The sequence below is a fragment of the Pelodiscus sinensis genome, chromosome 7 (assembly GCF_049634645.1).
Source record: "Pelodiscus sinensis isolate JC-2024 chromosome 7, ASM4963464v1, whole genome shotgun sequence".
NCBI classification, from domain to species: Eukaryota; Metazoa; Chordata; order Testudines; family Trionychidae; genus Pelodiscus; species Pelodiscus sinensis.
The window spans coordinates 491041-551988 of NC_134717.1; the positions used below are offsets into that span (position 1 = coordinate 491041).

Sequence of the window (60948 nt, forward strand, 5' to 3'; positions counted from 1 at the left end):
GGTGTCTGTAGCCGAGATGCAGTGCGATGCCAGGGAAGCGGTTTGTTGCCTAGATGCAGTGCGATGCCAGGGGAGCGGCGTCTGTAGCCGAGATGCAGTGCGATGCCGGGGGAGCGGCGTCTGTAGCCGAGATGCAGTGCGATGCCAGGGGAGCGGCGTCTGTAGCCGAGATGCAGTGCGATGCCGAGGGAGCGGCGTCTGTAGCCGAGATGCAGTGCGATGCCGGTGGAGTGGGGTGTGACAGGTCTGGGCACAGCTGAGGGTGTCTGCTCAGAGCAAATTGCTCAAAACCAGGACTGCTTACAGCCCCTGACTGGAGACCTTCCCAAACAGGCCATAAAGCACTCGCACCGAACACTTAAACTGCCAATCCGGCCGGCAGGAAGCCTCATGAGCAAAAACCCGTCAGACAACCCAGCTCTCCCCGTTCCTCAATCAGCCCTGGGCCTAACTCAGGTGAGGGGTTATAGAACCCGATCTCACCTCCCCGTCCCAAAGAACCAGCCCCAGATCCCCGGTCAGTTTACACTTTAGATCTTACACAAGAGCGCGCTGGGCCAGTCCTTTAACATCTAAAGTCTGAAGTTTTATTAGAAAAGAAGGAAACGGCGGCGAGTGAGGCCGTTAAGGAGAATCCGTCACACGCACCAGTCACCAGTTCTGGACACGGCGCTCAGCAGAGATTTCCAACCTGCCAGCTTAGCAGTCCCTGGTGCCCAGCCTCTGCCAGGGCGGGTCGGCCTCCTTCCCGCTCGCTGCCCCTCGCACGGCTGCTCCTGGGATCAGTAGCAGAATTGAAGACAAGATGGCGTCTGCCTCATGGCATTTTATATCCATCCCTGGTGTCTCCCAGGCTGGAGCGGGTCACATGGCCAAGTGACCTGTCTGTGTTTCACATGCCGGCAGCTGTTACGCCCTGGCTGGGTTGCAGGTTTCCAGACACATTCCTCAGGTGTGTATTGGCCACTCTGAGAGCCATGTCCCTGGGGTCATGCTAATTAGCACAGTCATTCATTGGCCATTCCTTCCTTACAACAGGCAGTGCAGGCCTTTGCTCTGTCTCAGACAGAAAACATTCCCAGTACCAGCACAGAGCCCATATCCATAACCCCCCCCAGACATCACACACGTCCATGAGTAGCACACGCAGCTTTCATGTGACACCTCACACGGCCCCTTTGTACAGACTTTGGGGCAAACACCCCCCCGTGGGCACAGCAGTGATCTGAGCACTCCCCTTAAAATCCAATAACGTGACATGGTGTCTATAACCTAGAGGCAGTGCGATGCCAGGGGAGCGGTGTCAGTGGCCCAGATGCAGTGCGATGCCGGGGGAGCGGTGTCAGTGGCCCGGATGCAGTGCGATGCTGGGGGAGCGGCATGTGTGACCCGGATGCAGTGCGATGCCAGGGGAGCGGCATGTGTGACCCAGATGCAGTGCGATGCCGGGGGAGAGGTGTCAGTGGCCCGGATGCAGTGCGATGCCGGGGAGTGGTGTCAGTGGCCCGGATGCAGTGCGATGCCGGGGGAGCGGCGTGTGTGGCCCGGATGCAGTGCGATGCCGGGGGAGTGGCGTGTGTGGCCCGGATGCAGTGCGATGCCGGGGGAGTGGCGTGTGTGGTCCAGATGCAGTGCGATGCCGGGGGAGTGGCGTGTGTGGTCCAGATGCAGTGCGATGCCGGGGGAGTGGCGTGTGTGGTCCAGATGCAGTGCGATGCCGGGGGAGTGGCGTGTGTGGTCCAGATGCAGTGCGATGCCGGGGGAGCGGCGTCAGTGGCCCGGATGCAGTGCGATGCCGGGGGAGCGGCGTGTGTGGTCCGGATGCAGTGCGATGCCGGGGGAGCGGCGTCAGTGGCCCGGATGCAGTGCGATGCCGGGGGAGCAGCGTGTGTGGTCCGGATGCAGTGCGATGCCGGGGGAGTGGCGTCTGTGGTCCAGATGCAGTGCGATGCCGGGGGAGCGGCGTGTGTGGTCCGGATGCAGTGCGATGCCGGGGGTTTGGTGTTCCTGTTGGTAACGGCGCACATCCTGCTCTGAGTGCGGGGGGCCTGGCGGTGCAGCCTCCCCCACAAAGGAACAGGAGAGTGATGTTTGTCTTTGCTCACACGTTGCTCTGTGGCTGATTCGCTCTGGGCGACTGGGCCTGACACCGGAGCTGGCTCGGGAGCAGCCATGCGGGTGGAGAGCCGAGGCTCCCAAGCTGGAACCGCAGCCTCAGGAACGTGCCTCCTGCCCTCAGGATCCAGCCTGGCACCTTCTTGGGAAGAGTTACGGGGCCTCTGGCTGCGGTGCCGCATCTCCTCTCCCCCACCTGCAGGCCCAGGTTGCCATGGTGCCCACATCCAGGCCTGGGAGTGACGGAAGGGGCACGTTCCAGACCTCTCCCGGGTCCGAGAGGCCTTAGGAGCCCCACGGGCAGCTGCCCAACCCGTCTTCCTGTGGATTGGTTTCGACAGGCCCACAACTTCCACTCCATCGGCACGCCAGGCCCCGGGAGGCTGAATCCCCCAAGGCCTGGGAGCTCTACCCATCTCATGGGGCTGGAAGGGACCCGAGAGACATTGAGTCCAGCTCCCTGGCCGGGCCAAGTACCATCCCTGACAGATTTGCCCCGGATCCCTAAAGGGCCACAGCCGGACCCCCCAAGGATTGAACTCACACCCCTGGGTTTAGCAGGCCAATGCTCATACCACTGAGCTATCCCTCCCCCAGCACCTGCAGGGGCCTGACAGGGAGGGTGCAGCAGCAGAGCCAGGATGCCAGGGGCCATCGTTCTGCGCTCTAGCGCTAGGAGACGCGCCAGGGACGGAGAGACAAGCTGCTGAAGTGCCGGGATCCGGCTCTGCAGCCTCCCGCCGGCCTTGGGCCAGGCCTGCGCTGAGCGCCCCGGGAGGTGCTGCAGACCCAGGCCCGGCTGTGGCGGGGGCAGGCTTGGCGGGAAGAAGGAGCGCTGCTCCCGGAGGGCGGGGGCGCGGTAGCGTTTAGGCCTGGTGCCTGCTCTGCGCCGCGGCAGGGCGCCCTCCCCAGGGGCCACTCCAATGAGATGCTGGCCTGGCGGGGCCAGATCTCCAGGGGCCAGTCGCCATGCGGCCAGGCTGGTGGGCGCGCCCTGCCGGGGCCTCTCTGGCGGCTGCTCCACTGCCCGGCCGTCTGGGGAGAGCCCGAGGGGGAGAGCAGAAGGGACCCGGGCGCGTTAAAACATTTAACGCCAGGCCCATCGCTCCATTGTCTGGAGATAAAGCGAGAACAAAGCAGCACCTGGGATCCCCGGCTGCACCTTGGGCCATAGCAGATCCCGACCCGCTGCCTCTGCGGCAGAAAGATGGGGAGACGCCAGCCCTGGAGACAGACCCCGCTTCCTTGGCAGGGGGAGAGCAGCAAATGACTCCGGGGGGCCCCGGGACACCTTTGCCCCCCGCTCCAGAGTGCACGAGGTACGATTGCCAGTGTGGTGGCGCCGAGAGACCCGGCATAGAGCAGGGCCCAGAGCACCGGGCGCCGCACAGACCCCGATGCGGAGCAAGGCCCAGGGCGCCGGGCGCCGCACAGACCCCGACGCGGAGCAGGGCCCAGGGCGCCGGGCGCCGCACAGACCCCGACGCGGAGCAGGGCCCAGAGCACCGGGCGCCGCACAGACCCCGACGCGGAGCAGGGCCCAGGGCGCCGGGCGCCGCACAGACCCCGACGCGGAGCAGGGCCCAGGGCACCGGGCGCCGCACAGACCCCGACGCGGAGCAAGGCCCAGGGCGCCGGGCGCCGCACAGACCCCGACGCGGAGCAGGGCCCAGGGCGCCGGGCGCCGCACAGACCCCGACGCGGAGCAGGGCCCAGGGCGCCGGGCGCCGCACAGACCCCGACGCGGAGCAGGGCCCAGAGCACCGGGCGCCGCACAGACCCCGACACGGAGCAGGGCCCAGAGCACCGGGCGCCGCACAGACCCCGACGCGGAGCTGGGCCCATGGCGCCGGGCGCCGCACAGACCCCGACACGGAGCAGGGCCCAGAGCACCGGGTGCCGCACAGACCCCGACGCGGAGCAGGGCCCATGGTGCCGGGCGCCGCACAGACCCCGACGCGGAGCAGGGCCCAGGGCACCGGGCGCCGCACAGACCCTGAAGCGGAGCTGGGCCCATGGCGCCGGGCGCCGCACAGACCCCGACACGGAGCAGGGCCCAGGGCGCCGGGCGCCGCACAGACCCTGAAGCGGAGCTGGGCCCATGGCGCCGGGCGCCGCACAGACCCCGACATGGAGCTGGGCCCAGGGCACCGGGCACCGCACAGACCCCGACGCGGAGCAAGGCCCAAGGCGCCGGGCACCGCACAGACCCCGACGCGGAGCAAGGCCCAGGGCGCCGGGCGCCGCACAGACCCCGACGCGGAGCAGGGCCCAGAGCACCGGGCGCCGCACAGACCCCGACACGGAGCAAGGCCCAAGGCGCCGGGCACCGCACAGACCCCGACGCGGAGCAAGGCCCAAGGCGCCGGGCACCGCACAGACCCCGACGCGGAGCAAGGCCCAAGGCGCCGGGCACCGCACAGACCCCGACGCGGAGCAAGGCCCAAGGCGCTGGGCACCGCACAGACCCCGACGCGGAGCAAGGCCCAAGGCGCTGGGCACCGCACAGACCCCGACGCGGAGCAAGGCCCAAGGCGCTGGGCACCGCACAGACCCCGACGCGGAGCAAGGCCCAAGGCGCTGGGTGCCGCACAGACCCCGACGCGGAGCAGGGCCCATGGTGCCGGGCGCCGCACAGACCCCGACGCGGAGCAGGGCCCATGGCGCCGGGCGCCGCACAGACCCCGACGCGGAGCAAGGCCCAGGGCGCCGGGCGCCGCACAGACCCCGACGCGGAGCAAGGCCCAGGGCGCCGGGCGCCGCACAGACCCCGACGCGGAGCAGGGCCCATGGTGCCGGGCGCCGCACAGACCCCGACACGGAGCAGGGCCCAGGGCACCGGCCACTGCACAGACCCCGACGCGGAGCAGGGCCCAGGGCACCGGGCGCCGCACAGACCCTGAAGCGGAGCAGGGCCCATGGCGCCGGGCGCCGCACAGACCCCGACGCGGAGCAGGGCCCAGGGTGCCAGGTGGTGCCCAAACTCCATGGGAGACAGTCCCTGGCCCAGGAGCCTGCAGGATGGATACACAAGAGGAGCAGGAGAGGAGGGAGGACGAGGTGACTCCCCAGGGTCCCGCAGCCCCGAGGGAGAGGCGGGCGAAACGCCGACTCAGTCAGTCCCTGGACACAGGTCACCGGGTCACCCTAAGGGCCGGGCCTGGGGACTCTCCCCGGTCCAAGGGATGGGAGGCCCTTGTCTGCCCTGGGCTGGGGCTCAGTCCCCTGTGCTGCCCTGTGGCGCGGCGGTGGCCTCGTCAGTCTGGGCGGCAGATAACCCCCCACAGCACCGACCCCCCTGCCGGCTCCTGGAGGGGCAGCAAAGCTCGTCCGTCACACGGCTGTCGGGCGCCGTGCTGGCCAGGGGCTCCCCTCCCTCCCGCCGCCTTCCCCCCGGGCCCGCTCCAGGGGCTGCCAGGGGACCTCTCCTGCTTTGCCGCAGCCGTGTGCCCAGTGGGAGCCGGGCAGGGAGGGCCGGGGCGTTCCGAGGGGAGACTGTCGCCGTCTCTTGGACACGCTCGGGTGGCGCCCTGGCCCCGCAGGCACGGCGGCGAGAGCCCGGAGCCCTAGGAAGGAGCACGGCCGACACGGGCGCGCCGCCAGCTGCCCGCAATGACCGGGAGGAGCGCGGCGAGCCCGGCATCCAGGCTGGCTGGCTTGGCAAACGGGGAGCCCGTGGCTGTGGGAGCGTAGCTACGGGCAAGGGACCCGGCTGGGAACGGGACCTCCCCTAGGGCAGGGAATCTGCCCCCCCGGCGTTCCCACTCCCAGCCAGCCCCCCAGCCCTTGGCCCCCGGGTCACGCCAGGGCCTGCCTGGGGGGCAGCGTTTGCCCCCGTCTCTGCGCCTTGGCCCGCTCCTTTCGTTTCCTGTGGGAAGGGGCAGGCTCCTGTCCCCCTCCCCCCCCCCGCCGGCCCCGCCCCGGCTGCAAAGTGAGCCAGGCAGGTGGGTGGGAAGTGACAGCTGGTGTTGTTCCAGAGCAGGTTAATGAGCCCCCCCTCCCCCCCCCCCCCCCCCCCCCCGCCAGCGCCCAGGCTCCTGGCTCCTGTCAGCCCGTCAGGCTCCCATGAACAAGCGCCCGCCCGGGGGAGTGCGGGGAGCCCTGCTCAGCTCGGCTCCAGGGGGCTGATGCCGCCCCTGCCCAGCCTGCCTCCTCTGGGTCAATATTTGCGCTGAGCAAACACAGAGCCTGTGACAGGTGTGCGGGGAGACGCTCTCCATTGACAGCCCAGCCCTGTCCCCTGGCTGTGCTCAGCCCGGCCCCGGCCCCCCTCGCTCCCTGCCAAGCCAGGCTATTTATATCAGGGCTATAAAAGCCCCACCGCGCCGCCGGCGCCCGCATTTTCTGCTGGGAGCCGGCCCGAGAAGGGGAGCGACTCACCTGGCAGCTGCCAACGTGTCACCGGAACCAGGTGAGATCCTGCCCGGGCCGGCCCCTGCCTTGGGGCTTGGGGCTTGGGGCTTGGGGCTGTCCTCAGCCCGCACTGCGGGGTCCTGCTCGGGACCCGACTGGGGGGCTCTGAAACGCCAGCGACTTTCCCACGGATGCCCCAGGGACTCTGCCCCGGAGAGCGGAGGGCAAGGGGCTCGGCTCTCCTGGGGGACTCCCCCACCTGCCTTGGCCCCTTGGCTCCTCTCTCCCCTCCTGCCTCCCCGCTCTGAGCTTTGCTCTGCCCTCTCCTGCCCCTGCCCTCTCCTGCCCCTGCCCCTGCCTTTCCCCTGCCCCCTCCTGCCCCTTCCCTCTCCTGCCCCTGCCCCTTCCCTCTCTTGCCCCTGCCCCTGCCTTTCCCCTGCCCTCTCCTGCCCCTGCCCCTGCCCTCTCCTGCTCCTGCCTTTCCCCTGCCCCCTCCTGCCTTTCCCCTGCCCTCTCCTGCCCCTGCCTTTCCCCTGCCCCCTCCTGCCCTCTCCTACCCCTGCCCCTTCCCTCTCCTGCCCCTGCCCTCTCCTACCCCTGCCCCTTCCCTCTCCTGCCCCTGCCCTCTCCTGCCCCTGCCCCTGCCCTCTCCTACTCCTGCTCCTTCCCTCTCCTGCCCCTGCCCCCTCCTGCCCCTGCCCCTTCCCTCTCCTGTTCCTGCCTTTCCCCTGCCCTCTCCTGCCCCTTCCCTCTCCTGCCCCTGCCCTCTCCTGCCCCTTCCCTCTCCTGTTCCTGCCTTTCCCCTGCCCTCTCCTGCCCCTGCCCCTGCCCCTGCCTTTCCCTGCCCCTGCCCTCTCCTGCTCCTGCCTTTCCCTGCCCTCTCCTGGCTCTCACCCTCTCTCCTCTGCCCCCCACCCCGCCAGGTGACTCCCTTCTCCGTGCTCTGTTTGTTCCTCCAGGCTGCAGGTGCTGAGCGCCGCCTTCCGGACTTTCCCCGGGAGATGCTGGTGCCAGGTAGCGGCAGAGACACCTGCCCCGGGCACGTCAGACCCAAGAGGCAGAGGGACCCAGCCAGGAGTCTCCCCCTGCCCAGCCGGTCGGGCCAGGGACGGGCACAAGCAGCAGAGCCCGGAGCAACCTCTGCACTTGCCTGGCGTCGAGCCCCACGTGCAAGACCTGACGTGAACGTTTTGTTCGTTCGGCTCGCGTTAGGCAGGTCCAGCCTGGCGGCACGCGTGCGACACACAGCGCCCGTGCAACGTGCACACCCGAACGGGCTGCTGCCGTGACTTGTGAAGCGTGTGACACGCAATGTACACGGGTGTCCCATGAGCAGAGGACCTGCACACGTCAGAGGCGATACACAACGCACACAGGGAGATGGGCCAGCCACACGGTGGGCGCACACCCGGCGCGCATGGTGCACACACACTGGGTACCTCTGGGAGGACCCCGGGGCCTCCCAGCAGCAGCTCTGGGGAGTGGGGGAGGGAAAGGAGAAGGCCAGGTACCCCCCCCCTTCGCCCCAGCCATTCAAAGGCGGCCAGAGCTCACCTGCCCAGGTGCAGGGCCAGGCTCAGCGTGGGCAGCGCTGTAGTTCTCCCCAGGTAGGTCTCTGTGTCCCCCTGCCTTCAGAGGGCTTTCAGCAGCTGCCAGCAGCCCAGCCGGGTGGGGGTGGGGGTGGGGAGAGATCTGTCCTCAGCCCCTCAGGCTTTGTTGAGGGGGGCAACTCTAGCCATACTCCCCGGGGCTCCTTAGGCACCTGGAGACTGGGGGGGGGGGGTCCAGATACTAATTCAATTAGACAGGAGCACTGTATCGAATCCCTTTGTTAAAAAAGAGAATGAAATAAAAGTTGGACCCACTCAGCTCCAATGTGAACATGTTCCCACGTTGTGGGCAGCCGCAGGAGGCCGGCTGGTCAGAGTTCACACTTCCAGACTGGTACGTGCATTCAGCAATTGAAATGCTTGTAGCAAAATCCAGGTGACTTTCAGTCCAAGCGCCGGCTAGAACATTGACTAAGCCCTTGGGAACGTACCTGGCCCCTGCCTGGGGCAAATAACAGACCAGAAACTGACGCTTTCGAGTCACTTTCACAGTGGTGACCACCCCAGTTCCCGAATCATGAACCAGGCTCACTAAAAGCTCAGGAGATTATGCACCCGTGGGAACGCTGGGGGGTTTTATTTGCCTTCTGCTCTTTGAGCCTGTTGGCTGCACAGGGGGCTCATTTTGAAGCTTTCCTCATAGCCATGAGGGCTGGAACCACCTTTGTCTTTAAGAACAAAGCAGAAATCAGCCCAGATCCACCTGACTCCAGGAGCTGAGGCTTGAGGGAAAACAATTGTTAACACGAGACTCAGGACACAATTGTAAGAGTTGGCCTCAGGCTTTCACTTCCGTTTAAAGCCGGTTCCTTTCCAGACGGTGCTTAGGCACAACCCAGCAGGGGCAGCTCTCACTGGAGAATATTTAAAACCAAACACCAAGAACATTCCACCTTGTAAAGTGGAGAAAAAACCGGAGCCTTCTGAGGTATCTCAGAGCCTGGCAGGCAGGCGTGGGAAATAAACTGGCCCAGGAGCTGTGGGCAGCTCTGGCTCTTGAAAGAAAGTTGGAGGGTCAAATCCTCTAGGCCTTAATCCAGTAAAACGTGTGTTGTCATCAGTGCCTAACACGTGCCAGTAACTATACGCTCCCTGCTTCCGCACCTGAGCCATCGGGTCCAGGGCTTCCCGTTCTCCCCGTGGGCGCAGGGACTTGTTCTGGGGCGTGTGCCGAGCCGAGGGTGCCCAGGGACTGTCACAGTCGTGACAATAAGTCTTGATGTTCCAGACTCTGTGGCTGCAATTTCTGGGCTTTGTTCCGCACGTGGCCTGGATACACTAAGAATCTGAGGCATCGACACGTCGGCTACGTACTCGGCACCTTCTGAGTCTGCCCTTTTCGCCACCGCAGAACCAGACCGGGGCGCCCCATGACAAGTCTCCGGGGGGAGCCTGGTTAGTTGGCTCTAGCAAACCCCCGGGGAGTCCTGAGGTGCCTGACAGAAGAACAGATTGATTTGGGCACCGGCTTCCGGGGGCTGGAGTAAAAGCACCCGGCCACACGCTCCGGCTCTCGGGATCCGGTGCCCAAACACATTTGCTGGTTCTGAAGGTGCCCCTGGACTCCTGGTTGTTTCGACAACAACACGGTTTCCAGTTTAAATGTACAATTTCCCGGCCGCATTTCCCACCCGCCCTGCCTGGGGAAGGCCCGGCCTCTCCCTTCTCCTCCCCTCCCCTCCCCTGGATCAGTAACCATCTCTCATCTGTCCTACTCGCCATCCTGCCTTAACCTCGCGCTGCTTCCCATGCTGCCAGGCCCCCCACGGCCCCAGCCCCCTCCTGGGGCTCTTTGCTAGAGTCACAACTGCCCGCCTGGGTTTTGCGCTCTCTCTCTCTCTCTCTCTCTCTCTCTCTCTCCCCCCTTTTTCCCTGCAGCATTCAGCAGAAAGCGGGACTGCTGCCCTGTATAGGGAGCTAGGCTGGAGAGACCCAGGCTCTCCCCTACCCCCCGACTTCCTGTCTGCCCTCAGGCCAGCGCCTTAGGGACAGTTTCAAAGGTTTTGAAGCACTCATAAGAGCATCAGAGCGGCCAGGCGGGGTCAGACCCAAGGCCCACACAGCTCAGGGTCCTGTCTGCCCACAGCGGCCAGCGCCAGGTGCCCCAGGGGAGGGAACAGAGCAGGGAATCGTCCAGTGATCCCTCCCGTCGCCCATTCCCAGCTGTGATGGTGCGTTGGGGAGCGCCTGACCTCACCCCCATCCGCAGCCAGATGTGACTCTGCGCTGGCCAGTCGACTGGAAGGTTTTATTGCTTCTCCGAGACACGGCGCAGGCTCAGCGTGGACACAGGAGCCAGGGCAGCGCCTAGTCCTCTTGGGGGGGATGGGGCTTCACCCCCTTCCTTGGTCCCAAACATCTTCCCTTCCTTTAGCCCAGCTGAGACTGACTCAGCTCCCAGGTCCTACCCTCCCCTCCCCCAGCCAGGTGGCCGGCCCTGCCTCTCTTCCTTTGTGTCTCTGCCTTATCTGCTCAGGCAGGGACTAGGTGTGTGGGCCAATCCACATATGGAGTGAATGAAACAACCCAGCCAGGAGAGAGCACTGGGTTACAAGAGGGACAGCACCCCCACGTCACACCAGCCTATGACACACACACAGGCTACGGACACATTCCGACCCGTCCTGGCTAATCGCCATCGATGGACCTAACCTCCATGGATTTATCTAGCTCTTTTCTGACCCCTGTTAAAGTCCTGGTCTTCACTGCATCCTCTGGCAGGGAGTTCCACAGGTTGACTGTGCCCTGCGTGGAGAAAAACTTCCTTTGGTTTGTTTTAAACCTGCTCCCTATTCATTTCATTTGGTGACCCCTATGCTAGGGGAACAAGGAAATAACATTTCCTTATTCACTTTCTCCACACCCGTCATGGTTTTATAGACCTCCCTCATATTCCCCCTCCCCCAATCTCTTTTCCGAGCTCTAAAATCTGGTTTTATTAATCCCTCCTCAGAAGACGAAACGGGAGGCATCTCGTGGGGGCTACTAACCACCCGACCGTCTAGCCGCGTTTGAAAACCCCGCGAGGTGCCTAAATACCTTTGGCAATCTGGCCTTAGCTCCGGGTGTGCCTCAGCCCCCTCTGCACACTGAGACCAGCCTGGCTCTGCCCCCGAGGGGCTGGGAGGAGCAATGGGCCTCAGGAGCCGCTTAGCTGCAGCCTCCGGTGATGGGGCCACCCAAGTGCCGCAGGCAGGGCGGGAACCTTCCCCGCGGCTTAGGCCCCCGCTTGGCGCCCCCCAGCGCCCCCTTTCTGAGTGGAACTTTGGCTCCAGGGCTTGGCCGTGTTTTCTCCGTCCCCCGTATTGTCTCTAGAACAACCCCCCCCCCCCCCCGCCCCAGCCGCACAGGGATTCCTGTTTCACAGGCTGGACTTCCAGACCCTTAATTGAATCACCAGGCCCTTCCTCCCCATCACCGGCCGTTTGCAAAGCCCAGCTCCCTGCCCCAGGCACCGCCCGGCTGCAGAGCCCCCCGCTCGCCTCCTGCTGGGCTGCGGTGCAGAGCTCCCCCACTTCTATCAATGGGGGGGCTCCCCACCCTCCACCAGCTGGGGCCGGCTTGGCTCCTTGGGCCCAGACCCACCGTTTGGCTTCCCCGCCCGGCTCCCTCTGCGCACCCCAGCGAGGTGGAGCTGGAAGGCGCCGTAGCCTGGGACTCCCCCACCCCCAGAACCAGCCGGAGTGACTGGGGCTCTCTGGGGAGGGGTTTGCCCGCAGCCTGGTTCCCAGCACAGGGGCTGTGGGTGCCCTGGAAGGGGCCTGGCCCCGCGCTCCGGAGAGGCTCTAAGAAGCTCAGAGAAGGGTGCTAGGCGTCCGGCGGCTCCGCAATCCAATCACCAAAAGGCCCAATGCCCTGGTGAGCCAGGCTGCCTGTGCAGGGCTCGTCTGCTGCCCGCCATGGGGAAGGGGCCACCCCAGAGCCAGCCGCAAACCTCCACCTGCGGGTCCGGGATGGACAGGGCCGTGAGCAAGCCCCGTGGCCCCGCCTTGAGGGGCCCAGCTCGGGTGCCCCTCGATGGGCTGCCCAGGTTCTAGTCCAGCCTCCTGGAGAAAGAAAGAAAAAGAAAAGTCCCTGCAACCAACGGCCCAGAGAAAAGACCAGCCAGTCTCCACCCGTGGGGACCGTTCCTGAGTGCCCCACCCTGCCCACCACACCCAGCGCGGGGCCTGCAGCTCTGACCAGCGTGGCTCATAGGCAGGCGCTTTCTGGGGGCACAGCAGAGAGGGTGAAATCCGGGCGAATCGCTGAGAACCAGGGCTCCTGACCGCCCATGACTGGGGCCCTCCCCTGCGGCACCAAGCCAGCCGCACCGAGCGCTGCGCTTGTCACACCGGCCAGCCGGCAGCCACACTCGCCGTCCCGTCAGACGCTCCAGCTTTTCCTGTGCCGCTACCAGCGCCCAGCACTCTGAAAACCCATCCCACCGACTCCCAACAGGTTCTCCCCGTCCCACAGGACCTGCCATAGTCCCGGGGCGATTTGTACCTCTGCTCTCACCCCAAAGAGCTCGCGGGGCCCGGCCCTTAGCATCTAACACCGGACGGTTTATTCCAAGAAAGGGTTGAGCGTGAAACTGCCGAAGGAATCGACTGACACCCTGAGCACAGTGCTTTCGGAGGCAGCCTGCGGCGGAGGTAGATTAATCTGCTGTCTTGTAAGTCTCTGGATGCGTCCGCTCTTAGGCTGGGCTGTCTGGGCTCTGTCCATTGCAAAGCTGCTCTCAAGCAATGAGCTGGAGTGACGACACAGGGAGGAACCCCCGGGCCCTCTGTCCCCGTGCCCAGGGGAGGGAATCCCCTCGTTCCCCGTGTGAGCCAGTCAGCACCAGACGGAGTGTCCCCGTCCGGCCCTGGCTCCGTCCTCAGCCGCCCTGGCTCCCGGCTGGTCGGAACGTTCGTCACAAAGCCCGTCCAAGGTGCATTGTCAGTCAAGTGCTGCCGTTCCCTTGACCTCTCGCTCTCGGCTGGCCAAGCCTGTTGGTGTCTCCCAGGAGCAAACGTGAAATGCAGGTTCAGACCCAGCACTTGAGACCCAAACGTGATACCTGCTGTTGGTACCTTGCTGGTTGCAATGCTGGGGCTGTGGGTGACCCCACTGGCTGCTGTCTGTAGCTCGGCCCAGCAGGACAGGGGATGAGTCACTTGGCAAGGGTCTCTCAACCTGTCCGCCCAGCTACCCCCCAGGGAGAGAAACAAAGGAAGGTGGAATGCTGCCCTGGCTGGGGGGCAGGGCTGGAAGAGGGTTAGTTAGTTTCTGTCTGGGAGCATGGAGGAGACAGCCTAGGGAAAGGGGCTGGAGTTTAGGGTCCCAGTCTCCCCCACCTCAAGGGGGGCTGAGGCATCCTAGGCCTGCCCTGTAACCAGATTCCATCTGTGCTGTGCTGTATCCTGGAGAAGCAATAAACTCCCCTGTTCTACTGGCTGGCGGAGTCTGTTCGTGCCACTACGGGGGTGCAGGAGGAGGGGGAACCCCAACGTGCCGTCACACCTGCATCGAGCAGCTTAAACAGAACCGGCGGGGCGATCGAGAGGAGAAAGGAGGTGGAGATTTTCGACCCCGCTGGCTCCTGTGGATTCCTCCCGTTAGCTGAGCCCAAAGGCCAAGGGAGTAAAAGCCCTGATAGGAAGGGCCTGGATCTCTGTGCTGCTTGGACTTGGGGGGGAGCGGGGAGCCCCAGTGCTCAGCCCGTCCTTGGCCCGGCCTAAGGGATCCCTCGAACCCCCCTGCCAGAGACGCGACTGTTACTTTTTGAAACTTACGCTGTAACCCTGTTGTGTAGCTGTGGTTACAGGCCTTCCCGGTGTCAGCTACGCCGGTTCTCTTTTCCCGTTGAATGACCCTCGGGCTAGTGGTTCCCAGCTGTGACGTAGTGGGGGTACCTTGCTGGTTGCTATGCTGGGCAGTAGGTTGTGAGTGACCTCCACTGGCTGCAGCAGGGCCCAGCAGGGCAGGGGATGAGTCATTATGCAAGGGGGCTAAGAACCTCTCTGACCAGTTATCTCCCAGGGAGCGGAACTATGTGAAGAAGGGGAGTGGAGCCCTGGCTGGGGGCAGGGCTGGAAGAGAGGGAGTTAGGTTTCTGTCTGGTATCATGGAGGAAGCAGCCTAGGCAACAGGCTGGGATTTAGGGGCCCAGGCTCCCCCATCTCAAGGGGGGCTGAGGCATCTTAGGCCAGCCCTGGAATCAGATTCCATCTGTGCTGTGCTGTATCCTGGAGAAGCAATAAACTCCCTCTGTTCTACTGGCTGGTGGAGTCTGTCCATGCCATTACGGGGGTGCAGGAGACGGGGAAACCCCAACGCGCCGTCACACCAGGGTTGGCTACAAACGTTAGATCTCGTGCTGTGAGACCTGCCCTGGGCAAGTGACGGGCCCTGTGGGATGGGGCGCAGCCGGACTGTTGCTGTGATCGGGGCGAGAGGGACCGGGGGAGATGTTCACCGGGGGCGAGGCAGAGTGGGGCACTCCAGGGACTGCGTGGCACCCCCTGGTTCGGCTGTGATGGCACCTGAGGAGTTCCCCCTTGGGGGCTGGCTGCTGAGATCCCAGCTGGGGGCGGTGTGTCCTGGTGCCCACGCTGAGTCACTGCAGGGCAGCAGGGCACTGAGTTCTGGGAGCCTTCCGCCAATGACCCCCCCCCCCGGCCACACACACCCTTCCTCCCAGGGAATTTCCCAGCCTGAGCTGGGGCAGGCGCCAGCGCCCCACACCTGAGCCCAGCGCCATGGGGACATGGGCAGGGGGAGGGAGCCTCGGCCCTGGGCCCAGCTGGGCTGGGCTGCTGGGGGAAGTGGAGCAAGATTTGCATGTGCTTTGTGTGTGCGGGTGCCAGGCCCTGCCTGGGGGGGGGGCGATTTGCATGGCCGGGGGCGGGGAGGGGACTCAGCTGGGCGTATTTGCATGGGCGTGAGAGTGCACCCCTGCGGGGGAGGAGCTTCTACTGGCTGGTGAGCGAGTGCCCAGCACGTGCCCAGTCCCTGCATGGCACCGGCCCTCACCCCAAGTCCCGGGGTGAGAAAGGGCCCCTCCCCCACCTGCCTAATATCCTGGCGCCCCCCCCCCACTGTGTGTGTGTGTGTGTGTGTGTGTGTGTGTGTGTGTGTGTGTGTGTGTGCCATTTTGTGTGTGTGCATGTGGGATTGTGTTATGAGTATGCCATTGATTGTATGTGTATGTGTCTGTGTGTGTGTGTGTGCCATTGTGTGTGTGGGTATGTGGGATTGTGAGTGTGTATTTGCGTGCATGTGGGATTGCATTCATGTGATTGTGTATGAGAGGGCCACTGTGTGTGTGAGCTTGTGTGTGTGCATTGTGTGAGCGTGTGAGTGTGTGTATGTGCGTGTGATTCTGTACCATGCTGGGCCCTGGAGAGGCTGCTGGTCAGCAGGGGAGCAGGATGTGAGCAGAGGCAGCCAAGCTGAGCCGGGCAGGGCCTGCCTGGCTGCTCACAGGCTCCCGACCTGGGCAAGTGCAACACCTCCGAAGGCTTCCCTGTGCAGAAGGACGGACGGACGAAGGGCTGGCGCAGGGGGAGCAGGCGCCTGGGGGGACGCGGAAGGACGGGCGGACGAGGGGCTGGCGCAGGGGGAGCAGGCGTCTGGGGGGACGCGGAAGGACGGGCGGACGAGGGGCTGGCGCAGGGGGAGCAGGCGCCTGGGGGGACGCGGAAGGACGGGCGGACGAGGGGCTGGCGCAGGGGGAGCAGGCGCCTGGGGGGACGCGGAAGGACGGGCGGACGAGGGGCTGGCGCAGGGGGAGCAGGCGCCTGGGGGGACGCGGAAGGACGGACGGACGAGGGGCTGGCGCAGGGGGAGCAGGCGCCTGGGGGGACGCGGAAGGACGGACGGACGAGGGGCTGGCGCAGGGGGAGCAGGCGCCTGGGGGGACGCGGAAGGACGGGCGGACGAGGGGCTGGCGCAGGGGGAGCAGGCGCCTGGGGGGACGCGGAAGGACTGGCGGACGAGGGGCTGGCGCAGGGGGAGCAGGCGCCTGGGGGGACGCGGAAGGACGGGCGGACGAGGGGCTGGCGCAGGGGGAGCAGGCGCCTGGGGGGACGCGGAAGGACGGGCGGACTAGGGGCTGGCGCAGGGGGAGCAGGCGCCTGGGGGGACGTGGAAGGACGGACGGACGAGGGGCTGGCGCAGGGGGAGCAGGCGTCTGGGGGGACGCGGAAGGACGGGCGGAAGAGGGGCTGGCGCAGGGGGAGCAGGCGCCTGGGGGGACGCGGAAGGACGGGCGGACGAGGGGCTGGCGCAGGGGGAGCAGGCGCCTGGGGGGACGCGGAAGGACGGGCGGACGAGGGGCTGGCGCAGGGGGAGCAGGCGCCTGGGGGGACGCGGAAGGACGGACGGATGAGGGGCTGGCGCAGGGGGAGCAGGCGCCTGGGGGGACGCGGAAGGACGGACGGACGAGGGGCTGGCGCAGGGGGAGCAGGCGCCTGGGGGGACGCGGAAGGACGGACGGACGAGGGGCTGGCGCAGGGGGAGCAGGCGCCTGGGGGGACGCGGAAGGACGGGCGGACGAGGGGCTGGCGCAGGGGGAGCAGGCGCCTGGGGGGACGCGGAAGGACGGGCGGACGAGGGGCTGGCGCAGGGGGAGCAGGCGCCTGGGGGGACGCGGAAGGACGGGCGGACGAGGGGCTGGCGCAGGGGGAGCAGGCGCCTGGGGGGACGCGGAAGGATGGGCGGACGAGGGGCTGGCGCAGGGGGAGCAGGCGCCTGGGGGGACGCGGAAGGACGGGCGGACGAGGGGCTGGCGCAGGGGGAGCAGGCGCCTGGGGGGACGCGGAAGGACGGACGGACGAGGGGCTGGCGCAGGGGGAGCAGGCGCCTGGGGGGACGCGGAAGGACGGGCGGACTAGGGGCTGGCGCAGGGGGAGCAGGCGCCTGGGGGGACGCGGAAGGACGGGCGGACTAGGGGCTGGCGCAGGGGGAGCAGGCGCCTGGGGGGACGCGGAAGGACGGGCGGACGAGGGGCTGGCACAGGGGGAGCAGGCGCCTGGGGGGACGCGGAAGGACGGGCGGACGAGGGGCTGGCACAGGGGGAGCAGGCGCCTGGCGGGACGCGGAAGGACGGGTGGACGAGGGGCTGGCGCAGGGGGAGCAGGCGCCTGGGGGTACGCGGAAGGACGGGCGGACTAGGGGCTGGCGCAGGGGGAGCAGGCGCCTGGGGGGACGCGGAAGGACGGGCGGACGAGGGGCTGGCGCAGGGGGAGCAGGCGCCTGGGGGGACGCGGAAGGACGGGCGGACGAGGGGCTGGCGCAGGGGGAGCAGGCGCCTGGGGGGACGCGGAAGGACGGACGGACGAGGGGCTGGCGCAGGGGGAGCAGGCGCCGATCTCCGCTGCCCAGGGCTCTACGCTGCAGCTCTCAGGAGTGACGAATGGGTCTCCCGCCCGGGAGGTCGCGCTGCCCCAGGGGCTGGCGCTGCCCCTCGGTGTTTTGCCAGCGTCCCAGCATCCAGCTGGTGAGACGCCAGGCTGGGCCGCGCCGGGCGCAGGCGGGGGCAGAGCCGGCCGGGGAGCTGCAGGAGAGCCGGTGCTCACACACCAGACAGGAAGGGTGGCAGGGCCTCTTCCAACCGGCCTCCTGGGGCCTGGCCTGGGACGCTGGGGCCTGCGGCCCTGCCCAAGGGAGAGGCAGCCTCCCCATGCGGGAGGAGCCAGGGGCTGCAGACGCAGTCGGGGTCCTGGTTCCGGGGGGCTCAGCTCCCATGACCAGCGGGGCCACAGAGACAGGCCGCTCCAGCCCCTGGGAGCAGGTGGCTCCAGCCATCGGGAAAGGGGCGGGGCCTAGCCGCCCATAGGGGAACCAGACTCCGCCCACATGGACAGCTTTGCCCATCACTGCAATGCAGCCACCTCTGAGGAGGAACGTGGCAGCTGCATCACTGCACGAGGAGCCAGCTCAGAGCCAGCAGGGGGCTGCAGGGCAGCAGGATGGAATCACTGGTGTGTTTGGGCCAGGACACCGGGCTGACACCGGACTCCTGGTCCAGACACGAGCACGGGGATCAGGGCCCAGCCTAGCATGGAATGGGGCTCATCGCTGCCAGTGGGGAAAGAGCGCCCCCTATGGCCCCCCCACTCCCTGCAGTATGGTGCTCCCCAGCGCCGCCAGTGGGGAGAGAGCGCCCTCTATGGCCCCCCCCACTCCCTGCAGCATGGCACTCCCCAGCGCCGCCAGTGGGGAGAGAGCGCCCCCTATGGCCCCCCCACTCCCTGCAGCATGGCGCTCCCCAGTGCCGCCAGTGGGGAAAGAGCGCCCCCTATGGCCCCCCCCCACTCCCTGCAGCATGGTGCTCCCCAGCGCCGCCAGTGGGGAGAGAGCGCCCCCTATGGGCCCCCCACTCCCTGCAGCACGGCACTCCCCAGCGCCGCCAGTGGGGAGAGAGCGCCCCCTATGGGCCCCCCACTCCCTGCAGCATGGCACTCCCCAGCGCCGCCAGTGGGGAGAGAGCGCCCCCTATGGCCCCCCCACTCCCTGCAGCATGGCGCTCCCCAGTGCCGCCAGTGGGGAAAGAGCGCCCCCTATGGCCCCCCCCACTCCCTGCAGCATGGTGCTCCCCAGCGCCGCCAGTGGGGAGAGAGCGCCCCCTATGGGCCCCCCACTCCCTGCAGCACGGCACTCCCCAGCGCCGCCAGTGGGGAGAGAGTGCCCCCTATGGGCCCCACACTGCTCCTTGCAGCATGGTGCTCCCCAGTGCTACCAGTGGGGAGAGAGTGCCCCCTACTGAGCCCCCTGCTTCAAGGGGATCCTTGGCAGTTTGCCATCTAGGGAGATGTGTCTGTAGCAGCAACCCGGGGGGTGTGGGGCTGGCGAAGGGGGCCAGGCTGGAGCCCCGCGGTGGAGCTGATGTCACAGGGTGAAACTAGCCGGGGTCACACGCTCTGGACAGGGCATGCAGCTGCGGGGATGTTCCTGAGTGTCCTGGCCCAGCACTGGCAGCCAAGGGGCTGGGCTCCCGTATCCCCAGGGAAGGGCCCCGCCCCATGGCTCACCTCCCTGGCCCCGTGCAGAAGCAGTCACAGTGCCACCGCCCCCCAGGTCTGGGTCCCCACGGGCACCACTTTGAGCCCATTAGTGTGGGGGCGTAAGGGGGGCTGGGCTGCCCCAGGGACCTGCCAGGACAGGGCTGGTCCCAGCTGGCCCCAGCAGATCGGTGCTGGAGATGCGGGCGCCCGGGGGAGGAGGCTGAGCTGGGCAGACGCGATGCACCAGGGCTGTTGTCAGGGGCCTGGACCAGCTGTCGCAGGGCCGGGCGCCGGGGGCAGCATGTTCTGTTCTCGCTACAGCGCTCCCCCCCCGGCCCCGCGTCGCCCCCGCCTGGGATTTTAATAGCAGGTGGGGGAGGGGCTGTTCCACCTGCCTGGATTGTCTCCCTTGCCAGATGAATTTTGTGCTGGTGAAAAGTGCCGGCCCCGCTGCTTCCGGGGGCTAAATCGCCTGATTCTCCCCAGTGGTCCAGCCCTGCCCCCCAGCTCCGCTGGTGCCCCTCTCTCCTGCCCTGCAGCCCCCTTTTCTCCCAGCCCTGAGCCCCCCCAGCTCAGCAATGCCCCTCAATCCCAGCATGGCCTGCTGCTAGCCCGACCACAGATTCCCACCCCCCCAGCCCTTCCAGTGCCCCTCACTCCAGCCTGCAGGCTCCTGCTACCCCAATCGCCCCCCCCCCCCACTCTCCTGGTGCCCCTCACTCCAGCCTGCAGGCTCCTGCTACCCCAATCGCCCCCCCCCCACTCTCCTGGTGCCCCTCACTCCAGCCTGCAGGCTCCTGCTACCCCAATCGCCCCCCCCCCCCCACTCTCCTGGTGCCCCTCACTCCAGCCTGCAGGCTCCTGCTACCCCAATCGCCCCCCCCCCCCACTCTCCTGGTGCCCCTCACTCCAGCCTGCAGGCTCCTGCTACCCCAATCGCCCCCCCCCCCCACTCTCCTGGTGCCCCTCACTCCTGCCTGGGCCTTGCCTGGGAGGGCTGCCAGGTGGCAGTTCATACCTAACTGTGCAGCGTGGTGCTGTTATTTGGGTAGCCCAGGGCCCAGGGCCGGCCCGGGACCCCGCCCCTTGGGTGCTGCTCAGACGATGGATAGGTGGCCCCTACCCCAAGCAGCAGCTGGCTCGGGATAAGACAAGAGATGCTCTCAGTCGTCCGTGCTCTGCACCCTGCCTGGGCTGAGGCACAGTCCCTAGACCCCGACTCCCCACTGCTCTACCCACTAGGCTTTCCTCCCAGCGCTCAGAGTGGAGCCCAGGAGTCCTGGTGGCCCGGTGCCCCCCGAGCTGCAGAGGCGATGCGATGCACAGGAGAAGCCAGTCACTGCACAGCACTAAGGTGGGGTGGGGGGAGCCAGGGAAAAGCCCCACCTGCCATCCCCTCCCCCTGGGGTACAGCTGGAGCGAGGGAGCAGGCCAGATCCCCAGCCTGCGCAAGCGGCCCCAGCACCACCGGAGCCGGGGGACCTGCGTGCGGAGGATCTGGCCTGGCGATCCAGGGGGTCCGTGGCTGCCGGGTTCCCCTCCCCCCAGGCCCAGCCTCGGCCGCACCTGCTGCTGTTTATCACCTAGGTGCTGCTGTTTGCTCAGGGTAATGAAAGAGGAACGGGCGAGCCGCCGGCAGCCGCATCCTGGTGCAAGCCCCGCCAACAGGGAACTGGGCCTGCGCCCGGGCGGGGGCGGGGCAGCTGGCACCCCGGGCAGCGTGGGGCTTTCCCCCTCGCACCCAATGTCTCTCCAACCCCCCCCCCCCGTGTGCGGGCGACATCGCTGCCTTGGGGTGGGCCGGCTGGGTTGCACCCCCGTGGCAGGCAGCACCAGGCTAACACGATGCCCGCCCGGGACTGGGGCTGGTGCACCTGCCCTCCAGCTGCCTGACTGGCAAGGGAGCCACTACGCCAGCTCTGATTGGCTGGGCTGGAGGCCATGCCTGGTCCTCAGATGCCAGGAGGTGTGGGCAGCACATCCTATAACTTCCGTGTCCCCGGCCAGGTCCCCGGTGCACGCCGCACACACACATGCTCTGCCACTTCCCGGCCCTCCTGAGGGGCTGCACCCCAGCACCAGGGAGGGAGCGGGGACCCCTGGCTTCAGGTCCTGGGTGGATTGAATGCGCCCAAACGGGGCTCCCTGTGGTGCGGTGGCCTATCTCCAGCCCCAGCATGGGCTGTGTGGCCAGACTGGGTGTGACTCCGCCCCACCCCATGCCTCAGTTTCCCCAGCTACACCATGAGGATGCCAACCTTCCCCGCCCCTGGCTGGCACTGCGGGTCACACGTTGTGAGTCCGTGTGGAGCGGGTCTGCTCGCTGGGGAGGGGGAGCCCCGCATGCATGGAGGGAGGCTGGGGCTGAGCCCACAGGGGCGGGTTTGACTAGCAAGCCAGAGTCCTTGCCCTGGACTCTCTACCAGTGGGGCTCTGGCATGGGGCGGGCCGCTCAGGTGCCAGGGGGTTGCTGGGCAGCGTCAGTTCCCTGGGCAGATGCCACGGCTGGCTGGCACCGCTGGGCAGGGCGCTGAGCCCCAGGGCAGACCAGCTGCCCAGCAAAGGGTTAATGTCCTGGCCACTTTCCCGAGTCAGCGGGGCCTGGGCCACAGGCAGGTGGCCAGGGCCGCTGCGGGCACATCGCCAGTGGTGCTGGGGTCCAGGGAGCTCATGACAATGGGCCAGCGGGCGCCCCCCCCCTTCGCTTGAGGCTGTTGCCTGGCTCTGTCCAGGGCTCTGGGGATTCATGGCTATTGCCTGCTCCTTTCCCAGCCCTCCCAGGCCCTCACTCCTGCAGCCCCCGGCTGGCAGGCGGGGAGGTGCCCGCAGATCACCTGTGCTCGGCTGGCGGGGGCCCTTTGCCTCCCTGGGGGCTCCCGGCATGCTGGCGGGAGGTGCCTAGACCGGCTCTAAGGCTGCCCGGAGGGGACCCAGCCCTGTGGCCGAGCTGCCAGGCTGCCCCAGGGCCTGGTTAGGACTCTCAGGTGCCGCGGAGGCCTGGCCCCCGGGGGGCGGGCGCTGCCCGGGCTGGTGTCAGGCCCTGTGCACACCTAGGCTGTAATCCGCTGGCCGGGAGAGCAGCAGCTGGCAGGACTCTGGTGACCTTCACACGGGATTAATCCCCATGGGAACAGGAGCCGGCGGGCGACTGCTTCCCCGTTGCGAGCCGCGCAGCAACCATGGGTGGGGACAGGGCCTCCCTGGGCCTCGGAGCCAGCTCTGCCCAGGCACCGCTGAGCGGGGGTCCCAGGTGAGCAGCTGGCCGCGGCCCATACCGCAGGGCACGTGGGCGTCCCCGGCAGGGTGGGTGCCCTCCTGGGCCCATGGCGCGTGTGTACATGGGGGGGCTGACGTGCACGGGTGCCAGGGTCTGTGGAGCGTGTCCCAGGGCCAGTCCCGCTGTGTCTCCTGACTCCACACCAGCCTCCAATATAACAGCTGCCTCCCCATCCCCATCGCGGCTCTCCCGCCCCTCACGGGTGCTGCCCTGAGTGGCCAGCTGATCCCGTGGGCCGGGGGGCGTCACCCGGACCCAGCATCCTCCCTGCCAATAGGAGCCCAGGGGGGCTGAGCCCCCTGCCCTGCCTGCTGCGCAGATCAAGGCCACAGCCAGCGCTTAGCACAGCTCTGCCCAGAACCCCCCCCATGCACCCCGGCACAGAGACGCCACCCAGCACTCCCAGGCTGGCTCTGGACCGCCGGGCTCCTCCCGCAACGGGGCCATCGGTGCGTCAGCCCGTGGGACGAGCACCCTCAGGGGTGCGGCACCACAACGGAAAAGCGGAGCCAACGGAATTTTTGTTTGACGTTTGACAGCACTTTCTTAGTGTTGTACGTTTTACACCCAGACAATGTCAGCACCCGCCCAGCTACGACGAAGGGGTTTAAACAACTGTGTTGCCACGGTAGAAAAAAAATTGTGTGTGTCTGAAAACTGCCGGTCCGGGGGGCACTGCGCATTTATGGTTTTGAAACAGGGGACTTTATAAAAAAGGTTGAGAAACACTGTGCCGTGACCCGAGGGAGAGACACCGGCAGAGCAGTGTGTCTGGGCCCCCAGGGCTGGGCTGGCATGGGCTGAGGGTCGGGAGTGAGGGGCCCAGGCAGGGCTGTGGGGGGAGCCCAGGGCTGGGCTGGCAGGGGCTGAGGGTCGGGAGTGAGGGGCCCAGGCAGGGCTGTGGGGGGAGCCCAGGGCTGGGCTGGCAGGGGCTGAGGGTCGGGAGTGAGGGGCCCAGGCAGGGCTGTGGGGGGAGCCCAGGGCTGGGCTGGCAGGGGCTGTGGGTCGGGAGTGAGGGGCCCAGGCAGGGCTGTGGGGGGAGCCCAGGGCTGGGATAGCAGGGGCTGTGGGTCGGGAGTGAGGGGCCCTGGCAGGGCTGTGGGGGGAGCCCAGGGCTGGGCTGGCAGGGGCCGTGGGGGGGGGGCCAGGGCTGGGATAGCAGGGGCTGTGGGTCGGGAGTGAGGGGCCCAGGCAGGGCTGTGGGGGGGGGCCAGGGCTGGGCTGGCAGGGGCTGTGGGTCGGGAGTGAGGGGCCCAGGCAGGGCTGTGGGGGGAGCCCAGGGCTGGGATAGCAGGGCCTGTGGTTAGGAGCGAAGGGCCCTGGCAGAGCAAATTTGGGGGAAGCTTGAGCAGCATCTGCCCCCCCTAAATTCCCAGGCACAGAGCAGCAGCTGGGTGGGCCAAGAGGCTGCCGCAGCCCCGGGCATGGCACATTAGAGCCGCTCCCTATCTGCGGGGGGCGGGGGGGGGGGCTAATCCCAGCAACATCTGCCAGCCTGATTGTCGTCACCGAGCTGCGGTGGGTGGCGGCGGGGGCTGCGGGAGCACAGGTGCACACGTATGTCCAGGCCAGCCAGCGGCGTGTGCCTGGCCCTGACATGAATGGGTGCTTGGCCGGGGTGCAGCGGGGGCGGCGTGTGCCAGCATATCTCGCTGCATGCACACGCCAGCACGGGGCATGTGTGTGGGCACACGCGTGTGCGCCACAGGGCTCGGGTGCCCCTGGAGCAGGGGGGCCTGGCCGCTGGGGAGTGGATCAGCTTGCCAGTCCTAGAGCTGGGGCTCGGGGGGCCTGAGACGGGGCAGGGGCTTGTGGGTGGGAGAGAAGCCCTGTAGGATAACGGCCTCACCCAGCCCCGAGTGAATTTGCATCCCTTCCCTGCAGGGTGAGTCTGCAGGAAATGAGGCTGCTGGGGGAGGGGGGCCGGGGGCTGCACCAGCCCTGATCTAATCAGCCAGACCCTGCAAATAAAAGCCACCTGTGTCTGCAGGCTGGAGGCAGGAAACAAGGTCCAGAGCAAACACAGCACCAGGCAACTGGGAGCAAGATAAACAGGGCCCAGCCTTAGCTCCATCTGCTGGGGGGGCTCCCACACAGGCCCCAAGCTTCCCTCCCACTGAGGCCTGTGCAGAGCAGAGCGACCCCCACATGAGACCCACCAGCAGGGAGAGAACCATGCAGCTGCCCCCTCACGCTGTTATCTATGGGGCTGGTCCCAGTGGGACCAGACAAGCTCCCTAGGGACACGACATAGTATTGGTCATAGTGGCCTGCTGCATTGGTTCAACCCAGCTAGTCTAGAACCCCACCTCCTGCTGCATTGGTTCAGCACAGGAAGTCTAGAACCCCACCTCTTGCTGCATTGGTTCAGCCCAGCTAATCTAGAATCCCACCTTCTGTGGCATTGGTTCAGCCCAGCAAGTCTAGAACCCCGCCTCTAGCTGCATTGGTGCAGTGCCCAGGCTGTGGAGGTGCAGTGTGCGGTGCCCAGGCTGTGGAGGTGCGGTGTGCGGTGCCCAGGCTGTGGAGGTGCAGTGTGCGGTGCCCAGGCTGTGGAGATGCGGTGTGCGGTGCCCAGGCTGTGGAGGTGCAGTGTGCGGTGCCCAGGCTGGGGAGGTGCGGTGTGCGGTGCCCAGGCTGGGGAGGTGCGGTGTGCGGTGCCCAGCCTGAGGAGGTGCAGTGTGCGGTGCCCAGCCTGGGGAGGTGCGGTGTGCGGTGCCCAGCCTGGGGAGGTGCAGTGTGCGGTGCCCAGCCTGGGGAGGTGCGGTGTGCAGTGCCCAGGCTGGGGAGGTGCAGTGTGCGGTGCCCAGCCTGGGGAGGTGCAGTGTGCGGTGCCCAGGCTGAGGAGGTGCAGTGTGCGGTGCCCAGGCTGGGGAGGTGCAGTGTGCGGTGCCCAGCCTGGGGAGGTGCGGTGTGCGGTGCCCAGCCTGGGGAGGTGCAGTGTGCGGTGCCCAGCCTGGGGAGGTGCGGTGTGCAGTGCCCAGGCTGGGGAGGTGCAGTGTGCGGTGCCCAGCCTGGGGAGGTGCAGTGTGCGGTGCCCAGGCTGAGGAGGTGCAGTGTGCGGTGCCCAGGCTGGGGAGGTGCAGTGTGCGGTGCCCAGGCTGGGGAGGTGCCGTGTGCAGTGCCCAGCCTGGGGAGATGCAGTGTGCGGTGCCCAGGCTGGGGAGGTGCAGTGTGCGGTGCCCAGGCTGTGGAGGTGCCGTGTGTGGTGCCCAGCCTGGGGAGGTGCAGTGTGCAGTGCCCAGACTGGGGAGGTGCAGTGTGCAGTGCCCAGGCTGGGGAGGTGCAGTGTGCAGTGCCCAGGCTGGGGAGGTGCAGTGTGCGGTGCCCAGGCTGGGGAGGTGCCGTGTGCAGTGCCCAGCCTGGGGAGATGCAGTGTGCAGTGCCCAGGCTGGGGAGGTGCAGTGTGCGGTGCCCAGGCTGTGGAGGTGCCGTGTGTGGTGCCCAGCCTGGGGAGATGCAGGGTGCAGTGCCCAGGCTGTGGAGGTGCCGTGTGTGGTGCCCAGCCTGGGGAGATGCAGTGTGCAGTGCCCAGGCTGTGGAGGTGCAGTGTGTGGTGCCCAGCCTGGGGAGATGCAGTGTGCGGTGCCCAGGCTGTGGAGGTGCAGTGTGCGGTGCCCAGCCTGGGGAGGTGCAGTGTGCGGTGCCCAGCCTGGGGAGGTGCAGTGTGCGGTGCCCAGGCTGTGGAGGTGCAGTGTGCGGTGCCCAGCCTGGGGATGTGCGGTGTGTGATGCCCAGGCTGGGGAGGTGCAGTGTGCGGTGCCCAGCCTGGGGATGTGCGGTGTGTGATGCCCAGGCTGGGGAGGTGCGGTGTGCGGTGCCCAGCCTGGGGAGGTGCAGTGTGCAGTGCCCAGGCTGGGGCGGTGCGGTGTGCGGTACCCAGCCTGGGGAGGTGCGGTGTGTGATGCCCAGGCTGGGGAGGTGCGGTGTGTGATGCCCAGGCTGGGGAGGTGCGGTGTGCGGTGCCCAGCCTGGGGAGGTGCAGTGTGCGGTGCCCAGGCTGGGGAGGTGCAGTGTGCGGTGCCCAGCCTGGGGAGGTGCAGTGTGCGGTGCCCAGGCCCAACAAAACATGGCCCAGCCCAGGGTACATGCTAACGAGCTAGCAGAGGTGGCGTGGGCAGCCGCCCCTTGAGGCAGACGGGCCCCACCCGCTATGCTCGGCCCGCGAGACCCCGCACCGAGCGGCCCATGAGCTGCAGGCAGCCACAGCAGCTGGCTTGTCCCGGGGTGCGGGGCGATGTCACCGACCGGGCGCTGCGGAGAAGCCGGGGCTCCCTTGGCGGAGTCCAGCGCCCCAGCTCAGTCCCAGCCCCTCCCCGGCCAGGGCTCCTGGGCTGGCGGGCGCGAACCAGCGCATTGCTGGGGGGCGGGGTCCCCTCCCGCACTCCCCCCCCCCCGCACGGCTCCCTGGGTCCCGCGCTGCCCGCAGCGCAAACCACCCACCAGCCCCCACCTCCCGGGGCTCTGGGTGTCCAATCCCTGCGCTCCTGCGCCCTCTAGTGGCGGCTCGCGGGATTGTTCCGCTGGGACCCGCCCCAGAGGGACCGGGCGGGGCCGGGCGTATCCTCCGGGTCTGGCGCCTGGCTCAGCTCTGGGGAGGCGCCGCTAGGCCCGCTGGGAAAAGGGAGGGAGCGACTTGCCTAAAGTCTCACACCAGGTGAATGGCGAAGCAGGGCACAGTTCTGTGCCGCCCCCCCCCGCTCTAACCGCTGCACTCCACTCCCCTTCCAGAGCTGGCATAGAACCCCGAGTCTTAGCCCCGCCCCCCCGCTCTAACCGCTGCACGCCACTCCCCTTCCAGAGCTGGGATAGAACCCCGAGTCTTAGCCCCGCCCCCCGCGCTCTAACCACTGCACCCCACTCCCCTTCCAGAGCTGGGATAGAACCCCGAGTCTTAGCCCCGCCCCCGCGCTCTAACCGCTGCACCCCACTCCCCTTCCAGAGCTGGCATAGAACCCCGAGTCTTAGCCCCGCCCCCCCGCTCTAACCGCTGCACGCCACTCCCCTTCCAGAGCTGGGATAGAACCCCGAGTCTTAGCCCCGCCCCCCGCGCTCTAACCACTGCACCCCACTCCCCTTCCAGAGCTGGGATAGAACCCCGAGTCTTAGCCCCGCCCCCGCGCTCTAACCACTGCACCCCACTCCCCTTCCAGAGCTGGGATAGAACCCCGAGTCTTAACCCCGCCCCCCGCGCTCTAACCACTGCACTCCACTCCCCTTCCAGAGCTGGCATAGAACCCCGAGTCTTAGCCCCGCCCCCCGCGCTCTAACCACTAGCCCCCAGGTCACTCCCTCAGCCCTGCCTGGGGCTAGCCCTGTTCCCCAGGAAGCCCGGGGGGGGGGGGGACCATTTCCTAGGGGCATTCCCAGAGAGGAGCAGGCTGATCCCTCATCTCCCCGGGCACCTTTCGCCCACCCACACCCCTTAGCCAGCCAGGGGGGGAGGGGCATGGGCCAGTTCGGGGCTGCGGCTGGGACCCAGGACAAAGCTGCTCCCGGGTGGCTCCGCATTTAACCAAAATGGCCCCACCCCAGCCAGGGTGGCCTCAGCCATGCTGCAAAGCCCAGGGCCCGGGGGAGAGGCCGCCTCCCTAGGTGGGGGCTGCAGGGATGGGAGCCAGCCACATCAGCCCAGGCCGAGAGAAGAGACTGGAGCAACCCAGGGGGCCCTGAACCTCTCCAGGAATCCCTTGAGATCTGCGCTTCCTTCCCAGCTCTGGGTGCCTGGATCCGCCCCCTGCTCTCCAGCCTAGCGCTGGCAGGGTCCCCTGCTCTCCAGCCTAGCACTGGCTTCCTGCTGTCACCTGCAAACAGCACCCCCTGCTGGTCACACACTAGCGCAGCCTTGCCAGGGGCTCCCGGGTGGCCGGACGTGGTACTGGCTCCTAGATGCCCCTGGGGGCTGAGGCAGGGCACCGGGATGGGCTGACCGGAGCGTTATACGCTGCCCCAGTGCCACACCGCAGACAGCCTGGCGAGAGGGTGCGGTGCGGGAGGCGGGGGGGGGGGGGGTGCAGCCTTCCCAAGCCCCCAGGGTAGTGAGCCCTGGGCATGGAGCCTGGCACAGGTTGGCACCTGTGACCCAAGGAAGTGAGGCAGCTGCCCCACATCCCCTGACCCTGCCATGGCATGTTGTAAAGCGGCACAGCTGGGAGCTCCCCCGTGGCACCATTGTCCCGCCCGCGGGCTGTGCCCCTAATCCCCCAGCGCGGGCACATGGTGCCGCAGAGAAAGGAAACTGGCGAGTCAGGGACTTTCCCTATTGTGGCCCTGAGCGGCGGAGCGACCGCGGCCCAGCACTTTCCATTGTGCGGCCTGGGCGGCTGATCTCCCCATAGTGGCTGAGTGGAATGGACAGCCGGCCCGGCCGCCGGCCCCCCACCTGGCCCGCACCCCTGCCTGCTGACTCAGCCCTGCCTACATGTGCACACGCTGCACTTGGCCGGCCCGGCTATAAAAGGGCCTGGGTGCCCCGCAGCGCCACCCTCTCGTTTTTGCCCTGCAGACCAAGTAAGTACCAGGCCCCGGCAGCCACCCCCACAGCCCCTCTGGGGTGTGCTGGGGGGCAGCGTGTGTGGCACAGCTGGCACGTTTGGATTCTGGGGGTGGAGCCTGGTTTGGGGGCCTTGCCCGTGTTCTTGGCTGCCCCTCAGCACAGGATTAGGGGAGCTGGAGGGACAGATCACCGTGAGGGCACAGCTGCCATGCACCCTAATAGCCACGCTGGGAAATCACCCAGCTGCAGCCAGGACATCCCAGTGGGGCTGCCCCAGGGTGGGCTGGGAGCTGCCCATGCCAGGCCTGCCTGGCGGTGTGGGCGGCTCTTGGGGGGGCAGCCTGAAGCCAGGGCGGGGCCCCTCGGGGAAGATGCTGGGTCACGTCTCTGCAGCAGGTCCCCAGCCATGTTGGGCTCCCGCACTATGGACCCAGCGTTGCACAACCGAGCCTGGCCTCCCCCAGCCAGAGATCCCGCCTGCCTTTGCCGAGGAACATGGCCTGGGCACAGACGGGCTGCAGGAGGACGGGCCCCTGGAGCCGAGGGGACGGGCTGCAGGAGGATGGGCCCCTGGAGCCGAGGGGACGGGCTGCAGCAGTGCCTAGAGAGCGGAAGGCCAGGGACACGGGGCGGGAGCAAGAGGAGCCCCTTGGGGCTGGGTGGGGAGGTGACTGGAGGGCGTTTTTCTATGGAGGGCCCCACAGCTTTATGGGGCAGAAGCTCAGCCCTTCAGGGGATCAATTTATTGAGCCATCACCCACCCCCGGCCGCAGCCTCCTCCAGATCCACCCTTGGGCAGCAGGAGCCTCCCTGGATGGGGGGTGGACGCCCCCTTGCTGGGCTCTGCCCTGGAGAGGGGACAATCCTGCCTTGGCGCTGGGACAGGACAGGACCCCCTGGGGCGGGGGCTGCTCTGACTCAGCCCCAGAGGCTGCAGTGTGCCCTGCTGGATGCGGGGAAGGGCCCTGCGGGCCCACAGCAGCCCGGCCCCGCTGTACTGCAGCTGGTGGGATGGGGGGAATGGGGCTGGGCGCTGTGGGCTCTGGGGTGAGGGTCAGGGGGTGGGGCTGGGCCGGGGCTGGCGGGGGTGGGGCAGGTCTCCCCTTTGCTGGAATGAAGTTCTCAGGTACTGTGCCCCCCCCCCCGACCCGCTCCCAGCTGGGAGGCAGGGGCCTTGCTTTCCCCGCTGGCTGAGGAAATGGATGGATTGAAATGGGAGGGGCTGAGAGCACCGGGCAGAGATGACTGGAAAATGGGTGGGCCCAGCGCAGCCTGTCTCTGGCACAGCTCTGCAGTGCTCCTCACGCCCCATCTGCAACCCCCAGCCCTGCCAGTGCCCCTCACGCCCCACCGCACCCCACCCCACCCCTTCCAGCCCCTCCCTGGGCTCCCCCCAGCCCTGCCAGTGCCCCTCACGCCCCACCCCACCCCTTCCAGCCCCTCCCTGGGCTCCCCCCAGCCCTGCCAGTGCCCCTCACGCCCCACCCCACCCCTTCCAGCCCCTCCCTGGGCTCCCCCCAGCCCTGCCAGTGCTCCTCACGCCCCATCTGCAACCCCCAGCCCTGCCAGTGCCCCTCACGCCCCACCGCACCCCACCCCACCCCTTCCAGCCCCTCCCTGGGCTCCCCCCAGCCCTGCCAGTGCCCCTCACGCCCCACCGCACCCCACCCCACCCCTTCCAGCCCCTCCCTGGGCTCCCCCCAGCCCTGCCCGTGCCCCTCACGCCCCACCCCACCCCTTCCAGCCCCTCCCTGGGCTCCCCCCAGCCCTGCCAGTGCCCCTCACGCCCCACCCCACCCCTTCCAGCCCCTCCCTGGGCTCCCCCCAGCCCTGCCAGTACCCCTCACGCCCCACCCCACCCCTTCCAGCCCCTCCCTGGGCTCCCCCCAGCCCTGCCCGTGCCCCTCACGCCCCACCGCACCTCACCCCACCCCTTCCAGCCCCTCCCTGGGCTCCCCCCAGCTCTGCCAGTGCCCCTCACGCCCCACCCCACCCCTTCCAGCCCCTCCCTGGGCTCCCCCCAGCCCTGCCCGTGCCCCTCACGCCCCACCGCACCTCACCCCACCCCTTCCAGCCCCTCCCTGGGCTCCCCCCAGCTCTGCCAGTGCCCCTCACGCCCCACCCCACCCCTTCCAGCCCCTCCCTGGGCTCCCCCCAGCCCTGCCAGTGCCCCTCACGCCCCACCCCACCTCTTCCAGCCCCTCCCTGGGCTCCCCCCAGCCCTGCCAGTGCCCCTCACGCCCCACCCCACCCCTTCCAGCCCCTCCCTGGGCTCCCCCCAGCTCTGCCAGTGCCCCTCACGCCCCACCCCACCTCTTCCAGCCCCTCCCTGGGCTCCCCCCAGCCCTGCCAGTGCCCCTCACGCCCCACCCCACCCCTTCCAGCCCCTCCCTGGGCTCCCCCCAGCCCTGTCAGTGCCCCTCACGTCCCACCCCACCCCACCCCTTCCAGCCCCTCCCTGGGCTCCCCCCAGCCCTGCCAGTGCCCCTCACGCCCCACCCCACCCCTTCCAGCCCCTCCCTGGGCTCCCCCCAGCCCTGTCAGTGCCCCTCACGTCCCACCCCACCCCACCCCTTCCAGCCCCTCCCTGGGCTCCCCCCAGCCCTGCCGGTCCCCCTCCCTCCTGACTCACAGCCCCTTCCCCCCAGCTCTGCCGGTGCCCCTCACTCCTGACCCTCATCCCCTAACTCCCCCAACCCTGCAAGTGCCCCTCACGCCCCACCCTAGACCCTGCCAGCCCAGCCCCGGGCTCCCCTCCACCCCCAAAGTTCCTCCATCCCAGCCCTCTGCACCACTGTTCCTCCTGGGAGCAGACTCCTGGGGTAGGTGGAGCCCCAGCCGAGACCCCTGCCCTGCCTTGGCTGGAGCCGTGTGGCTGAAGGGGCCAAGCCCATCCAAGTGGGCCAGGGCAGGGGTCAGATGTGGCTGAGCTGGGCCTTGTCTCTGCAGCCGGAGACTACCCTATGACCAGCCCACCCATGGAGGCCCTGGGCCAGTTCAAGCTGACGGTCTGGGAGGAGGAGAATTTCCAGGGCAAGCGCAGCGAGTTCTTGCTGGAGTGCCCCAGCATCATGGAGCGTGGCTTCCGCAAGATCCGCTCCATCAAGGTGGAGAACGGCCCGTAAGTGCCCTGGCCCCGGCCCCACCCGCCTGCGACCCCCAGTGCTGGCAGCTTCACAGCTCGGCACGTCCTTCGCGGCTCCCTTCTGCGCGGCCGCTGTACGCGGGGCAGCTCCACAGCACAACCAGAACACCAGCCCAGGGCCACAGCACAGACTGGGCAGGCAGGACGCCTGGATCCTGTCCCCACCTCTGCCACAGACTTGCCAGGTGTCCTTGGTCACATCACTTCCCTGTGCTGTGACTCGGTTTCTCCCACTGTGAGAGGGGGAGAATGAGGGCAAGGCTGAGGCAGCACAGGGCTAGAGACGGACTCGCTCCCCTCAGGCCATGCTGAGGGCAATGGGCAGCTGATATGTCCAGGCTGGGAGCAGCCGGTAGCGATGGTGCCATGCAGGCTCCGACGGGATATTTCCAGCCCATTCTGCAGCCCATCAGCAGAGGCTGGGGTCCTGCCCTGCCCCCCGCCCCGGGGGCTTTACCAGCCCTGCTTTCCAGGGTGCATCCTGCAGACACGCTGCTGACACCGCCCCTTTCCTGCAGCTGGGTGGGCTTTGAGTACCCGGAGTACCAGGGGCAGCAGTTCATCCTGGAGAAGGGCGACTACCCCCGCTGGGAGGCCTGGAGCGGAAACAGCGGCTACCGAACCGAGCACCTGCTGTCGTTCCGGCCCATCAAGTGTGCCGTGAGTCGCCCTCGCCTTCCACGCGCAGCCCCGGGCCGGCCCGTCTCCTCCCTCGCTGGCCCAGGGCCAAGGAGACGTGGAAATCTCACGTCACGGATGTGTTGAGCAGGGATGGACAGAGGAGGTGCATGGAGGAGGGGGTGGAAAAGAGAGACTATGAGATTGCATAGACAGATGGACAGATAGATGGAAATGTGTGGGGACAGAGTGATAGGGGGTGAGAAGAGATAGACAGACAGATGGGCATGTATGGAGATAGATAGGTAGACAGGTGGGGGGTGGGGTATAAGATGGACAGAGGTAGCTAGAAGTGCATGGGGGTAGATAGATAAACAGATGGGATGCATGGGGATAGATAAAGGGACAGACAGACAGATAGGGAGTGCATGGGGGTAGATAGGTGGACAGACAGACAGATGGGGTGCATGGGGGTAGACAGAGGGATAGAGAGACAAGTAGCTAGGGGTGCATGGGGGTAGATAGGTGGACAGACAGACAGATGGGGTGCATGGGGGTAGACAGAGGGACAGGCAGACAGATGGGGTGCGTGGGGGTAGATAGATGGACAGGCAGACAGATAGGGTGCGTGGGGGTAGATAGATGGACAGGCAGACAGATAGGGTGCGTGGGGATAGATAGATAGATGGACAGACAGACAGATAGGGGTGCATGGGGATAGATAGATGGACAGGCAGACAGATGGGGTGCATGGAGATAGATAGATGGACAGGCAGACAGATGGGGTGCGTGGGGATAGATAGATGGACAGGGAGACAGATGGGGTGCGTGGGGGTAGATAGATGGACGGGCAGACAGATGGGGTGCATGGGGATAGATAGATGGACAGGCAGACAGATGGGGTGCGCGGGGGTAGATAGATGGACAGGCAGACAGATAGGGTGCGTGGGGATAGATAGATGGACAGGGAGACAGATGGGGTGCGTGGGGGTAGATAGATGGACGGGCAGACAGATGGGGTGCATGGGGATAGATAGATGGACAGGCAGACAGATGGGGTGCATGGGGATAGATAGATGGACAGACAGACAGATGGGGTACGCGGGGGTAGATAGATGGACAGACAGACAGATGGGGTGCATGGGGATAGATAGATGGACAGGCAGACAGATGGGGTGCATGGGGATAGATAGATGGACAGACAGACAGATAGGGTGCGTGGGGGTAGATAGATGGACAGGCAGACAGACAGACAGCTATGGTAACTCCATCCCTGCCTTTTCCGGACAGTCGTACACTGCGCAGGTTACAACCCCAGCTCTGACCCTTCTCACAAACCGGATGGATTTTGTGATTCTGAACAAATCCGGGCAGGCGGCGCCCGGTGGCAAAGGGGCATCTGGCCTAGGGGTTGTTCTGTCCTTCGTGCCGGACATTCCCAGCCGGGCCTCGGCTCTCCCCCACCAGGCTGCGGCCCTATCGCTCCATCAGCAGCGTCGCTGGGGCTTTAAACGCTGGCACGTCCCCTGGCTCCGGCCCCGCGTCCCGCCCCAGTTTTAATAACCGCCAGGCAGATATGCTCCGGCTTTAATAAAGGGGCTGCGATAAGATCACTGCTCGCTGGCAGGGCTGCGCGGCGGGGGAGAACGCGGGGGGGACACACCACATCTAGTGCGGGGGCCTCAAGATTAACCCCTTAGTGCCTGCCGGTCTGCCAGCCAGCGGCACCCAGGCACGGGCCACGCACCAGCCCCGGCTCTGTGCCCACGCTGTCTGCATCCCCCCACGGCTCGCAGGCCTCGGGAAGCTCCGCGAGCCGAGTGGAGACAGCGAGTGTGTTGGCACCGAGACCGTTTTGGCCCTCTCGCCCCTGGCTCATAGGGTGCCTCACATCCCCTAGAGTGAGACAGGGACATGAGCAGCCTGGCCACAGCCCTCCCGCCTGGGCCCCGTGCCAGGTCGCCCTGCAGCTCTGGCCCCCGCTGCCCGTGGGCTCCGGTGGAGAGGAGTGGGAGGAGCAGGCCCCGAGGGCCAGAGGCGTTCGCTGGAGAAGAAAGGGGTTTGCAGGGCTGGCCTGGTGGGCCCTGCCCTGGGCTGGGACCGGGGAAGTGGGTTCGAGTCCCAGCCTGCCCTGTGTGACCCTGGGCATCTCAGCCCCCGGCTTCATCCTCCTCATCTCCATCGCTGGGGCAGAGGCTGGCTCGTGCCGGGTCTGTTCAGTGCCAGGCGCCCTTTGCTGGTTCCTGGCCCAGCCCTGCAGCCCTTGGCACCATTTGTCCCCACACTGGGAGCCGGTGTAGCGCATCTCCCACCAAGGCAGCGAGTTCCAGCTGAAGGTGCTTGGGGCATCAGTCCTCCCCTCTTCCCCCAGGGCACCCCGCTGACTGAGTGGGGTACGGCTGCCTTGCCACAGGGGTGCCAGGCGGGCAGCAGGCCCAGAGGGGGGTGCGCCCCTTCATCCAAACGGCAGGGGCCCTGCACAGAGCAGCACTGGGGAGAGGGGCTGGGTGCAGAGAGAAGAGGGGGCGAGTGGGGACCCCCGTCTCACTGTGAGGGCCCAGTCCTGACCGGCCTCTTCCCTGCACAGAACCACAGCGACAGCAAAGTCACCCTCTACGAGGCGGAGAACTTCCAGGGGCGCAAGTTTGAGCTGAGCGACGACTTCCCCTCGCTGCAGGCCATGGGCTGGGGCAGCAAAGAGGTGGCTTCTATCAAGGTGAACTCAGGAGCGTAAGTGACAGACGGTTCCCTGCTCTGTTCACCCCTCTGGGGCACCTGGCACTGGCGGCAGACGGGATCCTGGGCGAGATGGACCCCGGCTATGTCTCCGCAGGCCCTTGGCAGGGTCTTATGTTCCAAGCAGCCTCCCGCCATGGGCTGAGTGACCCGGGACAGCCAGAGCCTGGCTCAGCCCTCCCAACTTCCACCAGGGCCACTGGCCATCCAGGGCGTATTGCTCCCAGCTGGCTCAGGCCCTAAAGCTCAGTGGAGTCCTCATGCACCATCCTGTGCACTAGTCCAGTCCCTGTGCACTGGGCCTTGTGCACCATCCTGGTCCCTATGCCCTATCCTTGTCCCTATATACTAGGCCCTGTGCACCAGTCCAGCCCCTATGCACTAGTAGGCCCTGTGCACAATCCCGGTCCCTATGCATTAGTCCCTATGCACTGTCCTGGTCCCTATATACTAGTCCCCGTGCATCATCCCATTCTGTGCTCACTAGGCCCTGTGCACCACTCCAGCCCCTGTGCACCGGCTCCATCTCTGAGCTGTGCTGTGAGGCTCTGGCTGAGGCTTGCACTGGGAGGGGGGTGGGGGAGAGGCCAAGCGTTCGGGGGAGGAAGGGCCCCTGCATTCGGGGGAGGCCCACAGAGGCTCAGGGGAGGGCGCATGTTTCTGTCAAACCTGAAGGGAGGGAGCCAACCGGATCCCCCAGGAGGGTGGGGAGAGCATCCCGGTGCCCTGCAGCGGGACCCCACCGGCTCCGGAGGGGCTGTCCCAGAGCGCGCCGGGCCAGGGGCTGACGGTGGTGGTGCTGTGCCCTGCAGGTGGGTGGCATACCAGTATCCGGGGTACCGCGGCTACCAGTACGTGCTGGAGCGGGACAAGCAGAACGGCGAGTTTAAGAAGTACACGGAGTACAGCACGCAGGCCCACACCAACCAGGTCCAGTCCATCCGCCGGGTCCAGCACTGAGCACCCCGGGCCCTGCCGCGCCCGCTCGCCCGCCCTGGGGCCCGGCGGGCGAGAGCCCCGCGCCCGCTCGAGAATAAAGGCGTCTCGCAACCAGGCTCGGCCGCTCGTTCTGTCTGCGCCGTGGGGCAGCGACCCCCCTCCCCCCCACACACACTGCTGGGCGCCCCCTGCTGGCTCCACAGAGTGCCTGCCTACACTCGGGCCGGGGCAGGCGGCTGGAGCGAAAGGAGCTGTCCCTTCCTCTCGCGGGACCCCAACTGGTCCCTGGCGCTGGGGCTCGCGGGGAGGGAGCCTAGAGATGGGGGCGGGTGTCTGGAGAAAGGGAAAGTGAGGAGGAGGCAGAAATTGCGCCCCTCTCTAGAGCTTCAGGCCTGCAGGGGCCATTGCATTGCCGAGTCTGACTTGGGCCAGGGGCTGCGTTTCCGTCCCGGGGCAGGGCCCAAAGTCCCTGAAAAGAGGGGTCACCCTGGAGTACGTGCTGACCTGAACCCAGGGCACAGCCAGCCACGCCCGCCTTGCCCAGGGCCTAAGAGCAGGGCGTGATTTTCAGCCCTCGGCGCCTCGTGCGACTGAGCGTGCAATGAGCACTGGCTTTGCACACGCACGCAGGCAGCTGCACAGAGGCACACGCACGGTGATGTGCAAGGGCCGGAAGCTGCAATCAGCTGCTACCCGCGTTCATCCGTGATCCTTCCGGTCACCGGATCCCCACCCCCCAGGATGTACGAGGGGCACGTGACCTCAGTGCTCCCCTCGCAAATCAATCCGCCTCCACTTTCCCTCCCGCCCACGCCAATTTGTCTTCATCCCACGCAGACCTGATTGCCAATTAGTGCCACAGCTCGGCAGCCACTTCGCCCCCCAGGGTTACCATTGTGCTCCATCCAGTAAACGTCACCACGGCCACGACAAAGCCCCCCTTCTCCAGAAACCCCCTGCTCTAACGGAGAATCCCCTTCGCTGTTGGCAGTATAGAGTCTGACACATGGTGGAGCCGTTCTCAGCGCAGCCAGCAGGGGGGACTGCCCGGATCATTTCACCAGCAACAGCAAAAGCGAGAGTCCTACACTGCCCACAGCCAGCCGGGTGCCCCTCCGCTGGGGTCCTTGTCCCTTGTGGGGGGCCGGTAGGGGCAGGCAGGAGGGAGGTGCTGACAGGAGGGTGGCCACTGGAAGGTGGGGGTCAGGGGATCCTCCCACCTGGACACGCGGTGCCTCTGAACTCGCCTGGATGGTCATTTCTTAGCGCAGCACAAGTCCTCGTGCGCCGGGGTTTGCGCAGCGCCTTGCGCACGGGCCAGGCCTGTCACAGCAGAAGAGGGAGGGGACTGTCCACAGCCCAGGGGGAGGGGGAGGGGGAGTCAGGGTCCAGGGAGCTGCAGCAGAAAGGCGGCCGGTGCTAGAGGATGGGTGGGGGGCCTGGGGGGGAGAGCCGGGCAGCGCAGCTGAAGCAAGCCACTGGCTACAGAAGTGGATGGGAAGGCGGCAGGGCAGCGGGCGGAGGAGGGGCAGAGCGAGGCCAGTGGACCCGAGGGGGGAGGCTAGAGAAAGCATGGCAGGGGCTGGAGTTTCTTTGCACACGTGGGGCGGGCCGGGGCGCCCACAGGATCCAGCCAATGCCGGTCGCCAGCCTGCGGATTTCCCACCGGCCGGGCGGGCCGTGTCTCTGGGCTCACTCACAGTCCCAGGCGTTTCGCCGCAGCCCGGCAGGGGAGGCCTCACGTCTCCTAGCCAGGATCCCCACGGTCCCCTGACTCCCGGGCCTGGAGCTTGAAGGAAAACAAATCGCGTGAGATGTGGAGACACGCGGGGGCGGTGCCCCATGGACACCGGACACAGCCCCTGCCTGCGGCATCCAGTGACAGCACCGGCTGGGGTCAGCAGCAGGGCCCTGCCTGGCATGGACGGGGCAGCTGGACCGGCCTGCGGGTGGGGGTGGCCAAGGGCCCCGGGCACTGGCACACCTGTCCCTTGGCACCAGCGCTGGGCAGGCTGAGAGAGGCAGGGCAGTGTGCCCGGGGTGGCATGGAGGGGGAATAACCCGCACAGAGGCAGTTAACGGCCATATGAACGGAGGGGGGCAGTTGGGAGGCACTTAGGGGTTATTCATTGGGGGCAGTTAGGGGTGATGGTGTAGTTGGGGAAGTTAGGGGTAATGGGGCCAGTGGGGGAAGTTGGAGGTGATTGGTTGGGGGCAGTTAGGGGTTATTCATGGGCCAGTTGGGGTGAGTTTGGGGGTGACTTGTGGGGCGCAGTTGGGGTGACGGGGCAGTTAGGGTTATGAGGCAGTTAAGGGTGACGCAGGCATGTGGGGCTGTTAAGGGCGATGGGGTAGTTGGGGGATGGGAAACAGTTGGGGCAGTTAGGGGTATTGGAGGCAGTTGGGAAAGTTGGGGGTGATTCATTGGGGCAGTTGGGTTAATGGGGGCAGTTGGAGGCAGATAAGAGTGATCGTGGGGCCAGTCCCTCCCTGGGACTCTAGGGGCGGGGGGGGGGGCGGGTTACCGGACATTTCGTGCGGGGCGCAGCCCGGCTCCCCGGGCAGACCCTGGCCAGCAGGCGGAGCAGGGTCCCTTCCCCCACACACGGGTCCGGGGGCATCCCCCAGCCCGCGCCTGAGCGCCCTGGTCCGGCTCTGCGCGCCAGGCCCGGCTGTCCCGGCCACGCTGTCACATCCGCACTGGGATCCGGCCGCGGGCTGGCCGGGCTCCGCCTCCCCCGGCCCGCCCGGTAGCAGAGGGGCGGGCCCCCAGCTGTCAGGCCCAGCGGGGAAAGACCGGATCGGGGCCCCCATCTGGATCTTCTTCGGGGTCCTTTCATCGCGGAGACGCCCCGTGGGAGGCCGGGGGGCGCCTGCCCCCCCCCCAGGTGCCCGGGCGGTGCCCCCCGAGTCTGCCCACGCGACTCCGGTCAGGGCTCGCAGCGGGCCCCTTGCCCTCTCTGGCCCAGCGGCACGGGCGGGGCAGAGGAGGGGGCGCGGCTCCGGGCGGGGAGGTCGGGGGCTGGGACACAGCCCGGGCGCTGCTCCGGGGATCCGTGAGCTCACGTTGGGTTTCCCCCTGGCTCTGGCGCGGCTTCGGCCCGGGGAAGGTCCCGGCCTCTCTGCGCCAGGTCCTCCGTCTGCCCCTCGGCGCAGGGAGGCCAGAGAAGGGCCAGTCCCTGGAGGGGAAGGGCTTTGCTAGGCGCAGAGCCCCAGAGCTAGCCAGGAACCAGACCCTGCCGGTTCCCAGGGGAGTTGGGCGCCTGTGAGGATCGGGGCCTCCCTGTTCCAGTGCTGCCCCCAATCCCATGGCCCGGAGATCCCGGGATCTAAAATTAGCCTGTGACACCCTTTGTCCCTTCCCCACCTCGCTCCCTGCCCCCTTGGATGAAAACACCCCCCCCCCCCCGAGCCAGCCCCCCACCCCTCCTGCCCCCATCAGCTGCCGGCTGTGCCCGGCTCCCCAGCCCCTCTCCCAGCTGCCGGCTGTGCCCGGCTCCCCACGCCCCCCCCCCCCAGCTGCCGGCTGGGCCCGGCTCCCCACGCCCCGCACACCCTGCCCCCACGGCTCCTAGGAGGAAGTGCCTCTCCCCTTCCACAAACACATTCCGGCGCGGCCCACCCTGCCCGGGCAGGTAGCGCACCTGAGCTGCCCGCGCCCGGCCAGGGACACGTCAGCCTCCGGCTCCCTTGTGCCTCTGGCCGGGCTCGGCTGGGCTCCCGCCCTGCTCCCCGGGGCGCAGCGGGTTCGGACGCGCCCCAGGACGCTCAGCCGGGCGAGGAGGGCTGAGGACTCTCTGGGTGCCGGCTGGGCTCCTGACCCTGCTGCTCAGGCCAGAAACTTCCCTGCTGGGGCGGGGCTGTGTGTGGGGGAAGGGGAGCGGGGGGGGGGGAGAGCACCAGATGCAGGGTGGGGGCGGGGCTGGGGATTGTGGGGGGCTGTGGGTGGAGGGGCGGTGCTGGTGGGGGGCTGGCACCAGCTTCACGGTGGGGGCGGGGTTGTGAGTTGTGTGGAGCTGTGGGGTGGAGGGGTTGGGGGGGGGGGGACGGGAGCTGGCACCACATGACCTATCAACTTTTTTTCTTTTCTCCCGGCGCTGGTTCCCTGCTCCGGACAGGGACGGACTGGCCTGCTATGGGCGGCGCGGCCCGAATCACCCCCACCCCCATCTTCATCCGCTGCTTTCCCAGCCCCGGGCTCCACACCCCCCGGCTCTGCCAATACCCCCCGCGCCGCCCCCATCCAGCCCCGGGCTCCACCCCCCCCCCCCAGCTCTGCCAATACTCCCCGCGCCGCCCCCATCCAGCCCCGGGCTCCACACCCCCCGGCTCTGCCAATACCCCCTGCGCCGCCCCCATCCAACCCCGGGCTCCACCCCCCCCAGCTCTGCCAATACCCCCCGCGCCGCCCCACATCCAGCCCCGGGCTCCACCCTCCCCAGCTCTGCCAATACCCCCCGCGCCGCCCCCATCCAACCCCGGGCTCCACCCTCCCCAGCTCTGCCAATACCCCCTGCGCCGCCCCCATCCAACCCCGGGCTCCACCCCCCCCAGCTCTGCCAATACCCCCCGCGCCGCCCCACATCCAGCCCCGGGCTCCACCCTCCCCAGCTCTGCCAATACCCCCTGCGCCGCCCCCATCCAACCCCGGGCTCCACCCCCCCCAGCTCTGCCAATACCCCCCGCGCCGCCCCACATCCAGCCCCGGGCTCCACCCTCCCCAGCTCTGCCAATACCCCCCGCGCCGCCCCACATCCAGCCCCGGGCTCCACACCCCCCAGCTCTGCCAATACCCCCCGCGCCGCCCCCCATCCAGTCCCGGGCTCCACCCCCCCCCCCAGCTCTGCCAATACCCCCCGCGCCGCCCCCCATCCAGTCCCGGGCTCCACCCCCCCCCCCAGCTCTGCCAATACCCCCCGCGCCGCCCCCATCCAGCCCCGGGCTCCACCCCCCCCCCAGCTCTGCCAATACCCCCCGCGCCGCCCCACATCCAGCCCCGGGCTCCACACCCCCCAGCTCTGCCAATACCCCCCGCGCCGCCCCCCATCCAGTCCCGGGCTCCACCCCCCCCCCCAGCTCTGCCAATACCCCCCGCGCCGCCCCACATCCAGCCCCGGGCTCCACACCCCCCAGCTCTGCCAATACCCCCCGCGCCGCCCCCATCCAGCCCCGGGCTCCACACCCCCCAGCTCTGCCAATACCCCCCGCGCCGCCCCCATCCAGCCCCGGGCTCCACCCCCCCCCCCAGCTCTGCCAATACCCCCCGCGCCGCCCCACATCCAGCCCCGGGCTCCACACCCCCCAGCTCTGCCAATACCCCCCGCGCCGCCCCACATCCAGCCCCGGGCTCCACACCCCCCAGCTCTGCCAATACCCCCCGCGTCGCCCCCCATCCAGCCCCGGGCTGCCCCCCGGCACCATCCGAGCCCTGCGATACCCTCAGGCCCATCCCGCCACCTCAGCTGCGCCTCCCCCGGAGCTCGGCCCAGCCTTCGCACCTCGTGCCTGCGGCAGCCCCAGGCCCCGGTCTGTGGGGAGCCCGCCGGAGGCGGCCGAGGGCGGGACCCGAGTCTGGGCGCAGTAGATCCGCCCGGCTCATCTCTGCCCGGGACCCCCCCCCCCCCCCGGCTCCTCTCCCCTTTGCTGCCCACCCGGGCCCGCACGCCCCGCAGAGACGGTGCTGCGCTTTGCCCTGACTGGGCGCAGGCGCGGGGCCCGGGAGAGTTGGGCTCCCCGCGCGTGCCTTGGGGATGCAGTTGTGGGCGCGGGCTGCTCCGCGGTCGGCTGGCCCGGGGCCCCTCGCCCTTGCCGTCTCCCGATGTGCCAGGCGGTGGCGGGGAAGAAAGAAGGAACAGCTCGGCCAGGGGCGGCTCCTCCGGTTCTCCAGGAGCTGGACCCCAGCCTGGCCCAGACACCGGCCCAGGAGCTGCCCGGCTCTCCTCGGACCGCATCCCCCTCCGGCCCCTCCGCGTGCCGGGCTTGTTTTCAGTTGCCTGCGGTTGGTTAGCAAGACTCAGGCAGCTAAAGCAAGTCTGGGGCGCGTGGGGAGACCTGCTGGCCCCCTGCCTGAATAGAAAGAGCCAGGAGGGAGGGCGGGGGGGGGGGGGGGGAGGGAGGAGGCCAAAGGCTCTCTGCTCCCCAGTGCCCTGTCGGAGTCAGCGCTGCCCCTCCCCACATGCACAGCCAGCCACTGGAGCTGCGCGGGGATGAGGTTCTGCGCGCTTACCTTAGGTGTTGTGGCCGGGAGTGGGAAAGATATCCCATCCTTTCTGGCGGGAGGGTACAGCTCGGAGCTGTATTACCTCCTGAACCCCCTTGCCCTCCTTAATATGTATTTGCAGTTACATTATCCATCCACTGGAGGGCTCTGTATGCTGTACATCGGGATAGAGTGGATGTCGTCCCTGGTAAACAATGGTGCCAAAGCTGGAATTCAAGCTCTGTAGAAGTCTGTTTATTTGTGCCTACAATTTACAGCTGTTTTCTTTAATAAATGCCTCTTTTAAGAAAGACTGTGACTCCATGTGGAAGAGGAGGGGAGAAAAGAAGTGGGATATCTGGATTTTTACCTCTAGGGGACTGGTCGGGGAATGGGATATGGGCCTTTTACCCCTAGGATACTGGTCTGAATCTAGTCCAGTGACTGAGCTCGGGCACTACACACAAATGAAACTGCTTTTATGGACGGGGATAATTGCAACAATGAATCATTCAAATAAGGGTAGCAAAGAACTGGACACAGCTTTGTTTAACTCCTGCATGATCTTTAACAGCCCAGACTTCTTCCTTTCCATCTACTGAGGTGCTATCGGAACTGTAAACACAGGGAGCGAACAGAACAGGGAATCCTCACTAGCAGTTTTTGAAACCTGTTAAAGTCCTGGCCTTCACCACACCCTCTGGCGAGGAGTTCCACAGGTTGACTGTGCGCTGCCTGAAGAAAAACTTCCTTTGGTGTTTTTAAACGTGCTGCCTGGTCGTTTCATTTCGTTTGGTGCTCTCTGGTTCTTGTGTGAGAGAACAAGTCCATCACTTTTCCCCAGCCACAGAGTAAGGGCACTAGGAGCAGGCCAGGGAGTCTCAGGCCAGACGAACTTTCATGAGCTTTGCTTGGCTGCTTGGGGCAGAGCAACGGACGAGGCCCAGACACCAAGAGGGATGGACTGGGTGGGTGTGTGGCCCAGGTCGGTGCAAGGCCGGTCCGGACGGGCAGAGACAGGGCAGGGAACCCTAAAATAACAGGAGCCAGATGAATGAGCCAATAGGAACCTGCTGGGGCCGGGTTCATTGCTGTGTCCAGCACCACACTGATGGGTAGCGGCGCTAAACCCGGGATCTCCCCCAGCCAAGGCTGCCTCCGCCCAGTGCCCAGCATAGGCCGTGTCTGGGGGGGGGGGGGGGGGGGCATGGCTGGGGCGATCCTGTGCCAGGCTAATGCGTCCCATAGCAGGCCAGGGCACAGCCGGGACCGCGGGCTGCCCGGAGGCAGGTTGGCCACAACCCCTCAGCCCTCGGCCCCTGGGTTGGGTGCTGCGAGGAGCTGGGAGGGCCCCTGGCGTCCCGTCCTGCTGTGACAGGCAGCTCTTTCCCGGGCCTGGCTGGGCCTTGGGCTGTGCCAGGTCTCGGGAGCAGGGCAGTGGGGGGCAGGAGTGATCCCGAGGCGGAGTAGGAGCGGAGGAGGGGTGTGATGGGGAGCAGGAACGGGAAGAGAGGAGTGTGGGGATGAGAGGAGATGGGCAGGCGGAGGGGACGAGTGTGACACGGAGGTAAGTGTGTCAAGGTAGGGGAGCGGGCGGGGTGAGTGTGGCAGGGCACGGTGAGTGTGACAAAATGGGGTGAGTGTGGCAGGGCGGGGTGAGTGTGACAAGATGGGGTGAGTGTGGCAGGTGACAAGACGGGGTGAGTGTGACAGGGTGGGGTGAGTGTGGCAGGGCGGGGTGAGTGTGACAAGATGGGGTGTGGCAAGATGGGATGAGTGTCAAAGGGCGGCGTGAGTGTGGCAGGGCAGGGTGAGTGTGGCAAAATGGGGTGAGTGTGGCAGGGCGGGGTGAGTGTGACAGGGCGGGGTGAGTGTGACAAGATGGGGTGAGTGTGGCAGGTGACAAGACGGGGTGAGTGTGACAGGGCGGGGTGAGTGTGACAAGATGGGGTGAGTGTGGCAGGTGACAAGACGGGGTGAGTGTGACAGGGCGGGGTGAGTGTGACAAGATGGGGTGAGCGTGGCAGGTGACAAGACGGGGTGAGTGTGACAGGGCAGAGTGAGTGTAACAAGATGGGGTGTGGCAAGATGGGGTGAGTGTCAAAGGGCGGGGTGAGTGTGACAAGATGGGGTGAGTGTGACAGGGCGGGGTGAGTGTGACAAGATGGGGTGAGTGTGGCAGGTGACAAGACGGGGTGAGTGTGACAGGGCAGGGTGAGTGTAACAAGATGGGGTGTGGCAAGATGGGGTGAGTGTCAAAGGGCGGGGTGAGTGTGACAAGATGGGGTGTGGCAAGATGGGGTGAGTGTCAAAGGGCGGGGTGAGTGTGACAAGATGGGGTGAGTGTGGCAGGTGACAAGACGGGGTGAGTGTGGCAGGGCGGGGTGAGTGTGACAAGATGGGGTGAGTGTGACAGGGCGGGGTGAGTGTGGCAGGGCGGGGCAGCCGCTGGTTGGGGTGCTCGGGGGCGGGGCTGAGCGCGGCTGGAGGGGTCCGCGAGCGGGGGCCGCGGGGTGCCTGGGGGAGCCGTGGGGAGGCGCCCCCCCCCCGCAGCTCCTGGGCTCGCAGCTGGGCCGCGGGCGGCTGTTTGCGAAGAGTTAAGGAGGCGGAAAATGCAGGAGGCGCCCGCGCCCGGCTCCATAGAAACCCGCCCGCCGCCGCGGGGGCCTGGCTGAGAGTCTGATGCGGGGCCGATAGGGGGGGCGGGGGCGGGGGCCGGAGCGGGATCGCGGCTTTAATTACGGCGCCCGCTCTGCAGAGGAAATTGCGGCAGCCGGGCCCCGCGCCCCTCGCAAGTTGCCTGGAAACTGCCCCCCCCCGTCCTCGTCCCGCTGCCCCCCCCCAGCCGCTCCCCGAGCCAGTGCCACAATCATCATCCTAATCGGGCCGGATTCATAAGCCATGCAGCCCGCGGGCCGCTCCCAGAGCTGCCATGCCCCACGGCGTCGCAGCCCAGCCGCTGCTGCTCAACATGTACCTGCCAGGTACGGCCCTGCGCCCGGCACTGGGGCAGGACGGGCCAGCAGCCCCCGCGAGGCGCCCCAGGCTGGGAGCCACCCCCGCGCGGGGGCCAGCGCTCCCTGCGGGGCCCGGCCTGAGGTCATGGGGATGGGCCCCCAGCTCGTCTCCCCCGCTCCCGCTGGCGGGCTCCCCCTCCGCGTCCCGAGCCGTCAGCCAGGCAGCCAGAGCGGCTCCCGCGCACTCCACGCCCAGCTCTCCAGCCGTCTCTCCCCTGCTCGCCGCTTCCAGCCTGGCGGCGGAGTTTTTACCCCTATTTAAAGCTCTCGGGGCTCTGTCGGAAATCGGATTTCCTTTTTCCTGGACGCGTTTCCTGGCTTCATAGCCCCAGCGGGGGGGAAGCGGCCGCCGCCGCCGGCGCGCAAGGGGCTGGCTGGGGACCGGGCAGCTCTTTAAAAGCCGCCCAGCGGGCGCTGGGGGGAGGTAAAGCTCCTCCAAAGCGGTTTGGGACCTGGCCGGGCGCGGCTCGGTCCCGTGTGAACGCGTCTCTGTCTCCGCTCCAGAGCCGGTTGGAGAGACGCTGTTCAAGGAGGGGAAGAGCCCGACGTGGGGCTCGCTCAGCCCGGGCGTGCAGAAAGGTAAGAGCGCGACGACTCTTCGCGCCGGTCTCTCCGACGGAGCCAGCTCCCAGCGTTTACACGGCGCTTCGCCTCAGTCTGCGGGGATCTGGCGCGTCCTTGGGCTCCGACGGAGCGGCGGGTTAGAGACATTAGGGCGACCCCAGCCCTTTTGGGAAAGGGGGAGGGACAAGAAGCTGTCGGACGCTGCAGGGGGACCCCGTCTCCCACGCGCGGGGAAATTGCACGGGTGGGACGGCTGCTTTTCGACCCCCGGAATTTAGCTCCGCGGCATCCGCGCGCCGCGTTCCGGGCCGGGACCCAGATCCGGGAGACCGGGGCTTTCTTTCGGGGCGGGGCTCGGTGGGAACTCATTTCCCCCCTTGAAGTCCCGGCCGGGAGCCAAGCCCCAAACCTGCAATTTCCTCCAGACCCGACGCCTCCACCTTCCGACAAACCCCGCTGGATTCCTGGAGGCAACAGAGGGAAACTCCGCCCCCCGACCTACACCCCAAAATCCCCCCTGGGCTAGGGGGAGGGGAACCCACGGGAATGGCCGAACTGGAATCCGAATTGGCCGCGAACTCCTGGGCGCTACCCGCGGCGTCGGAGCCTCGCACGGAAGCGAGCCCTGGGGGTTCGGATCGGAGCATTCCCATTTGCTCGTTCGCAAATTCGATACGGAATAAAATTTCGATGTGAGGCTTTGGGGGGAGGCTGGAGGCCGCGTGCCGGCGCCTTGGACGGCGGGGGCCCGAATCTCTCACCCCGCAGCCTTAGCGCGAGGTGCGCGCCCCGGGCTGTGTCTCGCTACCGAACCGCCTCCCCTAATCACGCGGCAGGGCGCTCCGCCGATCTAGCCCGCTCCGCTCCGTTGTCTAGCCAAGACAATCCGCCCCGGCCCGCTCACCTGTAAACCTGCCCCTAAAAGGACGCTCCTTTGGCTCGCGCCCTTTGTAAACCGGAGTCAGGGCGGTACATTCGAGCCCGATCTAGCCGCTACCGCGCAGTTCCCGAATAGTTTCGGCCTGTGCGCCCTCCCGCCAGCCCCCCGGGGGTCTAGCTAGTGGTTCCGGGATCTCCGTGCCCCGGCGCTGCGTTCTCCACGCGGAGCTCGCGGGGTGGCACATTACAGGGCGCAGATTTCAAGACGCAGACGGATCAAAGAGCAAACCAGCCCCCGGCGCGAGTCCCGACTCCGCTGCCGGCCGGCCCGAAATATTCTGAAAACGGTTTCGCCGCGCTGCCTGGACCGCTGGCCCGTTCCGTGAGCCGCAGCCCCCGGTAACCAGGGCCCCACACGGGCGGGGACGGGCCACCGCGCCCGGTCAGATCCGGAGTAAACGGAGTTCGACGCAAGGTAGACCCAGAGCCCGTGCCGCTCCGGCGCATCCTGTCCCGGCGATTCCCTGGATCCCGGGGGCGCAGCTCCTTGCCCGGAGCGGTTCGGAGCGCGGCGTGGGCACAGCGAGGGCGGGTATCTGAGACCAGCCCGTGGTCGCCACGGTCTCCGGGCTCCTGTGAATGCTCCGAGGGGACGCGCCTGGGAATGGACGCTGGGCCGGGTCTGCCTCGCTGCCGGTTCCCCCCTTTCCACGGCACTGCCTGGCGGCCGGGCCGGTGTCTCCTGCCCCAGAAGCGCTGGGCTGGAGCGGTGCAGCCGGACTGCAGCGCCTGTCTGAGCGCAGCGCTGGGCCGCCGGCTCCCCCAGCTCGGAGGTTTGGGGGGCTGCTCCCGACACCGGACCCCCGCATCCCTCCGGCCTGGTCGGCTGCACCAGGCGGCCAGAGAGCTGGACTCATCTACTAGCGTTCTTTGAGGGGCGCAACAAACCCGTGACAAGGAGGACCCGGTGGGCATAGTGCATTTTGAGGTCCAGAAAGCCTTTGACAAGGTCCCTCACCAAAGGCTCTTAAGCAAAGTAAATTGTCATAGGATAAGAGGGAAGGTCCTTTCGTGGATTGATACTGGTTCAAAGGCAGGACACATGGGTACGAATAAATGGTCAGTTTTCAGAACAAAGAGGTAACTAGTGGGGCTCCCCAAGTGTCCGTCCTGGGACCCATCCTATTCAATGTATTTATAAATGATCTGGAGAAAAGGATAAACAGTGAGGAGTCAAAATTTGCAGATACCAAACTGCTCAAGATAGTTAAGACCAAAACAGACTGAAGAGCTTCAAAAAGATCTCACCAAACTAAGTGGCTGGCAACAAAATGGCAAATGAAATTTACTGTTGATAATTGGAAAGTAACGCACATCGGAAAAAATCATCCCACCAATACAGACAATATGATGGGGATTAATTTAGCTACAACCACTCAAGAGGGAGATCTTGGAGTCACTGTGGAGAGTTCTCTGAAAACATCCACGCAGTGTGCAGCTGGGGTAAAAAAAAGCAAACAATGTTTGGAATCATTAAAAAGGGATAGAGAATAAGACAAAAAAAATCTTATTGCCTCCATATAAATCCATGGTACGCCCACATCTTGAATACTGCATACAGATGTTGTCTCCTCATCTCAAAAAAGATATATTGGCATTAGGGGGTTTGGAACAGGTCCCATATGAAGAGAGATTAAAAAGACTTGGACTTTTCAGCTTAGAAAAGAGGAGGCTAAGAGGGGATAGGATAGAAGTTTATAAAATCAGGACTGGTATGGAAAAAGCAAATAAGGAAAAGTTATGTATTTATTCCTACAATAGAAGAACTAGGGGTCACCAAATGAAATTAATAGGTTTAAAACAAACAAAAGGAAGTTTTTCTTCAGTAACCCACAGTCAGCCTGTGGAACTCCTTGCCAGAGGATGTTGCGAAGACCAGGACTTAAACAGGGCTCAATTAAGAGCTAGATCAATTCATGGAGGTTAGGTCCATCAATACTTATTAGCCAGGATGGGTAGGGATGGTGTTGTGATGGCGTGTTGGGGTCCCCCACCTCCTGCACCCCAGTAGTGGCACAAACCGACTCCACCAGCCAGTAGAACAGAGGGAGTTTATTGCTCCTCCAAGATACAGCACAGATGTAATCCGGTTACAGGAACTGGGGCTAGGATGCCTCAGCCCCCCCTTGAGATGGGGGAGACTGGGCCCCTAAATTCCAGCCCCTTTCCCTAGGCTGTCTCCTCCATGATCCCAGACCGAAACTAACCTCTCTTCCAGCCCTGCCCCCCCAGCCAGGGGCGGCATTCCACCTTCCTTTGTTTCTCTCCCTGGGGGGTAGCTGGTCGGACAGGTTGAGAGACCCTTGCCAAGTGACTCATCCCCTGTCCTGCTGGGCCGTGCTGCAGCCAGCAGCCCGTGGAGGTCACCCACAGCCCACTGCCCAGCATAGCAACCAGCAAGGTACCCCCACTACGTCACAGATGTCAGCAGCTGGGAATGGGCGACAGGGGAGGGATCACTTGATGATTCCCTGTTCTGTTCCCTCCCTCTAGGACACCTGGCCTTGGCCATACTGGGCTGGATGGACCTTTGTTCTGACTCAGTCTGGCCGCTCTTACATTCTTATGTACAGATTTCATCTCCAAACCCAGCTCCCGCGAGAGCCTGCAAGGACAGAAAGGGGGGCGGGGGCTAAGATAGGAGGGGGAAGGTGGGGGCTGCTACTGGCCAGAGCTGTAGGGGGGCACAAGCGGTGCAGGGACCCTTCCCAGTCTGCACAGGTGGGATGTCTCAGCCCTCTCAGGACGTGGTGCTCCCAGGGTGCTTGGGCAACAGGATTGGGAGGAGGGGACAGGACATGGGGAGGGAGATACCTACAGACTGATGAGGGTCAGGCTAGCCCAGGAAGTTTGTTTCACCTCGTCTGGTGACACCAGCACCCCAGGCTGTTCCCTGGGAGGAGGCAAATTCACAACACAGCCAGGAAACCCTGTTCACACAGCACATGCATCCAGGGGGACTCCCTGCCACTAGAGGCTGGCACAGCCCCCGGCTTGGCACAGCCTTTCCTTAAGGCTTCTTTGTATGGAGCCAGACCCTCTAGGGCAGCGACCGTAAATATTACAGCCCCTAGCCAGGGTGCCCTGTTCCGGCCCACTCGGCCCTGCCTGGCGCTCACCCCCTCTTGCCAATGCCAGGCATGCAGGGGGGCAGAGTCCAGCCCAGCCCATGGCTCTACTAGCAGGTGCCGGATGGAGTGGCCACCTTGCACCCCGGCCCTGGTGTGCAGCAGGGGGCCATTCCCACACCTCGGCCCCAGTGCGCAGCAGGGGCACACAAGGGTCTGAACTCTCAGTGTCTTCAGTGTTTTGGTGGGAGCATCCCTGCCCTGCCCAGGCCTCGGGTCCTGCTCACGCTGGCGGGTGGCGCCACGTTGTATCGACAAACTCAGAGCAGTGTCAGACCTTAAGAACATCAGAGCGGCCAGGCTGGGTCAGTCCACAGGCCCATCCAGTCCAGCGTCCTGTCTGCCCACAGCGGCCAGTGCCAGGTGCCCCAAAGGGAGGGAACAGAACAGGGAATCATCCAGTGATCCCTCCCCTGTCGCCCATTCCCAGCCCCTGACAGAGGCTAGGGACACCCTCCCTACAATCCCGGCTGGGATGGGGAAATTATCAGGGAAATTGGGAGGAAAATGTTCACCAGCTGAATGTGGCTGCAGATAGAGAGCTCTTTAAGAAGAGTTTACTCAGGGACCAAAAAGCCCCCGTTCCACAAGGCCAACTTTGACTAAAAGTTGGTCAGCGGTGAAGGCAGCAATGAGAAATAAAGAGCCATAATTAGCAAGGGGAAACGAGGGACTAGATTGTCATTCATACAAATTAGAAGTAATGAAGTGTAGAAAATTGGTAAAGGAAGCCAAAGATATCGGGAAAGATCCATGGCTGGCAGAAAATTAAGAAGGAGTTTTTAAAGTATATTATAAACAAAAGAAATCCTAAGGATGATACCAGTTTTAGAGGGAGAGGGAGAAAATGTTAATGATGCAGACAGAAAAGGCAGAAGTGTTCAATAAACATTTATGTTCTATATTTGGAAAGAAGCAGGCTGGTGTGCTTGGATCACATGAGGGAGATGAAGCACTTTCCACTCCATTAGGAACTCAGGAGGATGTTAAACAACATCTACTCGGGATAAATCGTTTTAAATCCGCAGGTCCAGATAATTTGCACCCAAGAGTGTTAAAAGAGCTGCCTCAGGGATCTCTGGCCCCTTATTTGATTTGTAATTAACTAGCAGATGAGGCCCCTTGACTGGGTGCAAAGTCACTTTGCATAGACTACACTTCTAGGAAAGTTCAAGGAATTAAATACGTGTCATAGAATTTGTATTCATGTGCTCACAAAAGGGAAGTAAAAGGACAGTTTTACATTTGTAGAATTTCAACTTCAAACACCATCCATTGTACTGAATAATTGCCATCCCTAGTACATTTGAATCAGGAAGGCATAAAGCTTCCATTACTTTTCCATAGATAATTTGAATTATTTTGAGATTGGGAACAGTAATCATTTTCTTTGCTCTAGAATGACAGTTGAACAGGTGACTCGATTTTAATTTTGTTAGCAAATATTTTGATGAACAGTCATGACTCCCCCTCCCCCCCCAAGAAAAACAAAAATAATTATTTAAACCTTTCACCCAGCATATTTGGGTGTAAAAAGTAGCACATTTAGCTAATTTAAGTGGCAGGAACTCAGGAGTGCGACAAGGGTGCCTATTGTCACCGTTCCTGTTCTTGATCACAATGGACTGGATTATAAGCAGGACAACCGATGGCCAGCAATGGGGCATTCAAACAGCTGGAGAACATTGATTTTACTGACGCTGTCATGCTCCTGTCACACGAACATGAAAGCATGGAAGAAAAGGTTGCAACACTAGACAAAACTGCTTCAGTGACTGGACTGTGGAGTATTATGGGTATTATGGGCAGAGACGGAGGAACAGACAAAGAGATCAGTGCGAGGACAGGGAAAGCAACAGCTGCATTCGAGACTAGTTGTCCCATATGGAGCTCACAAATAATATCTGCGAAGACGAAACTGTGAATCTTCAACACGAATGTGAGGAGTGTGCCCTTGTATGGATGCGAGGCCTGGCATGCTAAAACGTCTTCAAATCACAAGCTACAGACATTCCTAAACAGATGCCCGAGGTCCATCCTTCACATCAAGTGGCAAGACTTTGTCACAAATGAGGAGCTTTGGAACAGAGCAGGACAAGAACCACTTGGCCTTCAAATCAAGAGAAGAAAGTGGGGATGGCTAGGCCACACTCAGAAAACCATCTTCCAGCATAGTCTGTCAAGCTCTCCCATGGAACCCACAAGGAAAATGCAGAAGAGGAAGACCTCGGACAATGTGGGGAAGATCTACTGAGACTGAAGGATGACAACTGGTGAGATGTAGTGGGGGTATGGTCCACTCCCTGGGCGCTATGCTTGGGCTGTGGATGACCCCTACTGGCCTCTGTCTGCAAGCACTGCCCAGCGGGGGGTCGCCCTGAGGGCCCTGATGTGTAAAGCATGGCCCAGATCAATGGAGAGGGAAGGAGTTTGAACAAGGAAGGGTGTGGTTTGGGGAAGTCAGTCTCGTTTGGAAAAACATGAAGGGAAGAGACTAACCTGAGTACTGAGGGGTCAGGGGCCTGTGGACCCCTACCCAAGGGGTCTGAGGCTGCCTTGCCCTAATTCCTTATACCCACATGGCATCTATGCAGTGTTGTATCCTGGAGAAGCAATAAACCCTTTTTCTTTTACTGGCTGGTGGAGAGTCATCTTGCTGCTACGGGGGTGCAGGATTGGGGGAACCCCGACGCACCACCACACTGAGGTATTCCTGGAGTCAGCTAGAAGTTTTGTCTGGAGACGGGGGGTATGTGTACACTACCCCGCTAGTTCGAACTAGCGGGGTAGTGTAGACATACCCAGAGTGAAGTGGAGGGGACTTGTAGATGACCAATACTCCACTTGCAGTACAAGGGTTTAGTAGTAGTAGTAGTGTTTATGCAAAATTTGGTATTTGTAGGTAATTGGGAAGTATGGCTTTATTTTGAACAGACAAACAAACAAACAAATGCAGGCTCCAGACGTTTAAATGCAAGGGTGTGACAATGGGTTGGAGTTCCTCTGATCCTGCAGCCGTGTAGCAGCAAGAACAGATTCCACCAGCCAGTAGAATAGAGAGGGTTTATTGCTTCTCTCAGATACAGCACAGCATAAACGTGATGTGTCTACATGAGTCTAGGGAGGATGCCTCAGACCCCTTGAGATGGGGTCCCTGGGCCCCTAGATTCCAGCCCCCTCCTTAGAATGGTTCCTTCATGATTCCAGCCCCAGACTGACCCTTCCCCCAACCCTCACTTCCTAGTTCCTTCGCTGCCCTCAACCGGTCAGACTCATTAGGGCTAACTCTGGACACCGGCCAGTAGGAGTCACCCACAGCCCAAGCATAGCGACCAGCAAGGTACTGACACTACATCACAAAGGGGAATGGGGCGGGGGCAGTGCTCCTGTCGGACCAGGGGTTGAAAGGGGCAAGGTGGGATGACACAGATGGGGTCTTCAAAGTATTTGAAGGCTTCAATATCTGAGATACAGGTGAGAGGATTATTCTAGGTGGGGTGGGTGAGATTCTGTGGCCTGCACTGTGCAGGGGGTCAGACTAGATGATCATAATGGTCCCTTCTGACCTTAAAGTCTATGAGTCTATGAGTCTATGACTGTAGGCTGGTCAGCCCGACGTCAGTCGTGGACAGAGTCCTGGAGAAACTCCCGTGGGGCTCAGCCAATACTGACATCAAGGGCAGGAGCGCAGTGCTGTGGAAATAGGGTTTGTGAGACAAGCCTGATTTCAGGTTCTGCTCAGATCAGTGGCGGCTGGTGGCTGGTCAGCGGTGGCTTTGGCACAGCCAGCGAGGCGGTCCCGAGGTGATGTGCGCTGCACAGGGGGTCAGAGGAGAAGATTTAAGGGAGGGTTCCTGGGCCTGAGAGCAGGTTCCAGAGGGCAGCCGGGCTAGTCTGTGTCCGCAAAACCAGCCAGGAGTCCGGGGGCGCTTTGCAGACTCACATGTATCCGGCACAGCGGTCCAGCTCGCTCCTCGGATGCTGTCTGCACAGACGGGGCGGGCAGCTCCTCTCTGGCCAGGTTTTGCCTTGCTAGACACTTGAGGTGTCCTGAACAGGCTTAAATACACTTGGCAGAGAGCCCCCGTTGCAGCTCTAGGACGGGCTGTAGCGCACCGCCGTGAACCCGCAAGTTCAGCCCCTCAGCCACAGGCGCTGTCGTTTAGTTTTCCTAAGTGGGTGCTCTGCTCTGAGGCCACGCGCATTCTACCTGTGCTCGGCCCAAGGCCACGCCCACGCCACCTGTGCTTGTCCCGACGTCACGCCCCCATTCCACTTCCGCTCTGATCCGAAGCCACGCCCCCTAGGAAGGCTCGAGACCCCCCCCCCCTTTGCAATGCACCCGGCCTTGGTTTCTGGGTTGGGCGGGGCACGCTGGGTGTCTCCGGGTGAAGAACTGGCTGAGTGGAAGCGAAGTCAAGGGACGCGCTTGGCATTTCCTTGGCAGCCCGGGGTCTCTTCTGTCCTGTCGCAGGGAGTTCCACAGCTCCGGCCCGAGCTTCCCAACGTGGGGCGCAGACCTGTTCGGTTTACGTGACTGTGCAGTAACATCAGATCCTTTCCTCCTGGTGTTGGGCCTCTTGCCGCCGCTGCCTTCCCCCATCCTGCCACCCCGGATTCCCCCCCCCCCCAAGCACCTCCTGTCCGGGGTTATTGGCAAGCTCTGGGCCAGACTGCCTTGTGCTGCGTGCGGGAACAGCGCTGGGGGAGGCGGCTGGGGGCTGAGCGCGGCCGCCAGAGACGTGTCAGTCCTAGTTGTGTGTACAGCCCTGTCAGTCTCAGGAGGCCAGAGAGCCGGCGGGGAGGGATTGGCTTTTGTTGGGCCAACTGCGGGCGAGAGACACAAGCCAGCCGCAGGGAGCCCTTCTCCGGGCTTGGACAGAGTCTCTGGGCCCACCACCCCTGGGGGCGGGGCCGGCTGACACCCCTGCAGCCCTGGCGCAAAAGGACGGAGCGCGGGGGTCACTTCACCTGCCAGCTCTCGGATATTTGTGGCGTTGCTGGTCCCGCTCCACTAGGGGGCAGCACACGCCTGGGGACTCCTCTGAGACCGTCCACACAGGGCGACCCGCTGCCAGAGGGCCCCCAGTCACCGGGCACGGTGGTGACGGGTGAGCCGCTCCCTCCGCAGGGGCAGCACCAAGGAGCGAGCTCTGGGGAGTTCTGGGTGCCCGGTGGGAGGTCCCCTTCGGGCCCGCGCCGGTCACTCGTGGGCTGGGCACAGCCAGGCTGGCACCGCCAACGCGCGTCTCCCAGGGCAGCTGCCGGGCGGCTCGGGGGATGGGACGCCCTTGGCCCCAGGCGCGCCATAGAAATCCAGTGTGCGGCGGGAGGGGGGCGCACGTGTCCATGGCACATCTCCGATCCCGAGAGCCTGGCTCAGGGCCAGCGCCAGGCACGGGGCTGGGGAGTGCCAGGGGCGGTGCATGGCCCAGGGGTGCCAGGCCGCTGTGCCGGGCCGGCGCGGCCGCTCTAACGCTGCCCTTGGCTCCGCAGGCAGCGGGCAGATCCAGCTGTGGCAGTTCCTGCTGGAGCTGCTGTCGGACCGCGCCAACCTGAACTGCATCGCCTGGGAGGGCACCAACGGGGAGTTCAAGCTGGTGGACCCGGACGAGGTGGCGCGGCGCTGGGGCGCGCGCAAGAGCAAGCCCAACATGAACTACGACAAGCTGAGCCGGGCGCTGCGCTACTACTACGACAAGAGCATCATGACCAAGGTGCACGGCAAGCGCTACGCCTACAAGTTCGACTTCCAGGGCCTGGCGCAGGTGTGCCAGCCCGCCGCGCCCGAGCACGCCCTCTACAAGCTCCCGGGCAGCCTGGCGCCCCTGCCCTTCGCGGGCATCTCCAAACTCAACCTCATGGCCTCGGGCGTGGCGCCCAGCGGCTTCTCCTACTGGCCCGGCTCCGCGCCCAGCCTCTACCCCAGCCCCGGCCTGCCGCCCGCCGGCCCCTTCGGCGCCATGCCCGCCTCCCACCTCAACAACATGAACGGCCCCTACCACTAGAGCCCGCCGGGGCGCGCCGGGGGGCGGGGGCGGGTTTGCCTTTGGGTCCCGCTCCGAGGGACCCCTCTCTGCTCCGTGGCCCTCTGGGGCAGAGGGGGTTTGTCTGGGCAGGTGGCTGGACCCCCAAGGGGGGTGGGTCCCCCCCGCCCATCTCTCCCCAACCCCCTCGGTGTCAGAAAAGCTCTGGGGCCGAGCCAAGCGCTACCGGTTGTGCCAGCCCGGCCCTGAGGGGAGGTCCGTGCAGGGCAGCGTCTGGGGGTGGTGAGGAAGGGGCAGCTCCCGCCTGCGGGTCACTGGAGGCCCCCAGCCCAGCGTCTCTCTGGCCCAGCCGCTGCTTGAACGCCGGTCCTCACGTATGAGCGCTTGAGCCCGGCTCTGGGGCAAGGAGGAGCCCTCCCCCCGGACAGATTAGCGCCGCTCGGGAGGCCTGCCGGCCTCGGAAGCGGCTCTCTTGGGTTCGAGGCAGCGAGAAAGTAGGAGGCAGATACCCAGGGGGATGGGGCCATTGGTGGGATGCAGGGCAGTAGCGGCGGGAGGGGAGAGGGGATAACAGGACAGATGGGCCCAGTGATCCAGACCCACGGGGTAGGGGGGCAAGACACCAGGCTAGGTGGGTGTTGGTCTTATGGGGGGACGGGGACCATGGCAGGTGGGTGTTGGTTTGGGGGAGGGGACCAGGGTAGGTGGGTGTTCGTTGGGGGGGAGGCAGGCTAGGTGGGTGCTGGTTTGAGGGGGGACCAGGGTAGGTGGGTGTTCGTTGGGGGAGGCAGGCTAGGTGGGTGCTGGTTTGAGGGGGGGACCAGGGTAGGTGGGTGTTCGTTGGGGGGGAGGCAGGCTAGGTGGGTGCTGGTTTGAGGGGGGACCAGGGTAGGTGGGTGTTCGTTGGGGGGGAGGCAGGTTTAGGTGGGTGCTGGTTTGAGGGGGGACCAGGGTAGGTGGGTGTTCGTTGGGGGGGCAGGCTAGGTGGGTGCTGGTTTGAGGGGGGACCAGGGTAGGTGGGTGTTCGTTGGGGGGGCAGGTTAGGTGGGTGCTGGTTTGAGGGGGGACCAGGGTAGGTGGGTGTTCGTTGGGGGGGAGGCAGGTTTAGGTGGGTGCTGGTTTGGGGGAGGGGACCAGGGTAGGTGGGTGTTCGTTGGGGGGGAGGCAGGCTAGGTGGGTGCTGGTTTGAGGGGGGACCAGGGTAGGTGGGTGTTCGTTGGGGGGGCAGGCTAGGTGGGTGCTGGTTTGAGGGGGGACCAGGGTAGGTGGGTGTTCGTTGGGGGGGAGGCAGGTTTAGGTGGGTGCTGGTTTGGGGGAGGGGACCAGGGTAGGTGGGTGTTCGTTGGGGGGGAGGCAGGCTAGGTGGGTGCTGGTTTGGGGGAGGGGACCAGGGTAGGTGGGTGTTCGTTGGGGGGGCAGGCTAGGTGGGTGCTGGTTTGAGGGGGGACCAGGGTAGGTGGGTGTTCGTTGGGGGGCAGGCTAGGTGGGTGCTGGTTTGAGGGGGGGACCAGGGTAGGTGGGTGTTCGTTGGGGGGGCAGGCTAGGTGGGTGCTGGTTTGAGGGGGGACCAGGGTAGGTGGGTGTTCGTTGGGGGGGAGGCAGGCTAGGTGGGTGCTGGTTTGAGGGGGGACCAGGGTAGGTGGGTGTTCGTTGGGGGGGAGGCAGGCTAGGTGGGTGCTGGTTTGAGGGGGGGACCAGGGTAGGTGGGTGTTCGTTGGGGGGGCAGGCTAGGTGGGTGCTGGTTTGAGGGGGGACCAGGGTAGGTGGGTGTTCGTTGGGGGGGAGGCAGGCTAGGTGGGTGCTGGTTTGAGGGGGGGACCAGGGTAGGTGTGTGTTGGTCTGACGCGGGCGGGGCAGGCTAGGTGGGTGTTGGTCTGACCCAGGGCAGGGAGTCCGGGGGCGGGGCTGGTCTCTGGTTTGGCTGGAGCCCTCTAGCAGTAGTTGGGGGGGGGGGGTGTCAGGGTCCCAGAGGCTGCAGACGGGCACAGGGGTTGGCAGGGCCGGGAGGAGGAGGGGAGTCGGGGCCGACCGTCGTGTCAGGACACGAGAGCGGCTGGGACAAGCTGTAGGCCGGCGGTTCGGTCCCGGGGCTCAGTGGCCCTGCCGGAATTTCAGTAGCCCCATGGCGCGGGCCCCCTGGTGCCTGACACGGGGCCGCTTGCGGGCGGCTCCACTGTCCCCTGGCGGGGGGGGGGGGAGACTCCCAGCTGCGGGGAGTGGGGCTCGGCTCAGCCCCAGCGAGACCTGACAATGGCGGTGACACCTCGGGTCCCCCCGCCCCTCCCCGCAACAGGCCGCTAGTGCAGCCCCGTGCGAAGGGGAGAGCGGCCCGGTCGCCCCATTGCAGGGGGCAGGACTCGGGGCGCCCTGCGTGGGGCTGGCACGGTCAATAAACCGCAGAGCTAGAGGAGTTGTCTCATGACTTACGTCGCGAAATCCCAGTCGCTGGGGCCATCAGAGATCCGGCCAGTGCCTCCCTGCCCCAACCCAACCGAGCCAGGGGGAGTCTCCCTCCCCTATGAGCAGTGCAAGGTCTATGACACACAGCCCAGCAGTTCTGCCAGGGAGATGCCTCCAGCTCGCCCCTGCTATGAACGCCCCACAAAGCCCATGCTAACCGATTGCCACCTCCCCCCCCCCCCCCGTGCACGTGGGCCGCGCGGCCGCGGGTCTGCACGCTCCGGCCCTGCCCAGAGCTCCCAGGCGTGATACCCACCGCAGCCCCCGGTGCTCCCACGCTCTGATCCGCTGGCGCCTCCCAGCCGCCGCATTTGTGAGCTCGCCTGGCGACTTCGGAGACCGCAGGGCTCCCGGCTGGGCGGCCGAGCACGCCTGGCCCCTGCTGCCACACGCCGGGCTGTGCCCACCCGTAGCTGGCCGTCGGGGCTCAGGAGCAGGAAGCCGACGGGTGGCTGCAGTTGTGTGTCTCCCTGCAGGGCCCCCCCACGTGAGCAATCGCCACGTGCACCCGCCCCACGGCACAAGCAGGGCCTGGGGAGCACGCATAGAGGAGCTGCACGGGTAGCTTCGTTCCCGGCTGCAACACAAGGCGCAGCCGCAAGGTGTCGCCCTGCTCCAAGCAACCCAGCGCCGGGTTTGTACCAGGCGTGACCCTGCCGGAGCGGCGTTACCTGCTGCCCCCTGGCGGATGTACCTGGGGAACTCCCCCCCCCCCCCATCCTGCGCCCTGCCTGGCTGGACAAGGGCTTCCCTGGGGCCAGGGTGCGGGTGCCTATCCGGGCAGCAGGGCAATTTTCTGGGGACGCGACGTGAGTCTCGGCTGCGCACCCTTCCCACGGCTGCGCCATTGGCACGGCTCCCGCAGGGAGGGGAGCTCCGGCCCCATGGGCCCCAGGAGACCCAACGCTTCTCCCGGCGGGGAAAGGACCGAGCCACGGGGCAGTCTCTTCATGTTTTCCCAGCCAAGACTGCCCCTTTTCCCAGCCACCCCCTCCCTTTGTTCAGACCCCTTCCCAGCTCAGGTGAGAACCGGCTGGGCCATGGTCTACCTGACATGAGGGCCCTCCGCTGGGCAGTGCTTACAGACACAGGCCAGTAGGGGTCACCAGCAGCCCACAACCCGAGCACAGCAAACAGTGACTGCCCAACCAGGATGTGCAGCACACCCGCTAGCGCACACAGGCACAGCCAGCAGCAGCGGTGAGACCATGCCCCCAGAGCTGGGGGGCTGCCCCAGAATGCTCCCTCCCCACGATCTCACTGCGGGGGGGGGGCACTCAGTCCCCGCTTGCCCAGAGGAGGGAGGGGCCGGGAGGGCAAAGCCAGCGTCCTCGCAGTGACTGACGAGGGGCGGGCCTGAGGGAGGGGTGGGGGGTAAATCCCTAGGGCAGGTCCGAGGAGCTTGCGCGGACCCGGAGCCGAAGGGCATCGAGGGGCTTGTGGAAACGGGGCGGATTTCTCTGGAATTTCAAACAGAAAAATAAAAAAAATAAAAACTGGAAAAGAGTTTCTGCCTTGTGAGACCCCAGCCAGCCCAGCGCCCGGATATGGGGGGGGGGGGTGTATGCGCCGTGGTCCCCCAGCCTCAAGGTGGCCCCCAGGGGAGCGTCTGGTCTGGACACGAGGCTGCTGGGTTCTTGCCCTTTGGGGGGATTCGGATTTGTCGGTTTTCCGGCTTGGAAGGAAGGAATCGAAGCCCCCAACCCGTGTGCAAAGACCCATTCGCCACCCACCACGTCCGGCGCGCGGGAGAGACCCGCCCCCCCGCCAGCGCAGGCCTCTGGGGCAGAAACCAGCGCCCGCGGCTTGTTTCTGAGCCGGCCCAACCCCCCTTTGGAGCCGTCCCGGGTCCGGCCCAGATGTGGACAGAGACCTCTCGAGAACTCGGCGCCGTCCACTCCAAGCCCTGCACCAGAGATCGGATTCGGCTTTGCCCCCAGGCCCCGGCACCTCCAGCCCGGGCCCCGCTCCAAAGCCCCCAGCCCCCTGCACCAGCCCCAGCTCAAGCCGAAGGCGGCAGCAGGGAGGGCATCGGTGCCAGCCCCGAAGCTCTTTGGTTAGAGGGGCAGGCGAGGGGCGGGTGAGTACAGGGGAAGGGGGGGGGGGGAGTATCGAACCAGGCTCCCGCAGTGTCGGTTAAAGGGCATCACTTCCCCTCCGGGTTACAGCCACGGGATCCAAGTAGGGAGGGGGAAGGAAGGAACCGAGGGATGGGGGGGGGATGGCTTATAAGAAAGTGACACCCCTTCGTCCTCACCTGCAGCCTCCCGCAGTCCCTGCTCCCCGCTGCCCTGCCGGTACCCCCCCCCGCCAGTGCCCCTCACTCTCTGTCCTGCTCTCCCGGGCCAGCCAGTGCTGAGCGGGGGGAGGAGGGCTGACGGCTGCGACT

At 65.6% G+C, this 60948-nt stretch overlaps 2 protein-coding genes across 3 annotated transcripts; both read left to right on the top strand.

Moving 5' to 3' along the window:
• The first annotated feature begins 28818 nt into the window (after window positions 1–28818).
• Window positions 28819–36400, top strand: CRYBA2 (crystallin beta A2). 2 transcript variants are annotated; one of them, XM_075932939.1, is made up of 5 exons: window positions 28819–28841; window positions 31777–31948; window positions 32491–32632; window positions 35178–35320; window positions 36139–36400. In XM_075932939.1, the coding sequence occupies exons 2-5, from the start codon at window positions 31791–31793 to the stop codon at window positions 36284–36286; spliced, it is 591 nt and encodes a 196-aa protein (XP_075789054.1). In that variant the 5' UTR covers window positions 28819–28841; window positions 31777–31790; the 3' UTR covers window positions 36287–36400. The 2 variants fall into 2 exon arrangements, with proteins under 2 accessions (XP_075789054.1, XP_075789055.1); XM_075932940.1 differs by having other exon boundaries at window positions 35178–35306; window positions 36139–36379.
• An 8996-nt stretch (window positions 36401–45396) lies between these two features.
• Window positions 45397–56675, top strand: FEV (FEV transcription factor, ETS family member). Its single transcript, XM_075934415.1, has 3 exons — window positions 45397–45448; window positions 45986–46060; window positions 55609–56675. The coding sequence occupies exons 1-3, from the start codon at window positions 45397–45399 to the stop codon at window positions 56118–56120; spliced, it is 639 nt and encodes a 212-aa protein (XP_075790530.1). The 3' UTR covers window positions 56121–56675.
• Window positions 56676–60948: the final 4273 nt, after the last annotated feature.

Coding starts and splice junctions, on each gene's coding strand:
- CRYBA2 (XM_075932939.1), top strand. CDS start 31,791: ATGACCAGCCCACCCATGGAGGCCCTGGGCCAGTTCAAGCTGACGGTC. Junction 32,633..35,177: donor TCCGGCCCATCAAGTGTGCC/GTGAGTCGCCCT, acceptor TTCCCTGCACAG/AACCACAGCGACAGCAAAGT. Junction 35,321..36,138: donor ATCAAGGTGAACTCAGGAGC/GTAAGTGACAGA, acceptor TGTGCCCTGCAG/GTGGGTGGCATACCAGTATC.
- FEV (XM_075934415.1), top strand. CDS start 45,397: ATGCCCCACGGCGTCGCAGCCCAGCCGCTGCTGCTCAACATGTACCTG. Junction 45,449..45,985: donor GCTCAACATGTACCTGCCAG/GTACGGCCCTGC, acceptor TCTCCGCTCCAG/AGCCGGTTGGAGAGACGCTG. Junction 46,061..55,608: donor CAGCCCGGGCGTGCAGAAAG/GTAAGAGCGCGA, acceptor TTGGCTCCGCAG/GCAGCGGGCAGATCCAGCTG.